This window comes from Arachis ipaensis, chromosome B1 (assembly GCF_059453495.1).
Source record: "Arachis ipaensis isolate K30076 ecotype BB chromosome B1, ASM5945349v1, whole genome shotgun sequence".
NCBI classification, from domain to species: Eukaryota; Viridiplantae; Streptophyta; class Magnoliopsida; order Fabales; family Fabaceae; genus Arachis; species Arachis ipaensis.
Window position 1 is genome coordinate 33,782,668 of NC_142436.1, and position 71,208 is coordinate 33,853,875.

A 71,208-nucleotide genomic window follows, 5' to 3' on the forward strand; every position below is an offset into this window, starting at 1 on the left:
TAATACTTGGGCTCGCTTTTAAGCTTGTCCTTTTAATGCTTAGAAAAATTAGGAGGAAAAGTACGATTAACCAAATAATTAGCTATGGTGCATACCAAGGAACCACCTCAGATATTGCTTGCAAGCTATCAAGTGAAAATGCATCATTGATAGGAGTGGAGTCACTTTTAATATGTTCTAGGCGACTCAAGTGGTCCGTCACCAAATTTTGGGAACCACTCATATCTTTAATCTCTAAATCAAACTCTTGCAATAACAATATCCAACGGATTAACCTTGGTTTAGTCTCTTTCTTAGCTAACAAGTATTTTAAAGCCATATGGTCTGAAAATACTACCACTTTAGTTCCAAGTAAATAAGCTCAGAATTTATCCAAAGAAAAAACGATGGCTAAAAGTTCCTTTTCAGTGGTAGTATAATTAGACTGGGCGCCATCTAGAGTTTTAGAAGCATAAGCAATAATATAAGGATCTTTACCTTCGCGCTGAGCCAGCGTCGCTCCTACCGCATAGTTAGATGCGTTGCACATGATCTCAAATGGCCTACTCCAGTATTAGAAACAACATGGCCTAGAACAATACCTTGCTTTACCATAAAATGACACTTTTCAAAATTAAGCACAAGGTTTGAACTAGCATATCTTTCTAATACTTTAGACAGATTATCCAAGCAAAGATCAAAGGAATCACCATAGACACTAAAGTCATCCATAAGGACTTCCATACAATGCTCAAGAAGATTTGAAAAAATGCTCACCATGCACCTTTGAAATGTAGCCGGTGCGTTACATAAACCAAAAGGAATTCTCTTATATGCATACGCTCCAAAGGAGCATGTAAAAGTTGTTTTCTCCTGATCTTCTGGAGCAATATGGATCTGAAAATAACCAGTATAACTATCTAAGAAACAGTAGTGTGATTTACCTGACAGGCGATCAAGCATTTGATCAATGAAAGGTAGTGGATAGTGATCCTTGCGAGTGGCCAAGTTCAAGCACCTGTAGTCAATGCACACCCTCCAGGAATTCTGCACTCTAGTAGCCATGAGTTCACCATGCTCATTCTTCACTATTGTGACACTGAACTTCTTCGGAACCACCTGTACCGGACTAACTGGTATGCGAAATTGTTACGCTGAGGTTGTAAAATTTGTTGTTCATTCTCTCCCAGGCAATGGCGCCAACAACTGGTGCACAATACCATGGTCCAAACATGACTTCACAACTTCGCACAACTAACCAGCAAGTGCACTGGGTCGTCCAAGTAATAAAACCTTACGTGAGTAAGGGTCGATCCCACGGAGATTGTTGGTATGAAGCAAGCTATAGTCATCTTGTAAATCTCAGTCAGGCGAATATTAAATGGTTATGGAGTTTTCGAATAATAATAATAAATAAATAGAAAATAAAGATAGAAATACTTATGTAATTCATTGGTGAGAATTTCAGATAAGCATATAGAGATGCGTTCGTTCCTCTGAACTTTTGCTTTCCTGCTGTCTTCATCCAATCAATCTTACTCCTTTCCATGGCTGGCTTTATGTAAGGGCATCACCGTTGTCAATGGCTGCTTTTCATCCTCTCTGTGAAAATGGTCCGATGCGCTGTCACTGCATGCCTAATCATCTGGAGGAATCACCGTTGTCAATGGCTGCATCCCATCCTCTTTGTGAAAATGGTCTGATGCGCTGTCACTGTATGGCTAATCATCTAGAGGTTCTCGATCATACTGGAATAGGATTCACCCTCCTTTTGCGTCTGTCACTACGCCCAGCACTTGCGAGTTTGAAGTTCGTCACAGTCATTCAATCCCTGAATCCTACTCGGAATACCACAGACAAGGTTTAGACTTTTCGGATTCTCATGAATGCCGCCATCAATCTAGCTTATACCACGAAGATTCTGATTAAGAGATCCAAGAGATACTCATTCAATCTAAGGTTGAACGGAAGTGGTTGTCAGGCACGCATTCATAGGGAATGATGATGATTGTCACGTTCATCACATTCATGTTGAAGTGCGAATGAATATCTTAGAAGCGGAATAAGTTGAATTGAATAGAAAAATAGTAGTACTTTGCATTAATTCATGAGGAACAGCAGAGCTCCACACCTTAATCTATGGAGTACAGAAACTCTACCGTTGAAAATACATAAGTAATGAAGGTTCAGGCATGGCCGAATGGCCAGCCCCCAAACTTGATCAATATGATCCAAAGATGAACTGAAAAATCATAAGATGTCAAATACACTAGTAAAAAGTCCTATTTATACTAAACTAGCTACTAGGGTTTACAGAAGTAAGTAATTGATGCATAAATCCACTTCCGGGGCCCACTTGGAATGTGCTTGGTCTGAGCTTGAATGTTACACGTACAGAGGCTTCTTCTGGAGTTGAACGCCAAGTTGTAACGTGTTTTTGACGTTCAACTCTGGTTCGTGACGTATTTCTGGCGTTTAACTCCAGACTGCAGCGTAGAACTGGCGTTCAACGCCCTTTTGCATCATCTAAACTCGACCAAAGTATAGACTATTATATATTGTTGAAAAGCTCTGGATGTCTACTTTCCAACACAATTGGAAGCGCACCATTTTGAGTTTTGTAGCTCAATAAAATCCACTTTGAGTGCAGGGAGGTCAGAATCCAACAGCATCAGCAGTCCTTCTTCAACCTCTGAATCTGATTTTTGCTCAAGTCCCTCAAGTTCAGCCAGAAAATACCTGAAATCACAAAAAACACACAAACTCATAGTAAAGTCCAGAAATGTGAATTTAACATAAAAACTAATAAAAACATCCCTAAAAGTAACTAGATCCTACTAAAAACATACTAAAAACAATGACAAAAAGCGTATAAATTATACGCTCATCACAACACCAAACTTAAATTGTTGCTTGTCCCCAAGCAACTGAAAATCAAATAGGATAAAAAGAAGAGAATATAATATAAATTCCAAACTATCAATGAAACATAGCTCCAATCAGATGAGCGGGACTTGTAGCTTTTTGCCTCTTGAATAGTTTTGGCATCTCACTTTATCCATTGAAGTTCAGAATGATTGGCATCTATAGGAACTCAGAGTTCAGATAGTGTTATTGATTCTCCTAGTTCAGTATGTTGATTCTTGAACACATCTACTTTATGAGTCTTGGCCGTGGCCCTAAGCACTTTATTTTCCAGTATTACCACCGGATACATACATGCCACAGACAAATAATTGGGTGAACCTTTTCAGATTGTGACTCAGCTTTGCTAAAGTCCCCAATTAGAGGTGTCCAGGGTTCTTAAGCACACTTTTCTTTTGCTTTGGACCTTGACTTTAACCGCTCAGTCTCAAGTTTTCACTTGACACCTTCACGCCACAAGCACATGGTTAGGGACAGCTTGGTTTAGCCGCTTAGGCCAGGATTTTATTCCTTTAGGCCCTCCTATCCACTGATGCTCAAAGCCTTGGGATCCTTTTTATTTACTCTTGCCTTTTAGGTCTTGCCTCTTGGTTTTAAGAGCTTTTGGCTTTTTTTGCTTGCTTTTTCTTTTTCTTTCTATTTTTTTCGCCATTTTTCTTTTTTTCTATTTTTTTTTCTGCAAGCTTTTGACATTCACTGCTTTTTCTTGCTTCAAGAATCATTTTTATGATTTTTCAGATTATCAAATAACATGTCTCCTTGTCATCATTCTTTCAAGAGCCAACATATTTAACATTCTTAAACAACAACTTCAAAAGACATATGCACTGTTCAAGCATTCATTCAGAAAACAAAAAGTATTGTCACCACATCAATATAATTAAACTAAGTTCAAGGATAAATTTGAAACTCATGTACTTCTTGTTCTTTTGAATTAAAACATTTTTCATTTAAGAGAGGTGATGGATTCATAGGACATTCATAACTTTAAGACAAAGTTACTAAATACTAATGATCATGTAATAAGACACAAACATGGATAAGCACTTAACATAAAGAAAACGAAAAACAGAAAATTTAAGAACAAGGAATGAGTCCACCTTAGTGATGGTGGTGTTTCCTTCTTGAGGAACCAATGATGTCCTTGAGCTCTTCTATGTCTCTTCCTTGTCTCTGTTGCTTGATTCCTAGTGATTTTGGTGCGCCTATCCTTAGTTGCTCCCAATAATTGTGTGGGGGAAAATGTATCTCCTGAGGTATCTCAGGGATCTCTTGATTTGCAGTCAAATGTTCTACCATTGAGCTATAGATCCTTTACATGAATCTCTCCATCTCCCATGACTTGGAGGTGGAAGCTTTTGTCTTCCCTTTTCTCTTCTCTCTTTTTTTTTTTTTGAGGTTTCTCTGGCCTTAGGTGCCATCAATGGTTATGGAAAAGCAAAATAAGCAATGCTTTTACCACACCAAACTTAGAATGTTGCTCGCCCTCAAGCAAAAGAAGAAAGAATAGAAGAAGAAGAAGATGTGGAAAAACTAGGATTATGAGGAGGGAAGGTGGGGATCCTGTGGGGTCCACAGATCCTGAGATGATCCTGTGAGGTTCACAGATCTTGAGGTGTCAAGGATTTACATCCCTGCACCAATTAGGCATGTAAAATGCCTTTGCATGCAATTCTGGCGTTTAAACGCCGAACTGATGCTTGTTCTGGGCGTTCAACGCCCAGATGCAGCATATTTCTGGCGTTGAACGCCAGCTTCATGCTTGTTTCTGGCGTTCAGCGCCAGCTCCATGCTCTGTTCTGGCGTTGAACGCCAGCCAGATGCTCCTTACTGGCGTTTGAACGCCAGTGAACTCCTCCTCCAGGGTGTGCTATTTTTAATGTTGTTTTTTTATTTTTCTTCAATTTTTTTCAGTTATTTTTGTGACTCCACATGATCATGAACCTATGAAGACATACAACTAATAAAAATATAATTAAATAAAAATGGGGTTGCCTCCCAACAAGCGCTTCTTTAATGTCAATAGCTTGACAGTGGGCTCTCATGGAGCCTCAGAGATGTTCAGAGCATTGTTGAGACTCGCCAACACCAAACTTAGAGTTTGGATATGGGAGTTCAACACCAAACTTAGAGTTTGGTTGTGGCCTCCCAACACCAAACTTAGAGTTTGACTGTGGGGGCTCTGGTTGACTCTGTTTTGAGAGAAGCTTACTGTGCCTCTTTTCCATGTTTACAGAAGGATGTCCTTGAGTTTTAAACTCAAGGGAGTCCCCATTCAATTGAAGGACTAGTTCACCTCTGTTAACATCAATCACAGCTCTTGCTGTGGCTAGGAAGGGTCTTCCAAGGATGATGGATTCATCCTCATCCTTCCCAGTATCTAGGATTATGAAATCAGCAGGGATGTAAAGGCCTTCAACCTTTACTAATATGTCCTCTACTTGTCCATAAGCCTGTTTTCTAGAATTGTCTGACATCTCTAATGAGATTTTAGTAGCTTGTACCTCAAAGATTCACAGTTTCTCCATTACAGAGAGTGGCATGAGGTTTATTCCTGACCCCAGGTCACATAGAGCCTTCTCAAAGGTCATGGTGCCTATGGTACAAGGTATCAGGAACTTTCCAGGATCCTGTTTCTTCTGAGGCAATCTCAGTTGATCCAATGCATTCAGTTCATTGGTGAATAGGGGAGGTTCATCTCCCCAAGTCTCATTACCAAATAAATTGGCATTCAGCTTCATGATTGCACCAAGGAACTTGGCAACTTGCTCTTTAGTAACATCTTCATTCTCTTCAGAAGAGGAGTACTCTTCAGAGCTCATGAATGGCATAAGGAGGTTCAATGGAATCTCTATGGTCTCTAGATGAGCCTCAGATTCCTTTGGTTCCTCAAAGGGAAACTCCTTATTGATCACTGGACGTCCCAGGAGGTCTTCCTCCTTGGGATTCACGTCCTCCCCTTCCTCTCTAGGTTCGACCGTGTTGACTATGTCAATGGCCTTGCAGTCTCCTTTTGGATTTTCTTCTATATTGCTTGGGAGAGTACTAGGAGGGATTTCAGTGATCCTTTTACTCAGCTGGCCCACTTGTGCCTCCAAATTTCTAATGGAGAACCTTGTTTCATTCATGAAACTTACAGTGGCCTTAGATAGATCAGAGACTAAGTTTGCTAATTAGATGTATTTTGTTCAGAGTTCTCTGTCTGTTGCTGAGTGGATGATGGAAAAGGTTTACTATTCTTAAACCTATTTCTTCCACCATTATTAAAGCCTTGTTGAGGCTTTTGTTGATCCTTCCATGAGAGATTTGGGTGATTTCTCCATGAGAGATTATAGGTGTTTCCATATGGTTCACCTATGTAATTCACCTCTGCTATTGCAGGGTTCTTAGGATCATAAGCCTCTTCTTCAGAAGGCGCCTCTTGAGTACTATTGGATGCAGCTTGCATTCCATTCAGACTCTGAGAAATTATATTGACTTGTTGAGTCAATATTTTGTTCTGAGCCAATATGGCATTTAGAGTATCAATTTCAAGAACTCCCTTCTTCTGAGGCATCCCATTACCCACAGGATTCCTCTCAGAAGTGTACATGAACTGGTTATTAGCAACCATGTCAATGAGTTCCTGAGCTTCTGCAGGCGTTTTCTTTAGGTGAATGGATCCACCTGCAGAAGTATCCAATGACATCTTAGCTAATTCAGAAAGACCATCATAGAATATATCCAGGATGGTCCATTCTGAAAGCATGTCAGAAGGACACTTTTTGGTCAGTTGCTTGTATCTCTCCCAAGCTTCATAGAGGGATTCACCTTCTTTCTGTCTGAAGGTTTGAACATCCACTCTAAGCTTGCTCAGCTTTTGAGGAGGAAAGAACTTGGCTAAGAAAGCCGTGACCAGCTTATCCCAAGAGTTCAGGCTATCTTTGGGTTGAGAGTCCAACCACACTCTAGCTCTGTCTCTTACAGCAAAAGGGAAAAGCATGAGCCTGTAGACTTCAGGATCTACTCCATTAGTCTTAACAGTATCACAGATCTGCAAGAATTCAGTTAAGAACAGAAAAGGATCTTCAGATGGAAGTCCATGAAACTTGTAATTTTGTTGCATTAGAGAAACTAGCTGAGGTTTCAACTCAAAATTGTTTGCTCCAATGGTAGGGATAGAGATGCTTCTTCCATGTAAATTGGAATTTGGTGCAGTAAAGTCACCAAGCATCCTCCTTGCATTATTATTGTTTTCGGCTGCCATCTCCTCTTCTTGTTTGAAAATTTCTGAAAGGTGCTTGCTGGATTGTTGTAATTTAGCTTCTCTTAGTTTCCTCTTCAGAGTCCTTTCAGGTTCTGGATCTGCTTCAACAAGAATATTCTTGTCCTTGCTCCTGCTCATATGAAAAAGGAGGGAACAGAAAAATAATAATAGGGATCCTTTTTGCCCAAGTATAGAGGTTCCCCTGTGTGAGTAGAAGAAGAAAAGAATGTAATGTAAAGAAGGGAAGAAGGGAAAATTCGAACACAGATGGAAGAGGGGGTTCGAATTTGTGTGACATGAAGTGTTAGTAGATGAATAAATAAATAGAAGGAGATGGGAGAGAAAGAGGATTTTCGAAAATAATTTTTGAAAAAGAGTTAGTGATTTTCGAAAATAGTTTTTTTTTTGAAAAAGGTTAGTAATTTTTGAAAATTAAAATAAAAATTAAAATAATTAGTTAATTAAAAAGAAATTTTGAAAAAGAGGGAAGATATTTTCGAAAATTAGAGAGAGAGAGTTAGTTAGGTGGTTTTGAAAAAGATAAGAAACAAACAAAAAGTTAGTTAGTTAGTTGAAACAAATTTGAAAATCAATTTTGAAAAGATAAGAAGATAGGAAGTTAGAAAAGATATTTGAAAATCAAATTTTTGAAAAGATATGTTTTAAAAAGATATGATAGAAAAGATATGATTTTGAAAAAGATAAGATAAAAAGATATTTTTGAAAAGATATGATTGAAATTAGTTTTGAAAAAGATTTGATTTTTGAAATCACAATTAATGACTTGATTCACAAGAAATCACAAAATATGATTCTAGAACTTAAAGTTTGAATCTTTCTTAACAAGTAAGTAACAAACTTGAAATTTTTGAATCAAAACATTAATTGTTAATGATATTTTCGAAAATTATAAGATAAAATTAAGAAAAAGATTTTTGAAAAATATTTTTATAATTTTCGAAAATAAATAAGAAAAATGAAAAAGATTTGATTTTTGAAAAAGATTTTGAAAAAGATAAGATTTTTAAATTGAAAATTTAATTTGACTCATAAAAACAACTAGATTTTAAAAATTTTTGAAAAAGTCAATCTAATTTTCGAAATTTTAAGAGAGAAAAAGGGGAAGATATTTTTTTATTTTTGAATTTTTTTATGATGAGAGAGAAAAACATGAAAATGATGCAATGCATGAAAATTTTAGATCAAAACAATGAATGCATGCAAGAATGCTATGATTGTCAAGATGAACACCAAGAACACTATGAAGATCATGATGAACATCAAGAACATATTTTTGAAAAATTTTTAATGCAAAGAAAATATGCAAGACACCAAACTTAGAAATATTTCATGTGCAGACACTATGAATGCAAAAAAATGCATCTGAAAAACAAGAAAAGACACAAAACAAGAAAACATCAAGATCAAACAAGAAGACTGGCCAGGAACAACTTCAAGATCATGAAGAACACTATGAATGCATGAATTTTCGAAAAATGCAAAGAATTTTTAGAAAAAATGCAATTGACACCAAACTTGAAATTGATTCAAGACTCAAACAAGAAACACAAAATATTTTTTATTTTTATGATTTTATAAATTTTTTTGGATTTTTGTATATTATTTTCGAAAAACATGTAGGAAAAAGAAAATAAGAAATCCAAAATCTTTAAGAAGAATTCCAGGAATCTTTCAATATTAGCCCAAAGCTCCAATCAAAGGGTTGGACATGGCTTAATAGCCAGTCAGCTTTAGGATGTAAATCAGGTGGATCTGGAACAGCAGCAGGTGGATTAGCAACAACTAGCTTGCTCTTGATAATATTGGGTTGGAAGCCCCAGTCCAAATGAATTTAGACATGGCTTTACAGCCAGTCAGGCTTCAACATACTTCTTGAAACACTAGAATTCATTCTTAAAAAATTTTAGAATAATTTTCGAAAACAGATGAGAAATTTTTGAAAGATTTTTTTTTTTTTGAAAAATTTTTGGAAATAAAACAAAAAGAAAATTACCTAATCTGAGCAACACGATGAACCATCGGTTGTCCAAACTCGAACAATCCCCAGCAACGGCGCCAAAAACTTGTGCACAATACCATGGTCCAAACATGACTTCACAACTTCGCACAACTAACCAGCAAGTGCACTGGGTCGTCCAAGTAATAAAACCTTACGTGAGTAAGGGTCGATCCCACGGAGATTGTTGGTATGAAGCAAGCTATAGTCATCTTGTAAATCTCAGTCAGGCGAATATTAAATGGTTATGGAGTTTTCGAATAATAATAATAAATAAATAGAAAATAAAGATAGAAATACTTATGTAATTCATTGGTGAGAATTTCAGATAAGCGTATAGAGATGCGTTCGTTCCTCTGAACTTCTGCTTTCCTGCTATCTTCATCCAATCAATCTTACTCCTTTCCATGGCTGGCTTTATGTAAGGACATCACCGTTGTCAATGGCTACTTTTCATCCTCTCTGTGAAAATGGTCCGATGCGCTGTCACTGCATGGCTAATCATCTAGAGGAATCACCGTTGTCAATGGCTGCATCCCATCCTCTCTGTGAAAATGGTCCGATGTGCTATTACTGCATGGCTAATCATCTAGAGGTTCTCGATCATACTGGAATAGGATTCACCCTCCTTTTGCGTCTGTCACTACGCCCAGCACTCGCGAGTTTGAAGTTCGTCACAGTCATTCAATCCCAGAATCCTACTCGGAATACCACAGACAAGGTTTAGACTTTCCGGATTCTCATGAATGCCACCATCAATCTAGCTTATACCACGAAGATTCTGATTAAGAGATCCAAGAGATACTCATTCAATCTAAGGTAGAACGGAAGTGGTTGTCAGGCACGCGTTCATAGGGAATGATGATGATTGTCACGTTCATCACATTCATGTTGAAGTGCGAATGAATATCTTAGAAGCGGAATAAGTTGAATTGAATAGAAAAACAGTAGTACTTTGCATTAATTCAAGAGGAATAGCAGAGCTCCACACCTTAATTTATGGAGTGCAGAAACTCTACCGTTGAAAATACATAAGTGATGAAGGTTCAGGCATGGCCGAATGGCCAGCCCCCAAACGTGATCAATATGATCCAAAGATGAACTAAAAAATCATAAGGTGTCAAATACACTAGTAAAAAGTCCTATTTATACTAAACTAGCTACTAGGGTTTACAGAAGTAAGTAATTGATGCATAAATCCACTTCCGGGGCCCACTTGGTATGTGCTTGGGCTGAGCTTGAATGTTACACGTGCAGAGGCTTCTTCTGGAGTTGAACGCCAAGTTGTAACGTGATTTTGGCATTCAACTCTGGTTCGTAACGTATTTCTGGCGTTTAACTCCAGACTGTAGCGTAGAACTGGCGTTCAACGCCCTTTTGCGTCATCTAAACTCGACCAAAGTATGGACTATTATATATTGCTGGAAAGCTCTGGATGTCTACTTTCCAACGCAATTAGAAGCGCGCCATTTTGAGTTCTGTAGATCTAGAAAATCTACTTTCAGTGCAGGGAGGTCAGAATCCAACAGCATCAGCAGTCCTTCTTCAACCTCTGAATCTGATTTTTGCTCAAGTCCCTCAATTTCAGCCAGAAAATACCTGAAATCACAGAAAAACACACAAACTCATAGTAAAGTCTAGAAATGTGAATTTAACATAAAAACTAATAAAAACATCCCTAAAAGTAACTAGATCCTACTAAAAACATACTAAAAACAATGCCAAAAAGCGTATAAATTATCCGCTCATCACAACACCAAACTTAAATTGTTGCTTGTCCCCAAACAACTGAAAATCAAATAGAATAAAAAGAAGAGAATATACTATAAATTCCAAACTATCAATGAAACATAGCTCCAATCAGATGAGCGGGACTTGTAGCTTTTTGCCTCTTGAATAGTTTTGGCATCTCAATTTATCCATTGAAGTTCAGAATGATTGGCATCTATAGGAACTCAGAGTTCAGATAGTGTTATTGATTCTCCTAGTTCAGTATGTTGATTCTTGAACACAGCTACTTTATGAGTCTTGGCCGTGGCCCTAAGCACTTTGTTTTCCAGTATTACCACCGGATACATACATGCCATAGACAAATAATTGGGTGAACCTTTTCAGATTGTGACTCAGCTTTGCTAAAGTCCCCAATTAGAGGTGTCCAGGGTTCTTAAGTACACTCTTCTTTTGCTTTGGACCTTGACTTTAACCGCTCAGTCTCAAGTTTTCACTTGACACCTTCACGCCATAAGCACATGGTTAGAGACAGCTTGGTTTAGCCGCTTAGGCCAGGATTTTATTCCTTTAGGCCCTCCTATCCACTGATGCTCAAAGCCTTGGGATCCTTTTTATTTACTCTTGCCTTTTGGTTTTAAGGGTTATTGGCTTTTTTCTCTTGCCTCTTGGTTTTAAGAGCTTTTGGCTTTTTCTGCTTGCTTTTTCTTTTTCTTTCTATTTTTTTTCGACATTTTTCTTTTTTTTTTTTCTATTTTTTTTTTCTGCAAGCTTTTGACATTCACTGCTTTTTCTTGCTTCAAGAATCATTTTTATGATTTTTCAGATTATCAAATAACATGTCTCCTTGTCATCATTCTTTCAAGAGCCAACATATTTAACATTCTTAAACAACAACTTCAAAAGACATATGCACTGTTCAAGCATTCATTCAGAAAACAAAAAGTATTGTCACCACATCAATATAATTAAACTAAGTTCAAGGATAAATTTGAAACTCATGTACTGCTTGTTCTTTTGAATTAAAACATTTTTCATTTAAGAGAGGTGATGGATTCATAGAACATTCATAACTTTAAGACAAAGTTACTAAATACTAATGATCATGTAATAAGACACAAACATGGATAAGCACTTAACATAAAGAAAATGAAAAACAGAAAATTTAAGAACAAAGAATGAGTCCACCTTAGTGATGGTGGTGTTTCCTTCTTGAGGAACCAATGATGTCCTTGAGCTCTTCTATGTCTCTTCCTTGTCTCTGTTGCTTGATCCCTAGTGATTTTGGTGCTCCTATTGATGACAAGTCATCTTAGCCTAGTTTCACTAGCCTTTTTCTTTTGTTTTCAATAGAATTATGCACTTTCTTGAGCCAAAAGCAAGCCAATTGGGTAGATTTTCATGTTTCCTTTGATTTAATCAACCATGTATGAATTCATGCTATTTCATGAGGTTTTGTGCTATAATTGTCACATATTATGAAAGAATGAATATCTCATGATTTTGAGCATAGCTTTGATGTGTTTGGTTGATTAATGATAGGTGAAGAAAGCTTGGAGAAAGGTTGATGCAAGAAGGAAGGGCTAGGAGGAAGAAAGAACAAAAAGTTTGAGCAAAAGTTTGCCTCAAACTTTAGCTCAAACTTTTGGATTAATTATGAACCAGGAAGTAAAAGCTGGAGCAAAAGTTAGACCCCTAACTTTTTGGCTAACTTTTGGGCAAAAGCTGGAGCAAAAGTTAGACCCCTAACTTTTTGGCTAACTTTTGGGCAAAAGTTGGAGCAAAAGTTAGACCCCTAACTTTTTGGCTAACTTTTGGCATGAAAAACACTCCCTGGATGCACAAAAAGTTTGCACCAACGTTAGCCCCTAACTTTTTGGCTAACGTTGGCGCATGAAAAATACTCCCTGGACTAGCAAAAGTTTGCGCCAACGTTAGCCCCTAACTTTTTGGCTAACGTTGGTGCCATGAATAACCAAGGGGAGGCCAACATTGGAGCAAACGTTAGACCCCTAACTTTTGCCCCAACGTTGGTATCAGCAAAACAAGGGTGCTGATGTGAAAAGTTGGAGCAAAAGTTAGACCCCTAACTTTTACTTCAACTTTTACTCAAGCTTTCATGATTCCAACCCGGTTCAATTCGGTTCTTCTCCAAACTCCAAGAGCAATCAACCAAGGCCTCTCTCAACCCAATTCCACCAAGAGAAAAGGCCCAATTGAAGGCTTGAAGACCATTTGAAGAAAGTGTATAAATAGATTTGAATTTAAGTTTTAAGAGAGCTTCCCTTTTAGTTTGGCAGAATAGCTTTCTTTTCGGTTTTGCTTGGAGCTCACTTTTATTTTTCTTAGCATTGTTGTTTTAATTCAAGAGAATTTGGGAGGAGAATTGATCTCTCTTCTTCCTTGTTCTTGCCCAGCACTCTTTACTTTTCTTGTCTTGGATTTTGGGTAGAGAGTTGAAGAAATTCTATTTCAATCTCACCTTGGGATCTTGTTTAATTTTCTACTTAATTGAATTTCAGTTTCGGTTACTTGCTTCTTCATCTACTTTCTTTTCAATCTACATTTCCTTTGCAATTGTTCTTGTTGGATCTAGGAAGGCATTGAGATCTAGACTTGGTTTTCTAGTCTCTTGGATCCTGAGATCCGGATTTCCCATTTTCCATTCCCTGTTTACTGTTTTCATGCTTATTTACATTTCTGTTTTAAGATCCGGTTTGATTCAAGACATCCTTTACTTCTCTGTTTGTTGCAATTTACTTTTCCTTGTTTAATTCCTGCAAATCCAACTCCCAATTCCCTTTACAATTCAAGCCATTTACATTTCTTGCACTTTAAGATTCTGCAATTTACATTTCTTGCGTTCTAAGTTTCTGCCATTTAATTTCTTGCTCTTTAAGATTCAGCACTTTAAATTCCAGTTCTCTTTAATTTCATGCAATTCATCCATTTCCTTTACTTTCTATGCAATTTAAATTCTGCAAATCACAAATCTCTCAACCAATTCTTGATTCGCTTGACTAAATCAACCACTAAACTAAAATTGCTCAATCCTTCAATCCCTGTGGGATCGACCTCACCCCCGTGAGTTATTATTACTTGATGCGACCCGGTGCACTTGCCGGTTAGATTTGGGTGTTTTGGAGAAATTCGTTTCTCTACGAAAATATCCCATCAAGTTTTTGGCGCCGTTGCCGGAGATTGATTAGATTGACAATGATTAAGTAAGGTGGTGATCTAGATCAAGCACTTTTTCTTTATTTTTCTCTAATTTTGACTAACCCACTAACTGTTTGAATTTTTTCTTAAGCTAACTAAAACTTCATTCTAGCAGTAGATTGAAGTGTCACTGGTTTGTGTGTTTCTTATGTTCTGCTTGTATGTCAGGTACAAGAAGAAATACACCCATCTTTCATGAACAAGACGAAAAAACTCTTAGAAGGTTAAGAAGAGCTGAAAGAGGGAAAAATATTGTTGGAGAAGAGGAATCAGAAGAAGAATTCCAAGATATGGAGGAACATTCAACCAATCCACCAGGTGGAGCAGACAACAACAATAACAATCCACCCCAGAGGAGAGTTTTAGCCTCCTATACTTTTGCAAATCCTAGACATTGTGGAAGTAGCATCTTAACTCCAAATGTCAATGCAAACAATTTTGAACTAAAGCCACAACTCATCACTTTGGTTCAAAACAATTGCTCTTTTGGTGGAGGACCACTTGAAGATCCGAACCAACACCTATCCACCTTCTTGAGGATTTGTAACACTGTTAAAACTAATGGTGTGCCTCCTGACAGCTACAAGCTATTGCTATTCCCATTTTCTCTCAGAGACAAGGCCACTCAATGGTTAGAATCCTTTCCAAGAGACAGCATCAACAATTGGGATGATTTGGTAACCAAGTTCCTTGCCAAATTTTACCCACCGCAAAGGATCATAAGGTTGAAGACTGAGGTACAAACATTTACACAAATGGAGGCTAAACCCATCTATGAGGCATGGGAGAGATACAAGGCTCTAATCAGGAAATGTCCTCCTGAAATGTTCACTGAGTGGGATAAGCTGCAGAATTTCTATGAGGGCTTAACATTGAAATCTCAAGAAGCTTTGGATCATTCAGCTGGAGGTTCCTTGCAACTCATGAAAACTGCAGAGGAAGCTCAAAATCTCATTGATATGGTGGCTAACAACCAATATTTCTTTGCTCATCAAAGAAACCGCCAACCATCACAAAGAAGAGGAGTAATGGAGCTAGAAGGAGTGGACTCAATCTTGGCTCAAAACAAGATGATGCAGCAGCAAATTCAACAACAATTTGAGCAAATGGCCAAGAGGATTGATAGTCTCCAAGTTGCAGTAGTTAACATTAGCCAACCATCAACCACATGGGGACAGAATGAAGAAACTCAAGAAGAACAACAACAAGAGCAAGTACAGTATATGCACAACCAAGGACCAAATGAAGTGTATGGTGATACATACAATCCATCCTGGAAGAACCACCCAAACCTCAGATGGGGAGATAATCATACCCAAAACCAACAACCATGGCAGAGGAACTCAAACCAAAACAACCCAAGAAGCAACCAAAACTACAACCAGCAGCAGACTAACCAAAACCCCTACAGAAAACTTCAAAACAACTACCCCAACCCCAACCAGTACCAATCTAATAACCAACCCACCAACCAAAATACCTACCATCCACCACCCACATCTCATAACCCACCTCAAGTATCACCTGAAGCCCAAAGAATCACTAACTTGGAGGCCGTGATAGACAAAATGTTGAAACACCAAGAAATGACAACCAAGAATCATGAAGCATCCCTGAAGAGCCTAGAGAGACAGATGGGGCAAATCTCCAAGCAGATTTCTCTTGAGAGACCCTCAAGCTCTCTGCCGAGTGACACAATTCCAAATCCTAAGGAAGAATGCAAGGCGATACAATTAAGGAGTGGGAGAACATTGATGAGCAATAATGACACTACAAAGAAGCAAGCAGAGAGCAGCGAAAGTGCAATAGAAGATGAAGAGCAAACAAAGGCAGATGAAGCCAAGGATCAAGTTGTGGTGCCAAACAAGAGAATTGAGAAACTCAAAGGGAAAGACAACCAGCCACACGGTTCAACAGAAGTGACTCAGGGACAGCAGCAAATAGGAAAGAGCATCACACCTCCACTGCCATACCCCCAGAGGCTCAACAAAGAAACCAAGGACCAACAATTTCATAAGTTCCTTGAGACTTTCAAAAAGCTGGAAATCAATATTCCCTTGGCTGAAGCACTTGAGCAAATGCCTCTGTATGCCAAGTTTTTGAAGGAGCTTATCAACAAGAAAAGAAGTTGGCATGAGAAGGAAACCATACTGCTCACTGAGGAATGCAGGGCTTTGATTCAAAAAGGGTTTCCCCCTAAGCTTGAAGATCCAGGGAGCTTTTTGCTACCTTGCACCATTGGGGAATTAACCATCACTAAAGCAATGTGCGATCTAGGAGCAAGTATCAACTTAATACCATCTTCCTTGGTAAAAAAGCTGCATATAGAGGAAGTTAAACCAGTACAGATATCTCTAGAGCTAGTAGATAAGTCAACAGTATACCCCAGGGGTATGATTGAAAACCTTCTGGTCAAGGTGGACAATTTCATATACCCTGCAGATTTCGTGGTTCTAGATTCAAAAGGGGATGATGGTGACTCTATTATTCTGGGAAGGCCATTCTTGGCCACTGCTAGAGCTATCATAGACATAGAGGAAGGAGAATTAACTCTTAGAATGCATGATAAGAGTGTCACTTTGAAGGTGTTATCAGAAGCACAGTTTGGTAATGAGAAGAAAAACTATATGGAACTTGACAAGGAAGAATCACAGTTAAAGGAAGAAAGCAACAAGGCGATTCACAACAACATCCCAAGGCAAAAGATTGTGCAAACTGATGAAGAAGTCCAAGAGAATATTGGAGTATTAGCCACTGAAAGGATGAAAGATCCCCAAGGTAAGCCTACGGCCAGAAAAGAAATGTCAACGAAAGAAAGGATGAAACGCAGAAACAAAACAAAAAAAGGTTGGAAGAACAGGAAGATTCCAACGGAGGGGCTTTCCAAAGGTGACAAAGTGCAACTGACATATCAACAGCTGGGAGCAAGCCAACAGACTGATGACTATTACACTGTCAGCAACATACTCTCATTAGAGCACGCTGAAATTGAACACCAGAGAACAAAGAGGAGGATCACAGTCAGGGGAGACAAGCTGAGGCACTACAATCCTCAACCACCATAAAAGAAAGCCCCAATGTCAAGCTAGTGACAATAAAAGAGCGCTCCATGGGAGGCAACCCATGATTTAAGATTTATGTCATTTTAAATTCAATAAGCTATGATCATCTGAGCATGAAATTTGTTTTCATGGACTAACTCAATGAATGCAAAAAAAAACTTTTTCATATGCTAAGACTTCTAAAGTTTGGTGTGCCTTCAAGCACACCAAACCAGTGTTACAAATATTTTCACATTATATGCCTAGCATATGACCAAACACTAAGTTTGGTGTTTCTCTTCTCATGAAAAAAAAATCATGCATCAATGATCATACATTATCTTTTACTGAGACTTTTCAATTAAAAAGAAATCATATTCTGTGATGAAGGCATCAATTATGATTTACTACTAGCATCTCACATTTACCCCTTAAGCAAGATACAAGTTTGGTGTTCACCAAACTTTCATGCACGGATTTAGGGACACAATTGATCCTTCATGAGAAAAAAAAAAGAGAGTTCTATGCCAATGTCTCAAGGCTTGACATGAGTGAGGCCCCAACATACAAGAGCTATGTGCGGGGAGTGGAAGTAGATTTTAGCTCGGATGCAATCAAGAAAGTCTTGGGACTAAAATCAGTTCGCTTTAGTGAACCGGGATACCACCAAAGGGTAAATGGTGATCCGGATTATGATGGGATTGCTAGAGATATTTGTATGGAGAACTCAGAGTGGGAAGGAGATGACAAGAATAAATACAAGTATTTGAAGAGAGTTAACCTTACCCCGGAAGCAAAGGGATGGTATGAGTTGTTGAAAAGATCAATTCTGGGCACAGTAAACACCTCAGAAGTTAACAAGAATAGAGCTATTATGTTGCATTGCATAATTGTGGGAGGAGAGGTAAAAGTTCATGAAATTCTGGCAAAGGACATTCAAAAGCTTGCTGAGAAGAATTTGGCCAGGTCTTGGTTGTACTATCCGAGTACCATTTGGAGGTTGTGTGCAAAGGCTAAAGTGCCAATGGAAGAGGAGAATCCAATGTGGTTAAGCCAAGGCATGCCTATAACCATTGAGAGAATGATGATGGCTCCTGAAGCACATCAAGGCCGAAGACCACATGGAAGAAGGGAAAGAGAGGAACCAATGGAGGGAGAAGAATTACAAGAGGAAGAAGAGCCACAAGAGGAGGATGAACAGCAGCACATTCCTCTACATAACAATCTGGACATGACTCAAATGCAGGAAACAATTGGAAGATTATCACAACAGTACATGAGAATTCAAGAAAGGCAAGAGGAATACCACTCACTATACATGAAAAACCAACAAGCACAAGAAGAACGGGAGCTAAGAATGATGAACAAACAAAGTGAATTCGAGTCAAGATTCCTTGTGATGCAAGAAGAACATGCTTTTCAATCTCATGAATCATTTGGAAAGTTGGAACAAATGCAAGCTAAAAATTTGAGGGCTCTCAAAGAGTTCACAACACTCCAAGATGCAAGATATGAAGTCCAAGCCGACTACAACATAAATAGTCAAATCAAGCTGAACTATATTGGAGAGCATCTGCACAACATGGATCCAGCTTTTCCAACTTTTGACGAATTCTTCAAAAGGAGAAGTGAGATAGAAGTAAGCAATGCAATGAAGCTTGAAGATAGAGTAGAGGAAGCAATGAATAGAGCTGGTTTCTGGCGGGATCAACAGACAACAGACATGGACACAGGAAACACCAGCAACCAGGTTTATGAAAGAAGAAAGAAAAAGCATGACAAATAAAAGGTGGACTTGCTCCTTGTTCATCACTAAGAAAGCATGCATTGTGTCTGTTTTAAGTGGTCCTTGCATCTTTAAGTAGTTATCATAATCAATAGGGTTTGCATCATGTTTGTTTATCTTAGAATAAGTAAGCTAGTCTATGTGTGTGCTTGTATGTTTACTTTCACTGAACAAAAAGCATGCTTTGTCCCCTGCATTTTCAATTCAATAAAAGAAATGTTTGAATGTGAAGTGAAACAGTTCTCTGTTAGATAGAAGTAAAATAAAAGTAAGTAGTGGTATATGTGTGATTGTATAGTAGCTCACCTTTAATGAATAAGAACACTAGGATGTCTCATCTTAAGTAGAAAGTAGCTACTGTCTATGAATCTCAATCGAATAAAAATCCTTGGTTAGAAAGAAAAACAAAAAGAAAGAAAAACAAGGGGAGAAAAAGAAATAGCCAAAAAGTGGCAGAACAAAAGAAAAACAAAAAGAAACAAAGCTGGACACCAATAGCTTGAACCTTAGAATATATGCCTGTGGTGTCTTTGTATTAGGATCTGCTTGGATTATTAAGCTCTTTGGAGTGCATCAACACTTGATGACTTGGGTTAACTAAGCCGGGATCATCAGCTGAAAGTCCACTATCAAGAGCAACCTAACTACAAGGCATTTAGTAGCCCAAAGAGGTGCTGGGCATCAATGTTCTAAGAAGGAATGTGAGCCAAGTGTCTATAGTGAATAATGTGTCAAGTATAAAAAAAAGGAAATGAACTTGCTACACATGACACTCAAACAAAGCTTATGAACAAGATAATAGCCAAGGATAAAGGAACAATGAGAGGTCACAGCAGTATGTTACTTGAAGCTTGAAGGAGACTTTCTAAGCTTAAGAATCAATAAGAGGTGAGTGTGTGCATATCCACATAAAACCCCATGAACTACCAATAACACTCTACTAGCATGAACATCCTCTTCCATTTCATTCTTTCTTCTCAATAAATCATTTCTTGCTTGGGGACAAGCAAGATTTAAGTTTGGTGTTGTGATGACAAGTCATCTTAGCCTAGTTTCACTAGCCTTTTTCTTTTGTTTTCAATAGAATTATGCACTTTCTTGAGCCAAAAGCAAGCCAATTGGGTAGATTTTCATGTTTCCTTTGATTTAATCAACCATGTATGAATTCATGCTATTTCATGAGGTTTTGTGCTATAATTGTCACATATTATGAAAGAATGAATATCTCATAATTTTGAGCATAGCTTTGATGTGTTTGGTTGATTAATGATAGATGAAGAAAGCTTGGAGAAAGGTTGATGCAAGAAGGAAGGGCTAGGAGGAAAAGAGAACAAAAAGTTTGAGCAAAAGTTTGCCTCAAACTTTAGCTCAAACTTTTGGATTATTTATGAACCAGGAAGTAAAAGCTGGAGCAAAAGTTAGACCCCTAACTTTTTGGCTAACTTTTGGGCAAAAGCTGGAGCAAAAGTTAGACCCCTAACTTTTTGGCTAACTTTTGGGCAAAAGTTGGAGCAAAAGTTAGACCCCTAACTTTTTGGCTAACTTTTGGCATGAAAAACACTCCCTGGATGCACAAAAAGTTTACACCAACGTTAGCCCCTAACTTTTTGGCTAACGTTGGCGCATGAAAAATACTCCCTGGACTAGCAAAAGTTTGCGCCAACGTTAGCCCCTAACTTTTTGGCTAACGTTGGCACCATGAATAACCAAGGGGAGGCCAACGTTGGAGCAAAAGTTAGACCCCTAACTTTTGCCCCAACGTTGGTATCAGCAAAACAAGGGTGCTGATGTGAAAAGTTGGAGCAAAAGTTAGACCCCTAACTTTTACTCCAACTTTTACTCAAGCTTTCATGATTCCAACCCGGTTCAATTCGGTTCTTCTCCAAACTCCAAGAGCAATCAACCAAGGCCTCTCTCAACCCAATTCCACCAAGAGCAAAGGCCCAATTGAAGGCTTGAAGACCATTTGAAGAAAGTGTATAAATAGATTTGAATTTAAGTTTTAAGAGAGCTTCCCTTTTAGTTTGGCAGAATAGCTTTCTTTTTGGTTTTGCTTGGAGCTCACTTTTATTTTTCTTAGCATTGTTGTTTTAATTCAAGAGAATTTGGGAGGAGAATTGATCTCTCTTCTTCCTTGTTCTTGCCCAGCACTCTTTACTTTTCTTGTCTTGGATTTTGGGTGGAGAGTTGAAGAAATTCTGTTTCAATCTCACCTTGGGATCTTGTTTAATTTTCTGCTTAATTGAATTTCAGTTTCGGTTACTTGCTTCTTCATCTACTTTCTTTGCAATCTACATTTCCTTTGCAATTGTTCTTGTTGGATCTAGGAAGGCATTGAGATTTAGACTTGGTTTTCTAGTCTCTTGGATCCTGAGATCCGGATTTCCCATTTCCCATTCCCTGTTTACTGTTTTCATGCTTATTTACATTTCTGTTTTAAGATCCGGTTTGATTCAAGACATCCTTTACTTCTCCGTTTGTTGCAATTTACTTTTACTTGTTTAATTCCTGCAAATCCAACTCCCAATTCCCTTTACAATTCAAGCCATTTACATTTCTTGCACTTTAAGATTCTGCAATTTACATTTCTTGCGTTCTAAGTTTCTGCCATTTAATTTCTTGCTCTTTAAGATTCAGCACTTTAAATTCTAGTTCTCTTTAATTTCATGCAATTCATCAATTTCCTTTACTTTCTATGTAATTTAAATTCTGCAAATCACAAATCTCTCAACCAATTCTTGATTCGCTTGACTAAATCAACCACTAAACTAAAATTGCTCAATCCTTCAATCCCTGTGGGATCGACATCACCCCCGTGAGTTATTATTACTTGATGCGACCCGGTGCACTTGCCGGTTAGATTTGGGTGTTTTGGAGAAATTCGTTTCTCTACGAAAATATCCCATCACCTATCCTTAGTTGCTCCCAATAATTGTGTGGGGGGAAAATGTATCCCCTGAGGTATCTCAGGGATCTCTTGATTTGCAGTCAAATGTTCTACCATTGAGCTATAGATCCTTTACATGAATCTCTCCATCTCCCATGACTTGGAGGTGGAAGCTTTTGTCTTCCCTTTTCTCTTCTCTCTTTTTTTTTTTTTTTGAGGTTTCTCTGGCCTTAGGTGCCATCAATGGTTATGGAAAAGCAAAATAAGCAATGCTTTTATCACACCAAGCTTAGAATGTTGCTCACCCTCAAGCAAAAGAAGAAAGAATAGAAGAAGAAGAAGATGGGGAAAAACTAGGATTATGAGGAGGGAAGGTGGGGATCCTGTGGGGTCCACAGATCCTGAGATGATCCTGTGAGGTTCACAGATCTTGAGGTGTCAAGGATTTACATCCCTGCACCAATTAGGCATGTAAAATGCCTTTGCATGCAATTCTGGCGTTTAAACGCCGAACTGATGCTTGTTCTGGGCGTTCAACGCCCAGATGCAACATATTTCTGGCGTTGAACGCCAGCTTCATGCTTGTTTCTAGCGTTCAGCGCCAGCTCCATGCTCTGTTCTGGCGTTGAACGCTAGCCAGATGCTCCTTACTGGCGTTTGAACGCCAGTGAACTCCTCCTCCAGGGTGTGCTATTTTTAATGCTGTTTTTGATTTTTCTTCAATTTTTTTCAGTTATTTTTGTGACTCCACATGATCATGAACCTATGAAGACATATAACTAATAAAAATATAATTAAATAAAAATAGGGTTGCCTCCCAACAAGCGCTTCTTTAATGTCAATAGCTTGACAGTGGGCTCTCATGGAGCCTCACAGATGTTCAGAGCATTGTTGAGACTCCCCAACACCAAACTTAGAGTTTGGATATGGGAGTTCAACACCAAACTTAGAGTTTGGTTGTGGCCTCCCAACACCAAACTTAGAGTTTGACTGTGGGGTGATGACAAGTCATCCTAGCCTATTTTAGCTAGTCTTTTTCTTTAGTTTTCATTAGAATTATGCACTTTCTTGAGCTACAAGCAAGCTAATTGAGTAGATTTTCATGTTTCCCTTGATTGAACCAACCATATATGAATTTATGCCATTTCATGAGGTTTTATGCTATATTTGTTGCATATTATGAAAGAATGAATATCTCATTATTTTGAGCATAGCTTTGATGAGTTTGGTTGATTAATGATAGGTGAAGAAAGCTTGGAGAAAGGTTGAAGCAAAGAGGAATGGCTAGAAGTGAAGAGAGGACAATGGAATAAGTGAAATTGAACCAGGAGGCATGAAGTTAGCCCCAACGTTAGCCCCCTAACTTGGAGGCTAACGTTAGGCATGAAGATTACTCCCTGGGCTCCCCACGTTTGAACCAACGTTAGCCCCCTAACTTGGAGGCTAACGTTGGCAAGAGAAACTTCTTCCCTGGGCACCAACGTTTGCGCCAACGTTAGACCCCTAACTTGGGGGCTAACGTTGGCACATGAACATTCAAGGAAGAGGCAAAAGTTAGACCCAACGTTAGCCCCCTAACTTGGAGGCTAACGTTGGAACTTGAGAGTTTCTCCCCTGGGCACCAACGTTTGCGCCAACGTTAGCCCCCTAACTTGGAGGCTAACGTTGGCACATAAATTACAAAGGGGGAAGGGCCAATGTTTGTGCCAACGTTAGCCCCCTAACTTGGAGGCTAACGTTGGCGCCACTAGCATATAAGCAAGGCCAACGTTAGGGTCAAAGTTAGACCCCTAACGTTGGCACCAACGTGCATACCAGTAAATTTTGCTTGCTGCTATGAAAAGTTGGAGCCAAAGTTAGACCCCTAACTTTGGCTCAAACGTTAGGTCCAACTATGGCTAACTTCAAAACCGGTTCAATTGGTTCACTTTGGTTCTTCTTCAAACTTCAAGAGCAATCAACCAAGGCCTCTTTCAACCCAATTCCACCAAGAACAAAGGCCCAACTCAAGGCTTGAAGATCATTTTGGAAATTGTATAAATAGGAGAGAATTCAAGTTATTCGCAGAGCTTTCCTTTTGGAATTTTCATAATAGTTTTCGGAGAGCTTTTGTTATTGAGTGAACTTTAATTTCTTTGTTTTCATTGCTTTCAATTTGAATTACACTTGTCTTGGATCTTGGATTGGAGAATTGAAGAAATTCTGTTTCAATCTCAATCTTGGATCTCTCTGCTTTATTTACTGAATTTGAATTTCCGTTTCTGTTACTTGATTCTTCATCTCTTTTCTTTGCAATTTACAATTCCCTTGCAATTGTTCTTGATTGGATCTAGGAAGGCATTGAGATCTAGACTTGGTTTTCTAGTCTCTGGGTCCTGAGATCCAAATCCCCAATTTACATTCTGTTTCTTTCCTTTCTATGTTTATTTGCTTTTCTGCTTCATATCCGGTTCAATTCCAATTCCCTTTCCCTCTTCTGTTTAATGCAATTTAATTTTTCCTTGTTTAATTTCTGCAAATCCACATCCCAATCCCCTTTACATTTCAAGCAATTTACATTCCTTGCACTTTAAGATTCCGCAATTTACATTTCTTGCATTTTAAGTTTCTGCCATTTAATTTCTTGTTCTTTAAGTTTCAGCAATTTATTTCTTGTTCTCTTTACTTCAATACAATTTAATTCTGCAAGTCACAAAACCATCAACCAAATCTTGATTCGCTTGACTAAATCAACCACTAAGCTAAAATTGCTCAATCTTTCAATCCCTGTGGGATCGACCTCACTCCCGTGAGTTTTTATTACTTGATACGACCCGGTACACTTGCCGGTTAGTTTTGGGTGTTTTGGGGAAAATTTATTTTTCACCAAAATATCTCATCATGGGGGCTCTGGTTGACTCTGTTTTGAGAGAAGCTTACTGTGCCTCTTTTCCATGTTTACAGAAGGATGTCCTTGAGTTTTAAACTCAAGGGAGTCCCCATTCAATTGAAGGACTAGTTCACCTCTGTTAACATCAATCACAGCTCTTGCTGTGGCTAGGAAGGGTCTTCCAAGGATGATGGATTCATCCTCATCCTTCCCAGTATCTAGGATTATGAAATCAGCAGGGATGTAAAGGCCTTCAACCTTTACTAATATGTCCTCTACTTGTCCATAAGCCTGTTTTCTAGAATTGTCTAACATCTCTAATGAGATTTTAGTAGCTTGTACCTCAAAGATTCACAGTTTCTCCATTACAGAGAGTGGCATGAGGTTTATTCCTGACCCCAGGTCACATAGAGCCTTCTCAAAGGTCATGGTGCCTATGGTACAAGGTATCAGAAACTTTCCAGGATCCTGTTTCTTCTGAGGCAATCTCAGTTGATCCAATGCATTCAGTTCATTGGTGAATAGGGGAGGTTCATCTCCCCAAGTCTCATTACCAAATAAATTGGCATTCAGCTTCATGATTGCACCAAAGAACTTGGCAACTTGCTCTTCAGTAACATCTTCATTCTCTTCAGAAGAGGAGTACTCTTCAGAGCTCATGAATGGCATAAGGAGGTTCAATGGAATCTCTATGGTCTCTAGATGAGCCTCAGATTCCTTTGGTTCCTCAAACGGAAACTCCTTATTGATCACTAGACGTCCCAGGAGGTCTTCCTCCTTGGGATTCACGTCCTCCCCTTCCTCTCTAGGTTTGGCCGTGTTGACTATGTCAATGGCCTTGCGGTCTCCTTTTGGATTTTCTTCTATATTGCTTGGGAGAGTACTAGGAGGGATTTCAGTGATCCTTTTACTCAGCTAGCCCACTTGTGCCTCCAAATTTCTAATGGAGGACCTTGTTTCATTCATGAAACTTACAGTGGCCTTAGATAGATCAGAGACTAAGTTTGCTAAATTAGATGTATTTTGTTCAGAGTTCTCTGTCTGTTGCTGAGTAGATGATGGAAAAGGTTTACTATTCTTAAACCTATTTCTTCCACCATTATTAAAGCCTTGTTGAGGCTTTTGTTGATCCTTCCATGAGAGATTTGGGTGATTTCTCCATGAGAGATTATAGGTGTTTCCATATGGTTCACCTATGTAATTCACCTCTGCTATTGTAGGGTTCTCAGGATCATAAGCCTCTTCTTCAGAAGGCGCCTCTTGAGTACTATTGGATGCAGCTTGCATTCCATTCAGACTCTGAGAAATCATATTGACTTGTTGAGTCAATATTTTGTTCTGAGCCAATATGGCATTCAGAGTATCAATTTCAAGAACTCCCTTCTTCTGAGCCGTCCCATTACCCACATGATTCCTCTCAGAAGTGTACATGAACTGGTTATTAGCAACCATGTCAATGAGTTCCTGAGCTTCTGCAGGCATTTTCTTTAGGTGAATGGATCCACCTGCAGAAGTATCCAATGACATCTTAGCTAATTCAAACAGACCATCATAGAATATATCCAGGATGGTCCATTCTGAAAGCATGTCAGAAGGACACTTTTTGGTCAGTTGCTTGTATCTCTCCCAAGCTTCATAGAGGGATTCACCTTCTTTCTGTCTGAAGGTTTGAACATCCACTCTAAGCTTGCTCAGCTTTTGAGGAGGAAAGAACTTGGCTAAGAAAGCCGTGACCAGCTTATCCCAAGAGTTCAGGCTATCTTTGGGTTGAGAGTCCAACCACACTCTAGCTCTGTCTCTTACAGCAAAAGGGAAAAGCATGAGCCTGTAGACTTCAGGATCTACTCCATTAGTCTTAACAGTATCACAGATCTGCAAGAATTCAGTTAAGAACTGAAAAGGATCTTCAGATGGAAGTCCATAAAACTTGCAATTTTGTTGCATTAGAGAAACTAGCTGAGGTTTCAACTCAAAATTGTTTGCTCCAATGGTAGGGATAGAGATGCTTCTTCCATGTAAATTGGAATTTGGTGCAGTAAAGTCACCAAGCATCCTCCTTGCATTGTTATTATTTTTGGCTGCCATCTCCTCTTCTTGTTTGAAAATTTCTGAAAGGTGCTTGCTGGATTGTTGTAATTTAGCTTCTCTTAGTTTCCTCTTCAGAGTCCTTTCAGGTTCTAGATCTGCTTCAACAAGAATATTCTTGTCCTTGCCCCTGCTCATATGAAAAAGGAGGGAACAGAAAAATAATAATAGGGATCCTTTTTGCCCAAGTATAGAGGTTCCCCTGTGTGAGTAGAAGAAGAAAAGAATGTAATGTAAAGAAGGGAAGAAGGGAAAATTCGAACACAGATGGAAGAGGGGGTTCGAATTTGTGTGACATGAAGTGTTAGTAGATGAATAAATAAATAGAAGGAGATGAAAGAGAAAGAGGATTTTCGAAAATAATTTTTGAAAACGAGTTAGTGATTTTCGAAAATAGTTTTTTTTTTTGAAAAAGGTTAGTAATTTTTTAAAATTAAAATAAAAATTAAAATAATTAGTTAATTAAAAAGAAATTTTGAAAAAGAGGGAAGATATTTTCGAAAATTAGAGAGAGAGAGCTAGTTAGGTTGTTTTGAAAATGATAAGAAACAAACAAAAAGTTAGTTAGTTAGTTGAAACAAATTTGAAAATCAATTTTGAAAAGATAAGAAGATAGGAAGTTAGAAAAGATATTTGAAAATCAAATTTTAGAAAAAGATATGTTTTAAAAAGATATGATAGAAAAGATATGATTTTGAAAAAGATAAGATAAAAAGATATTTTTGAAAAGATATGATTGAAATTAGTTTTGAAAAAGATTTGATTTTTGAAATCACAATTAATGACTTGATTCACAAGAAATCACAAAATATGATTCTAGAACTTAAAGTTTGAATCTTTCTTAACAAGTAAGTAACAAACTTGAAATTTTTGAATCAAAACATTAATTGTTGATGATATTTTCGAAAATTATGATATAAAATTAAGAAAAAGATTTTTGAAAAATATTTTTATAATTTTCGAAAATAAATAAGAAAAATGAAAAAGATTTGATTTTTGAAAAAGATTTTGAAAAAGATAAGATTTTTAAATTGAAAATTTAATTTGACTCATAAAAACAACTTGATTTTAAAAATTTTTGAAAAAGTCAAATCTAATTTTCGAAATTTTAAGAGAGAAAAAGGGGAAGATATTTTTTTATTTTTGAATTTTTTTATGATGAGAGAGAAAAACATGAAAATGATGCAATACATGAAAATTTTGGATCAAAACAATGAATGCATGCAAGAATGCTATGATTGTCAAGATGAACACCAAGAACACTATGAAGATCATGATGAACATCAAGAACATATTTTTGAAAAATTTTTAATGCAAAGAAAATATGCAAGACACCAAACTTAGAAATATTTCATGTTCAGACACTATGAATGCAAAAAAATGCATATGAAAAACAAGAAAAGACACAAAACAAGAAAACATCAAGATCAAACAAGAAGACTGGCCAGGAACAACTTGAAGATCATGAAGAACACTATGAATGCATGAATTTTCGAAAAATGCAAAGAATTTTTAGAAAAAATGCAATTGACACCAAACTTGAAATTGATTCAAGACTCAAACAAGAAACACAAAATATTTTTTATTCTTATGATTTTATAAATTTTTTTGGATTTTTGTATATTATTTTCGAAAAACATGTAGGAAAAAGAAAATAAGAAATCCAAAATCTTTAAGAAGAATTCCTGGAATCTTTCAATATTAGCCCAAAGCTCCAATCAAAGGGTTGGACATGGCTTAATAGCCAGTCAGCTTTAGGATGTAAATCAGGTGGATCTGGAACAGCAGCAGGTGGATTAACAACAACTAGCTTGCTCTTGATAATATTGGGTTGGAAGCCCCAGTCCAAATGAATTTAGACATGGCTTTACAGCCAGTCAGGCTTCAACATACTTCTTGAAACACTAGAATTCATTCTTAAAAAAATTTAGAATAATTTTTGAAAACATATGAGAAATTTTTGAAAGATTTTTTTTTTTTTTGAAAAATTTTTGAAAATAAAACAAAAAGAAAATTACCTAATCTGAGCAACACGATGAACCGTCGGTTGTCCAAACTCGAACAATCCCCAGCAACGGCGCCAAAAACTTGTGCACAATACCATGGTCCAAACATGACTTCACAACTTCGCACAACTAACCAGCAAGTGCACTGGGTCGTCCAAGTAATAAAACCTTACGTGAGTAAGGGTCGATCCCACGGAGATTGTTAGTATGAAGCAAGCTATGGTCATCTTGTAAATCTCAGTCAGGCGGATATTAAATGGTTATGGAGTTTTCGAATAATAATAATAATAAATAAATAGAAAATAAAGATAGAAATACTTATGTAATTCATTGGTGAGAATTTCAGATAAGCGTATAGAGATGCGTTCGTTCCTCAGAACTTCTGCTTTCCTGCTGTCTTCATCCAATCAATCTTACTCCTTTCCATGGCTGGCTTTATGTAAGGACATCACCGTTGTCAATGGCTACTTTTCATCCTCTCTGTGAAAATGGTCCGATGCGCTGTCACTGCATGGCTAATCATCTGGAGGAATCACCGTTGTCAATGGCTGCATCCCATCATCTCTATGAAAATGGTCCGATGCGCTGTTACTGCATGGCTAATCATCTAGAGGTTCTCGATCATACTGGAATAGGATTCACCCTCCTTTTGCGTCTGTCACTACGCCCAGCACTCGCGAGTTTGAAGTTCGTCACAGTCATTCAATCCCAGAATCCTACTCGGAATACCACAGACAAGGTTTAGACTTTCCGGATTCTCACGAATGCCACCATCAATCTAGCTTATACCACGAAGATTCTGATTAAGAGATCCAAGAGATACTCATTCAATCTTAGGTAGAATGGAAGTAGTTGTCAGGCACGCGTTCATAGGGAATGATGATGATTCTCACGTTCATCACATTCATGTTGAAGTGCGAATGAATATCTTAGAAGCGGAATAAGTTGAATTGAATAGAAAAACAGTAGTACTTTGCATTAATTCATGAGGAACAGCAGAGCTCCACACCTTAATCTATAGAGTGCAGAAACTCTACCGTTGAAAATACATAAGTGACGTTCAGGCATGGCCGAATGGCCAGCCTCCAAACGTGATCAATATGATCCAAAGATGAACTAAAAAATCATAAGGTGTCAAATACACTAGTAAAAAGTCCTATGTATACTAAACTAGCTACTAGAGTTTACAGAAGTAAGTAATTGATGCATAAATCCACTTCCGGGGCCCACTTGGTATGTGCTTGGGCTGAGCTTGAATGTTACACGTGCAGAGGCTTCTTCTGGAGTTGAACGCCAAGTTGTAACGTGTTTTTGGCGTTCAACTCTGGTTCGTGACGTATTTCTGGCGTTTAACTCCAGACTGTAGCGTAGAACTGGCGTTCAACGCCCTTTTGCGTCGTCTAAACTCGACCAAAGTATGGACTATTATATATTGCTGGAAAGATCTGGATGTCTACTTTCCAAAGCAATTAGAAGCGTGCCATTTTGAGTTCTGAAGATCTAGAAAATCTACTTTGAGTGCAGAGAGGTCAGAATCCAACAGCATCAGCAGTCCTTCTTCAACCTCTGAATCTGATTTTTGCTCAAGTCCCTCAATTTCAGCCAGAAAATACCAAAAATCATAGAAAAACACACAAACTCATAGTAAAGTCCAGAAATGTGAATTTAACATAAAAACTAATAAAAACATCCCTAAAAGTAACTAGATCCTACTAAAAACATACTAAAAACAATGCCAAAAAGCGTATAAATTATTCGCTCATCACAACACCAAACTTAAATTGTTGCTTGTCCCCAAGCAACTGAAAATCAAATAGAATAAAAAGAAGAGAATATACTATAAATTCCAAACTATCAATGAAACATAGCTCCAATCAGATGAGCGGGACTTGTAGCTTTTTGCCTTTTGAATAGTTTTGGCATCTCAATTTATCCATTGAAGTTCAGAATGATTGGCATCTATAGGAACTCAGAGTTCAGATAGTGTTATTGATTCTCCTAGTTCAGTATGTTGATTCTTGAACACAGCTACTTTATGAGTCTTGGCCGTGGCCCTAAGCACTTTGTTTTCCAGTATTACCACCGGATACATACATGCCACAGACAAATAATTGGGTGAACCTTTTCAGATTGTGACTCAGCTTTGCTAAAGTCCCCAATTAGAGGTGTCCAGGGTTCTTAAGCACACTCTTCTTTTGCTTTGGACCTTGACTTTAACCGCTCAGTCTCAAGTTTTCACTTGACACCTTCACGCCACAAGCACATGGTTAGGGACAGCTTGGTTTAGCCGCTTAGGCCAGGATTTTATTCCTTTAGGCCCTCCTATCCACTGATGCTCAAAGCCTTGGGATCCTTTTTATTTACTCTTGCCTTTTGGTTTTAAGGGTTATTGGCTTTTTGCTCTTGCCTCTTGGTTTTAAGAGCTTTTGGCTTTTTTTGTTTGCTTTTTCTTTTTCTTTCTATTTTTTTTGCCATTTTTCTTTTTTTTTTTCTATTTTTTTCTGCAAGCTTTTGACATTCACTGCTTTTTCTTGCTTCAAGAATCATTTTTATGATTTTTCAGATTATCAAATAACATGTCTCCTTGTCATCATTCTTTCAAGAGCCAACATATTTAACATTCTTAAACAACAACTTCAAAAGACATATGCACTGTTCAAGCATTCATTCAGAAAACAAAAAGTATTGTCACCACATCAATATAATTAAACTAAGTTCAAGGATAAATTTGAAACTCATGTACTGCTTGTTCTTTTGAATTAAAACATTTTTCATTTAAGAGAGGTGATGGATTCATAGGACATTCATAACTTTAAGACAAAGTTACTAAATACTAATGATCATGTAATAAGACACAAACATGGATAAGCACTTAACATAAAGAAAACAAAAAATAGAAAATTTAAGAACAAGGAATGAGTCCACTTTAGTGATGGTGGTGTTTCCTTCTTCAGGAACCAATGATGTCCTTGAGCTATTCTATGTCTCTTCCTTGTTTCTGTTGCTTGATCCCTAGTGATTTTGGTGCTCCTATCCTTAGTTGCTCTTAATAATTGTGTGGGGGAAAATGTATCCCCTGAGGTATCTCAGGGATCTCTTGATTTGCAGTCAAATGTTCTACCATTGAGCTATAGATCCTTTACATGAATCTCTCCATCTCCCATGACTTGGAGGTGGAAGCTTTTGTCTTCCCTTTTCTCTTCTCTCTTTTTTTTTTTTTGAGGTTTCTCTGGCCTTAGGTGCCATCAATGGTTATGGAAAAGCAAAATAAGCAATGCTTTTACCACACCATACTTAGAATGTTGCTCGCCCTCGAGCAAAAGAAGAAAGAATAGAAGAAGGAGAAGATGTGGAAAAACTAGGATTATGAGGAGGGAAGGTGGGGATCCTATGGGGTCCACAGATCCTGAGATGATCCTGTGAGGTTCACAGATCTTGAGGTGTCAAGGATTTAAATCCCTACACCAATTAGGCATGTAAAATGCCTTTGCATGCAATTCTGGCATTTAAACGCCGAACTGATGCTTGTTTCTGGCGTTCAGCGCCAGCTCCATGCTCTGTTCTGGCGTTGAACGCCAGCCAGATGCTCCTTACTGGCGTTTGAATGCCAGTGAACTCCTCCTCCAGGGTGTGCTATTTTTAATGCTGTTCTTGATTTTTCTTCAATTTTTTTCAGTTGTTTTTGTGACTCCACATGATCATGAACCTATGAAGACATATAACTAATAAAAATATAATTAAATAAAAATTGGGTTGTCTCCCAACAAGCGCTTCTTTAATGTCAATAGCTTGACAGTGGGCTCTCATGGAGCCTCACAGATGTTCAGAGCATTGTTGAGACTCCCCAACACCAAACTTAGAGTTTGACTGTGGGGGCTCTAGTTGACTCTATTTTGAGAGAAGATTACTGTGCCTCTTTTCCATGTTTATAGAATGATGTCCTTGAGTTTTAAACTCAAGGGAGTCCCCATTCAATTGAAGGACTAGTTCACCTCTGTTAACATCAATCACAGCTCTTGCTGTGGCTAGGAAGGGTCTTCCAAGGATGATGGATTCATCCTCATCCTTCCCAGTATCTAGGATTATAAAATCAGCAGGGATGTAAAGGCCTTCAACCTTTACTAATATGTCCTCTACTTGTCCATAAGCCTGTTTTCTAGAATTGTCTGCCATCTCTAATGAGATTTTAGCAGCTTGTACCTCAAAGATTCCCAGTTTCTCCATTACAGAGAGTGGCATGAGGTTTATTCCTGACCCCATGTAACATAGAGCCTTCTCAAAGGTCATGGTGCCTATGGTACAAGGTATCAGGAACTTTCCAGGATCCTGTTTCTTCTGAGGCAATCTCAGTTGATCCAATGCATTCAGTTCATTGGTGAACAGGGGAGGTTCATCTCCACAAGTCTCATTACCAAATAAATTGGCATTCAGCTTCATGATTACACCAAGGAACTTGGCAACTTGCTCTTCAGTAACATCTTCATTCTCTTCAAAAGAGGAGTACTCTTCAGAGCTCATGAATTGCATAAGGAGGTTCAATGGAATCTCTATGGTCTCTAGATGAGTCTCAGATTCCTTTGGTTCCTCAAAGGGAAACTCCTTATTGATCACTGGACGTCCCAGGAGGTCTTCCTCCTTGGGATTCACGTCCTCCCCTTCCTCTCTAGGTTCGGCCGTGTTGACTATGTCAATGGCCTTGCACTCTCCTTTTGGATTTTCTTCTATATTGCTTGGGAGAGTACTAGGAGGGATTTCAGTGATCCTTTTACTCAGCTGGCCCACTTGTGCCTCCAAATTTCTAATGGAGGACCTTGTTTCATTCATGAAACTTACAGTGGCCTTAGATAGATCAGAGACTAAGTTTGCTAAATTAGATGTATTTTGTTCAGAGTTCTCTGTCTGTTGCTGAGTGGATGATGGAAAAGGTTTACTATTCTTAAACCTATTTCTTCCACCATTATTAAAGCCTTGTTGAGGCTTTTGTTGATCCTTCTATGAGAGATTTGGGTGATTTCTCCATGAGGGATTATAGGTGTTTCCATATGGTTCACCTATGTAATTCACCTCTGCTATTGCAGGGTTCTCAGGATCATAAGCCTCTTCTTCAGAAGGCGCCTCTTGAGTACTGTTGGATGTAGCTTGCATTCCATTCAGACTCTGAGAAATCATATTGACTTGCTGAGTCAATATATTGTTCTGAGCCAATATGGCATTTAGAGTATCAATTTCAAGAACTCCCTTCTTCTGAGGCGTCCCATTACCCACAGGATTCCTCTCAGAAGTGTACATGAACTGGTTATTAGCAACCATGTCAATGAGTTCCTGAGCTTCTGCAGGCGTTTTTTTTAGGTGAAGGGATCCACCTGCAGAAGTATCCAATGACATCTTAGCTAATTCAGATAGACCATCATAGAATATATCCAGGATGGTCCATTCTGAAAGCATGTCAGAAGGACACTTTTTGGTCAGTTGCTTGTATCTCTCCCAAGCTTCATAGAGGGATTCACCTTCTTTCTGTCTGAAGGTTTGAACATCCACTCTAAGCTTGCTCAGCTTTTGAGGAGGAAAGAACTTGGCTAAGAAAGCCGTGACCAGCTTATCCCAAGAGTTCAGGCTATCTTTGGGTTGAGAGTCCAACCACACTCTAGCTCTGTCTCTTACAGCAAAAGGGAAAAGCATGAGCCTGTAGACTTTCGGATCTACTCCATTAGTCTTAACAGTATCACAGATCTGCAAGAATTCAGTTAAGAACTGAAAAGGATCTTCAGATGGAAGTCCATGAAACTTGCAATTTTGTTGCATTAGAGAAACTAGCTGAGGTTTCAGCTCAAAATTGTTTGCTCCAATGGTAGGGATAGAGATGCTTCTTCCATGTAAATTGGAATTTGGTGCAGTAAAGTCACCAAGCATCCTCCTTGCATTATTATTATTTTCGGCTGTCATCTCCTCTTCTTGTTTGAAAATTTCTGAAAGGTGCTTGCTGGATTGTTGTAATTTAGCTTCTCTTAGTTTTCTCTTCAGAGTCCTTTCAGGTTCTGGATCTGCTTCAACAAGAATATTCTTGTCCTTGCTCCTGCTCATATGAAAAAGGAGGGAACAGAAAAATAATAATAGGGATCTTTTTGGCCCAAGTATAGAGGTTCCCCTGTGTGAGTAGAAGAAGAAAAGAATGTAATGTAAAGAAGGGAAGAAGGGAAAATTCGAACACAGATGGAAGAGGGGGTTCGAATTTGTGTGAGATGAAGTGTTAGTAGATGAATAAATAAATAGAAGGAGATGAGAGAGAAAGAGGATTTTTGAAAATAATTTTTGAAAAAGAGTTAGTGATTTTTGAAAATAGTTTTTTTTTTTTGAAAAAGCTTAGTAATTTTTGAAAATTAAAATAAAAAATTAAAATAATTAGTTAATTAAAAAGAAATTTTGAAAAAGAGGGAAGATATTTTAAAAAATTAGAGAGAGAGAGAGAGTTAGTTAGGTGATTTTGAAAAAGATAAGAAACAAACAAAAAGTTAGTTAGTTAGTTGAAACAAATTTGAAAATCAATTTTGAAAAGATAAGAAGATAGGAAGTTAGAAAAGATATTTGAAAATCAAATTTTTGAAAAAGATATGTTTTAAAAAGATATGATAGAAAAGATATGATTTTGAAAAAGATAAGATAAAAAGATATTTTTGAAAAGATATGATTGAAATTAGTTTTGAAAAAGATTTGATTTTTGAAATCACAATTAATGACTTGATTCACAAGAAATCACAAAATATGATTCTAGAACTTAAAGTTTGAATCTTTCTTAACAAGTAAGTAACAAACTTGAAATTTTTGAATCAAAACATTAATTGTTGATGATATTTTCGAAAATTATGAGATAAAATTAAGAAAAAGATTTTTGAAAAATATTTTTATAATTTTCGAAAATAAATAAGAAAAATGAAAAAGATTTGATTTTTGAAAAAGATTTTGAAAAAGATAAGATTTTTAAATTGAAAATTTAATTTGACTCATAAAAACAACTAGATTTTAAAAATTTTTGAAAAAGTCAAATCTAATTTTCGAAATTTTAAGAGAGAAAAAGGGGAAGATATTTTTTTTTATTTTTGAATTTTTTTATGATGAGAGAGAAAAACATGAAAATGATGCAATGCATAAAAATTTTGGATCAAAACAATGAATGCATGCAAGAATGCTATGATTGTCAAGATGAACACCAAGAACACTATGAAGATCATGATGAACATCAAGAACATATTTTTGAAAAATTTTTAAATTCAAAGAAAATATGCAAGACACCAAACTTAGAAATCTTTCATGTTCAAACACTATGAATGCAAAAAAAATGCATATGAAAAACAAGAAAAGACACAACAAGAAAACATCAAGATCAAACAAGACTGGCCAGGAACAACTTGAAGATCATGAAGAACACTATGAATGTATGAATTTTCAAAAAATGCAAAGAATTTTTAGAAAAAATGCAATTGACACCAAACTTGAAATTGATTCAAGACTCAAACAAGAAACACAAAATATTTTTTATTTTATGATTTTATAATTTTTTTTCGATTTTTGTATATTATTTTCAAAAAACATGTAGGAAAAAGAAAATAAGAAATCCAAAATATTTAAGAAGAATTCCAGGAATCTTTCAATATTAGCCCAAAGCTCCAATCAAAGGGTTGGACATGGCTTAATAGCCAGTCAGCTTTAGGATGTAAATCAGGTGGATCTGGAATAGCAGCAGGTGGATTAGCAACAACTAGCTTGCTCTTGATAATATTGGGTTGGAAGCCCCAGTCCAAATGAATTTAGACATGGCTTTACAGCCAGTCAAGCTTCAACATACTTCTTGAAACACTAGAATTCATTCTTAAAAAATTTTAGAATAATTTTCGAAAACAGATGAGAAATTTTTGAAAGATTTTTTTTTTTTGAAAAATTTTTGGAAATAAAACAAAAAGAAAATTACCTAATCTGAGCAATACGATGAACCGTCAGTTGTCCAAACTCGAACAATCCCCAGCAACGACGCCAAAAACTTGTGCACAATACCATGGTCCAAACATGACTTCACAACTTCGCACAACTAACCAGCAAGTGCACTGGGTCGTCCAAGTAATAAAACCTTACGTGAGTAAGGGTCGATCCCACGGAGATTGTTGGTATGAAGCAAGTTATGGTCATCTTGTAAATCTCAGTCAGGCGGATATTAAATGGTTATGGAGTTTTCGAATAATAATAATAATAAATAAATAGAAAATAAAGATAGAAATACTTATGTAATTCATTGGTGAGAATTTCAGATAAGCGTATAGAGATGCGTTCGTTCCTCTGAACTTCTGCTTTCCTGCTGTCTTCATCCAATCAATCTTACTCCTTTCCATGGCTGGCTTTATGTAAGGGCATCACCGTTGTCAATGGCTACTTTTCATCCTCTCTGTGAAAATGGTCCGATGCGCTGTCACTGCATGGCTAATCATCTGGAGGAATCACCGTTGTCAATGGCTGCATCCCATCCTCTCTGTAAAAATGGTCCGATGCGCTGTCACTGCATGGCTAATCATCTAGAGGTTCTCAATCATACTGGAATAAGATTCACCCTCCTTTTGCGTCTGTCACTATGCCCAGCACTCGCGAGTTTGAAGTTCGTCACAGTCATTCAATCCCAGAATCATACTCGGAATACCACAGACAAGGTTTAGACTTTCCGGATTCTCATGAATGCCGCCATCAATCTAGCTTATACCACGAAGATTCTGATTAAGAGATCCAAGAGATACTCATTCAATCTAAGGTAGAACGGAAGTGGTTGTCATGCACGTGTTCATAGGGAATGATGATGATTGTCACGTTCATCACATTCATGTTGAAGTGCGAATGAATATCTTAGAAGCGGAATAAGTTGAATTGAATAGAAAAATAGTAGTACTTTGTATTAATTCATGAGGAACAGCAGAGCTCCACACCTTAATCTATGGAGTGCAGAAACTCTACCGTTGAAAATACATAAGTGATGAAGGTTCAGGCATGGCCGAATGGCCAGCCCCCAAACGCGATCAATATGATCCAAAGATGAACTAAAAAATCATAAGATGTCAAATACACTAGTAAAAAGTCCTATTTATACTAAACTAGCTACTAGGGTTTACAGAAGTAAGTAATTAATGCATAAATCCACTTTCGGGGCCCACTTGGTGTGTGCTTGGGCTGAGCTTGAATGTTACACGTGCAGAGGCTTCTTCTGGAGTTGAACGCCAAGTTGTAACGTTTTTTTGGCGTTTAACTCTGGTTCGTGACGTATTTCTGGCGTTTAACTCCAGACTGCAGAATAGAACTGGCGTTCAACGCCCTTTTGCATCATCTAAACTCGACCAAAGTATGGACTATTATATATTCCTGGAAAGATCTGGATGTCTACTTTCCAATGCAGTTAAAAGCGCGCCATTTTGAGTTCTGTAGCTCCAGAAAATCCACTTTGAGTGCAAGGAGGTCAGAATCCAACAGCATCAGCAGTCCTTCTTCAACCTCTGAATCTGGTTTTTGCTCAAGTCCCTCAATTTCAGCCAGAAAATACCTGAAATCACAGAAAAATACACAAAATCATAGTAAAGTCCAGAAATGTGAATTTAACATAAAAACTAATAAAAACATCCCTAAAAGTAACTAGATCCTACTAAAAACATACTAAAAACAATGCCAAAAAGCGTATAAATTATCCGCTCATCACTAACCCACTCACTATCCGAGATTGGATAGATAATGTTGGCTTCAAGCAGTCGGCTCACTTCCTTCTTCACAACCTTCAGAATTGTGGGGTTCAATCGCCTTTAAGGTTGAGGTGCTCACAAATCTAAGGGCTTATACCTACTATGTCCGCCAAACTCTTGTTGGGAAGTGAGCTCCTTTGCACATTAAGCAATTGCTCCTCTTGTTGGGAAGTGAGCTCCTTTGCAATAATCACTGGGATCTTCTGATTCTCTTCAAGATAAGCATACTTGAGGTGAGGTGGAAAGGGCTTTAATTCCATGTTCAGCTCATGGCTTGGCACTTGATCCTCTGGAACCACTGGAGGTGGCAAGGTGTCTTCAGTATACTCAGGGGACTTCCCCACACTTGCACCTTAAGCCATGTTCTTCTCCTCAACTGCCTCTTGGTGAAATTCAGCCACAGTCTCATCAATAATATCACACTGAAAGATAGAGTGGTCTTCCAGTGGGTACTTCATAGCTTCATCAAGGTTGAAGTTCACTGCTCTTCCATCAATCTCAAATGAATATGTACCCGAGAAGGCATCCAATTACGGCCTTCCAAGCAAGATAGATAATGGTCTTCCTGAGTCATTAGGGGGCATCTCAAGAATGCAAAAATCAATAGGGAAAGTCAACCCCTTAATGCTCACCAAGACATCTTTCGCAATTTCAACTACTGAGATTATGCTCTTATCTGCCAAAACAAAACGGGCTACCGACCTTTTCAACGGTGGAAGCTTCAAAGTATCATAAATAGATAATGACATAATACTAACACATGCACCTAAATCACACATGCAATCAACAAACTGTACACCTCCTATAGTGCAAGTAACCATGCAAGGACCGGGATCACCACATTTCTCCGGTATAGCACCCATCAAAGCAGAAATCGAGCTACCCAAAAAGGAATAGTTTCTAAAACATGGATCTTTTCCTTATTCATGCACAAATTCTTTAGAAACTTAGCATGCTTAGGAACCTGGTGAATAGCATTAAAAAGGGGAATAGTTACCTCAATCTTTTTGAAGATCTCCACCATCTTGGGATCTAGCTCCACTTGCTTTCTAGTCCTCCTAGCAAGGTGTGGAAAAGGAATGGGAATGGCTTCTTTCAAAATATTGTCCTTCTTAGGAACTTCATTCCTTGGTTGAGCAACTTCTTCTTCAACCTCCTCTTGTACCTCATCCTCTTCTTCAATATCTTCTACCTCAACAATGTCTTCATCTTGAGTGGCTTCATTTGAGCTTGGCTCCGCGGGACTCCTCTCTTGCAATGTGGTACCGGACCTCAAAGTGATGGCATTGATTCCACCCTTGGGGTTGGGTAAAGGTTGAAAAGGAAGTGCACTGGAGCTTGAAGGTTGAGTATTGGAGGTAGAGGCTGGGTCCATACGGGATAGAATAGCTTGGATGGTAGAGGTCAGACCGGTGATGCTAAAGGCAACTATAGCTTGAAGCTCTTTTTCTGCTTGCATAAGAGAGCGAAGCATCTCATCATTGGAGGAAGAGGGAGGGTAGGTAATTTGGGGAGCTTGTGGTTGGTTGAGTTGGGGTGCTTGGGCTTGCCTTTGGTGAGGTGGTCGGTAACTTTGGCCTTAGTTTTGTTGTTGGTATGGAGGGTTTTGTTGATACTGGTTTTGCTGGTAGTTATTATTCCACCTTTGGTTTCCACCATTGTCTCTGCCTCTTTGGTTGTAGTTGTCCCTCCATCCTTGGTTGGAATTGTCTCTCTATCCTTGGTTGGGATTATCTCTCCATCCTTGGTTGGGGTTGTCTTGCCAACCTTGATTGTAGTTACCACCTTGATTATAGTTACCGCCCTGTTGATAATACCCTTGATTTGGACGGTTATAGTAAGCATTGGTAGCTGCCAAGGTGTTGTCCTCTTGGAGTTGTGGACATTCATCAGTATAGTGAGAATAGTAAGTGCAAATTCCACATACTCTCTAAGGGACTAACTGTTGACATTATTGTTGTGGAGGAGGCGGAAGTTCTTGTTGATTGAGCTGAATTTGCTTAAGTATATTGGTCATTTCTCCCAATGTCTTGGTAAGAGCAGTTGTCTCACCACTAGAAGAAACTTACGTAATAGCCTTGGGATGATTGTTCCTTTGCCTTGCATTTTGGATAGACTCAGCTAGATCGGTGATCAGTTACCACGCTTCTGTTGCCGTCTTGTACTTTGTCAGAGAGCCATTACTCGCAGCATCCAAGAGGGTTTTGTCTCGAGGCTTCATGCCTTGACAGAAGTAGCTAATTAACACCAACTGGTCAATCATGTGATGGGGGCATGAATCGAGGAGATTTCTGAAGCGTTTCCAATACTCATAGAGAGTCTCTGATTCACCTAGAATGACGCAGGAAATTTCCTTTCTCAATCTATTTGTGACCTTTGCTGGAAAGAACTTGTCCAAAAATTTTCTTTTAAGCAAGTCCCAATTAGTAACCACAACTTCGGATTGAGTGTAGAACCACTCCTTTGCCTTTCCCACAAGAGAAAATGGGAAGGCATATAACCAAACGACAGTCTCATCCGCACCATGCCGCCTAGTAGTTAAGAAAGCTGTCAGAAAGTCTCGTAGGTGCTTGATGGGCTCTTGGGCGGGTAAACCATGGAATTTGGGAAGTAGATTGATCAATGCGGTCTTCAGTTCAAAATCACCAGTCAAGTTTGGAGGACGCGCTTGAAATGGTTGAAGAGTAAAGTCTGGGGCTCCCACTTTCTTGAGAGTGATCCTTCTAGGAGCGGCCATAGTATCTGCACTTAAATCAATAGAAGAGACGCCAATGAAATTAGTAGGAGAGGAGTTAGTTTCTTCCTCAAATGACGCTTCAGATTCAACCTCAGATAAGACTGGGGAATTGGGCGAAACCCCTTTATACGTGAAATAGTCTTTTCAATCTCAGGATCAAATGTGGCTAGGCTCGGATCCGGTAATGAACGCGTCATTCAATGAAAGAAATATAGAGCTCATGATAATAAAATATACTAATAAAAAATAAATAATAACTACTACTAATTAACAAAAAGCACAGCAATAAAAATAAAAAATAAATAAATAAATGCAATTATGTAAATATAAAAATATTTACACCAACCAATAATTTACCACACATATGCAACTTCCTCAGCAACGGCGCCAAAAATTGATGGGAGGAAAAATGACGGTCAAGAATTTCTGGTAAAAATAGCATTGCAAGTACAGCCTTGACCGACGAAATTTCCAATATCAATTTAAAAGTGTGTCACAATTAATAATAAATAACCGGGAGTAGAATCTCGGGTCGTCTCCCAAAGAATTGACACAAGATGTAAATTATTGGTCAGGATTTTTCTGAATAAATTTGAGATTGAGAACGAAAAAATAAGGAAACTAGAAATTAAAGCAATAAGCAAATAACAAGAGGTGTTATGTATTTGAAGTAAAAGGCCTTGGTCACGGGAGAAAATTGGAGTTCCTATCCTTGTTGTTTTCCCCAAGTATAAGAGTAAGAGTTAGTTGCTTCCACTTAGTTATCCTCTCACAATTGAAGGAAAGTCAAGTGGTTGTACTAACTCTAACTCACAAGTCCTAGTCACTTCGTGGAGAAGGACTGGAGTTGGTGAAAATCGAGTTTAGCAAGCAATTCCCAATTACAGATTAACACTTGAGTATCACAACTCAAGTGTTTCCAATTAATCAACCCCAAGCCAAGTTGAAAGATCTACTCCATTAACATGAATGCTATTTTCATAAACATATAATGGGAATAAATAAAAGACATGGTAATTCTGAGAAATTAATTAAATTAAAACTGGCATGAACAATAATTAATATGAATCAAACAAGAAATAAAAATAAATATAAGAATACTTCAATGCATTAATAATAGTCAAAGTGACAAGATCCAAACGTGAATGCAAAACAATCAAATGGAAAAGAGTAATAGAGAGATTAGAAAGGTAAACTATAAAAGAGTTGACTCCAATTGAAGATAGCAGTAGCTCTCCCAATATCCAATGCGAAGATGAACCAAGAATGCTAAAACCCTAGAGAGAAGTAGGAGTTTCTCTCACTAGAATTCCAAATTAAAAATTAAAACTAAAGTGAAAGTTGAAGTCTCTTCAGTCTCAGCTCCATCCCTACCTCTAGTCTGTGTTTTCAGGCTTGAAACTGAGTCCAAATGAGCCCAGAAATCGCCCCCAGCGAGTTCTGTTAAGTGCAGCACGTGACGCTCCGTCACGCATACGCATCAGCCACGCGTACGTGTCGTTGAACCTTACACCTGGCCACGCGTACGCGTCAGTCACACGTACGCGTCGATGAACGGCACTCCAAGTTACGCGCACGCATCAGCCATGCGTGTGGGTCGCTCATCGCTTCTCAACTCTTTAGTTTCTTGTGTTCCTTTCACTTTAACATGCTTCATCTTCGTCCTTTAAGCCATTCATGCCCTGTAAACCTGAAAACACTTAACAAACACATCACGGCATCGAATGGTGATAAAGAAGAATTAAAAATTATCAATTTTAAGGCCTAGGAAGCATGTTTTCAATCATAGCACAAATTTAAGAAGAAAATGAAAAACATGCAATTTACATGAGTAAGTGTGAGAATAGTTGATAAAACCCACTCACTTCTGTCCAAAATATATCATAAAATAGTGGCTTATCAACGATCAGTGGGATCACCAGTCCAATCAACATCTGAGTATGCCTGAAGGGATAAAAATGAATGAGCAAAAAAATAAAGGCCATGAAATAGGTTTCGTTTAATGTAGCAAAGAACACGAAGAACTGCCATATAGTGAGTGGTACGAGGAGCTGACAAGAACTAGCTCAGAACATGAACTGGATAGGCAATGTCTGGTTGAGTGATAGTTAAGTAGACTACTCCTCCAACTAACTATCGATAAAGAGTGGGATTATTCAAAACAGTGCCATCCATAGGAGTAAAACGAACATTAGGCTCAAGAGGAGTAGACTCAGTGGAACTATCTATTATACCGGCTCTAGCAAGAAGATCCGAAGCATACTTAGCTTGAGAGAGATAGATACCATCATCTGTGGATATGACGTCGAGACCAAGAAAATAACTGAGAGAACCAAGATCTTTCATCTCAAAAATAAGGTGAAGGGAGGCTTTGAGATCAGAGATACCATCAACATCATCTCCAATAATGATCATGTCATCAACATACAAAAGTATAAGAACAACTCCACGTTCACTTTTACGAATAAAGAAAGCATTCTCATTAGGGCTGCAAGTAAAACCGATATTGCATATAGTGGTGCTGAACTTGTCAAACCATTCGCGAGGAGCTTGTTTAAAACTATAAAGTTCCTTGCAAAAGAGACAAACTTTGCTAGAAGCACAAGGATAACCTGGAGGGGGTTTCACATAAACCTTCTTTTTCAAATCTCCATTAAGAAATGCATTCTTCACGTCCATCTGACTAAGAAACCATTTTTTATCGCAGCAATGGCAAGAAGAGCTCGAACAAATGTGAGACAAGTAACAGGAGCAAAAGTCTCTTCATAGTCAATACCATACTCTTGTGTACAATCCTGAGCAACCAATCGTGCCTTATAACGGTCAATAGAACTATCAGAGCGAGTCTTGATCCTCTATACCCATCTACTTTCCACAACTTCCTGATTAGAAGGAGGATCGACCAAATCCTAAGTGTGCGCTTTTTCAAGTGCCTGTATTTCTTCCTGCATTGCTTGTTGCCAATTTGGATTTATGGAGGCTTCTTTGAATGACTTAGGTTCATGTTGACAAAGAATAGTAGAAAAGCAATGATAATTAAGAAGATGAGGAGGTGGATTTCTTACCCTAGAAGAACGAGTGGAAGGAGGAGGCATGACGGTAGGAGCAGAATTGTCGTCTAGTCTGGAATCATCAGGAGATGGAGAAGGCAAAAGAATAGGAGGCTGTAGAGGGTGACTCTAGATAGAACCTATAGAATCATCACTAGGAAAAAGATCAACATTCGGGTTAGTGAAAAAAGGTGACTGAGTAGGAGGAATGGACTCAAAGGAGGAGAATTGAGAAAACATGTGATGCTTCCAGAAGACAACATGACGAGATATACGAATATGTTTAGAGAGAGGATCCCAACTGTTGAGTTAAGAATTTATCTAACTTAATTGATTATGACAAATATTATTTTTATTGGATTAACTACCCAATTAGTTTTTATTATGTTTGATTAGTGTTGCAGGCCAAAGAAATATTGTTGTAACAGCCCAATAGGATGAAAATCAAACCAGAAACATAGAGGGCTATAAAGCACTAAAAGCCCAAAGTTGTTAAGCAAAGAAATCACTTGGGCTGAATAAGAAGAAAGCCAACCCAAGCTCGAGTTGCTCACCCAAGTTGATCTCTCAAAGTTGGTATTCTCCAAAGCCAACAGTCATTTCTCTTTCGGTCAGTCTCAGAGAAAACAGAGAGAGAGAGAGCTTCGTTCCTTAAAGAGAAAGCTTAATCAAAGAAAGCAAAGGTCTAATCACCCAAATCAAACCCATCTAAGCTAAGTCAGAAGTTAAAGATGATTTATTTCCATTTGCATGCAATTTACTTTCTTCACTCCTTCTTCATCTCTCTGCTACACCAATTTGGGATAAATGGAAAAGGTGATTTCTGATAATCACTGCTATAAATCAAAGGCTAAAATTGTTTCTTGGGGACAAAGTTGTAGCTCAAGGGTTCAGATCTGGGATTACCATTGAACAACTTTTTCATTGCTTCCCTAAGGCTTTCGGTCAAGCAAAAAGGCTCAGATTTAAAGTTCCTAATTTAGGGATTGATTGAAAATAGTGAAATGGTAAGTTGGTACCCCTTTCTTAGTTGGGTAAGCACTAAGAGTGAAGAGTTAGGTATTAGCATAGCCAAGTCATGTTAGGTTAGAACTTGATAGGGAAAGGATTGTGTCAATCCTTTGGAATTGGTGTATTTAATACTACAACTATAGTGGAAATTCCACCACTGTTGTGGTGGAGACTGGATATAAGTTGCATTGCACAAGGCAACTAAACCAGAATACATAATGGTGTCAGCTTCTATCTTCCCTTCTCTGTTCTGTTTCTGATATTCATGAGACAAAACAAAATTGTCTCATAAATTTTCCACTGCTGAGTTCAAACAGATTCAGATTGAAAGTTTGTAATTAAAGGGTTATTTCATTAACGTAAAAGAAGGCCATAGACTCAATTCCCCTTCTTTAAGCCTTCTACAACCTTCACCAACAACGATAACCTTTGTGTTCAGTTCCATAACCAAGGAAACAACACATACGAGCCCGAGGTTCAAGTTTATTATGTTCATGAGGCTGAAGAAGAACAAAACAGATACAACCAAAAATATGAAGAGAACTATAATTTGGGGAGGTATGATAAAGATGCTTAATGGGAGTAATGCTACCAAGGACAGAAGAAGGGAGTCTATTGATAATATGAACAGCAGTAAGGACAGCTTCACCCCAAGTACGCTCAGGACACGAAGAAGAAAGAAGTATTGCACGAACAAAGTCAAGAATGTGATGGTGTTTGCGTTCATCTCGTCCATTTTGTTGAGACATACCAGGACAAGAAAACTCAGACAAAGTACCATATTCTGCAAGAAAGGTTAAAAGTTTGGAATCATGGTATTCCATAGCATTATTGCGTCGAAAAACCTTAATGACCTTAGAAAATTGATTTTTAATCATAATGGCAAAGTTAATATAAATTTAAGGTAACTCATGGCGATTAGTCATCAAATAAACCCAAGTAAAACGTGAATAATCATCAATAAAAATGACAAAGTATCGAGCTCCTCCTATAGAAGCAGTGGGAGTGGGGCCCCAAATATCAGAGTGAATAAGATCAAAAGGAGAGCAAGCAAGAGATGAATTATTGTGAAAAGATAAAGCAGGTTGTTTGGCAATTTGACAAGAAATACAATCAAAAGATTCATTAGGAACCTGACCCAAAACACCCTGAGACACAAGAGGACGCAATTTTCCTAAGGAGCTATGGGTAAGACATTGATGCCATAAGTGAAAGGTAAATGTAAAAGAAGAAGTGCAGAGATTCGGGGAGGAATATGAAGATTCTCGAGTTCAAACAACCTTCCAATCTTATGTCCAGTCCCGATGATTTGTCCCGTCCGACGATCCTGTACACGACAACCAAAGATGGAAAAAGTGACATCAAATTCCAGATCAACAAGTTGACCAACAAAAATAAGATTAAAGTTTAATTTGGGAATATAATAAGTATCAGGAAGATTAGGAGTTGAATGGGAGATAGAACCCTTGTGTGTTACTTGCAAGAGGGAACCATTAGCAATATTGACAGAAGGTGCATTTGTAGTGGTAGACAGAGACGAGAAAAGATTACGAAATGAAAACATGTGATTAAAGCAACTTGAGTTAAAATACCATTTAGAATTACCTGGAGGAATCGAAAAAGCAGCAGGGGTATTACCAGAAAGGGAGAGAAGATGCTGAAGAAGAGACGCAATATCAGATAGAGAGACAAGAGACGGGTTGAAAGGAGCAGAGGTAGTGGATTCAGTAGTAGCAGCAATACCAGAAGCATGCACAATCTTGGAGAAGTTGGGACAAGAATGATACTTGAGTTGATCAGGATGTGGTGGGCAAGTAGGACAGATAGTAATCAAATGTCCTGAAAGCTTGCAATAATGGCAGAATAGCTGTGAACAATGGTAGCTAATATGACATTTCTGGTGGCATGTGCGACATTCAACAGAAGGACAGTCGGAGAAGAGGTGCCTGGAACAGTTACAGTTTCGACAGAATTTAACTTTTCTGTCTATGGCAGCAAAAACATCTAACTTTTCCATGATAGTAGTCACAGAGATCAAAGAAAGGAGAAAAAACTGCAATTTCGGAGCAGAAAATGAGAAATCGGAGTGCAGAATCGGAAAGAGCTCACAAAAAACTTTAGGGAGGGTCCTACTTGTCTGCCACGTCAGCAGATGGATGACACGTGGCATCGTCTGAGTGGAGTGAGAAGCCACATCAGCTTGAGCATAGGTCAACCAGCGGATTGGGCCGGATCGCGCGCGGGTTGCTGCTAAGCTTGGCGTCGCGACACGTGGAGGCTTCTGGACTGTTCGATCGGCACCAAAATCCAACGGATCCTGAAGCATTTGAAGATGAAACAACGGAGGCAGGCAGCGAGATTGCGGCGGCGCGTGAGGGCGCGTTCGGTGATGAACCAAAGCGTCGGAAAAAGATCGAAAAACAATAGCAAAGAAGTTCTGTCGGAAGAGAAAAAATAAGGGGACTATAAACGAATTTTCATGAAAAAGAGGACCTAAGCTCTTGATACCATGTTAGAAACAAGAAAGAAATCTGAAGAAAGTGTTTTGTGTATTATTCGGGTTGTGAAAAAGTACAATGTACAAGGGATATATATATAGATGCTAGAAGAATCAGAGTAATAAAAGTATACAATTCTATAATTAATATACAGATATGTTATATAAATATAAATGATATTAATTGATCTAAATTGATTCTAAGTTATTCTCTAATATTGATAACACATATTTAATGTTAGGCATTTTTGTCGCGTTTTTAAATTATTTGAATACATTTTTATCGATAATAAAATTTGAATGCATAATTGTCAACGACAAATTTATTCAGATGCATTTTTGGTGATTTACCCTTTTTCTAAATAGTATATAGTACAGCACAAGCTCGGCCATCATTGGTGTGTTGGTGATGCATTTCTCTTGCATGAATCTGACTTTAATATTGTCTTAGGATAGGGTTTTCGGGATTAGCCCAAGACCCCAAAACAAATGTCAAATAACAGTGACAACGTTAAAGTAGAATATAGGCATCTAGCGTTTTAGTATTATACAACTTTTTATTAATACTTCAAGAAATTACCAATTTATCAATGAGAAATAGAAGACATCAAATAAATAGGCTCATTTTTTTGCAAATGGAGAAGCTCATGGTGTAACACCATGAAATGGAGGCATAGCAAAATATTGCACTGCTATGGGTCAGAGACAAAACGTAAGTTACGTTTTGTATTTGTTTATTTTTTTTAATTTTGAAATACACCAAACGTAGCTTACGTTTTGGGTTTTTCTTTTTTTTTATTTCGGTTTAATACTAAACGCAAGTTGCATTTTACTAAGTTAGAAAAAGAAAAAATTTTTGAAGCCCACAAAACGCAACCTGCGTTTTGTTAGTGTCAGAAATTTTTTCTTGGAAGCCCCAAAATGCAGGTTGCGTTTTCCACATAAAATAATATTTAAATCCACAAGTTTGCCTATAAATATGAAGTCCGGTAATGTTCATCTTCATCTTCACTTCTCCTCTTGTTCTTTCTTGCATAAAGTCCTTAGTGGGGGTTTTTTTGGCAGATAACTATGTCAAAAAAATATAGTTAAGGCTGAAGTTATGGAAGGTGTTGCAAACTTGCGAGTATATTATAATGGTGAGGTTATAACAAACACACATGAAGGAGTGACTTTTGTTTGTGAATGTCCGTTGTCATTTGCCATTCCATGTACCATGAGTTTTGTCGAGTTGCAAAATGGTCTTTGTAATAACATTCAAAGCCACATTTTGAAAAGGGTGAGCAATCTTTTATACAGAAGTCCAGTGCAAGTATTTGGTGGGTTAATACAGTTTCAAATAATGCCCATCACTGACGATGCCAGTATGTAGCAAATGTTGTATATTTATCAACAAACCCGATCTCACGTGCTGATTATAGAGCTGTACGTTGAGTTTGAACAGCAGTCGGGGATGAGTATGGTCGGCGACGAGATCAATATTAATGAGCTCGGGGATATAGATTGGGAAGAAGATAATAATGACAGTGAAGACGAATTCGAAGCTAACTATGAAGTTGATGATGAAAACGATGACGGAGACTTGGCAGGCAATCCGGCGGTGCAAGATGAAGCAAATGCGATTGTAAGCCAGCACCCGTTTAGTGTTCTGTCTTTTATGCGGACTCTAGATCTCGAAGCCATGCATGCTCCGAAATTTCCTGAGTATGCGAATACAGATATGTCATAATTATTAATTGAAGTTTTCTCTAGTGCTTATTTTATTTGTCTTGTCTGATTGATGGCGGTGCGCATGTTGTAGGTGAAGGCAACATTGCGGCGGAAGATGGCGAGTTTAGTGTCTGGAATTTGGTTCGAGAGAGTCGGTGATATCTGCAATCAAAATCTACACCATCTCTAGAGGAGTTGATTACACTGCGTATGAGTCTGAGCCGTAGACATTCTATGCGAAATGCAAGGGGTATGGTGCAGGGTGCGACTGGCTTATCCGAGCTAGCTTGATTCGAAAAAAAGCTTGTTGGAAGATCAGGAGATACAATGGCAAGCACACGTGCACCATGGGCACGATTTCACAAGATCATGCCAAGTCGGCGCCTTCTTCGAATACAAGGATGGGGTGTATTTGTCCGGAGGCGCAGTCTGTGTCCGTAAGTTATACGGACGACCCTGAGGCAAACCGGCATCCAGCCCACTGCCAACGTCAGGACCACCAAAATCTGTCATGCTCGCACCACCAGTGTCATACAAATCGGAGCCACTCATCACCGGAGCACTCGATCCACCAAGATCATACCAGTGCTGCAAGTCGTATCCCAAGTCTCCCTCTTCCTGCTGCGGGTACTCGTTCAAATCAAACAATTGGCCGCGTGGTGGTGCTGAAGGACCGGGCGGATCTACATGACCCGTCGACTCATCAAAGTCGAAGTCACTGGCATGACCTGAAGTGGCGCGACGACCACCGGAATGCTGGGATGTAGCAGGCCCTTCCTGCGGTGGCGGTGGGGATAGAAAATTTGTATCTCTTAGGACCTGAGAGAAGCTGATGGTGTTAGATCCACCCAACGGACTGAAGTGACCCTCAGCTGGAATTACCAGATGTGGTATGTAGGGCTCAGGTGCTTGAGGCGGTAGTGGTTCTGGTATATATGCTGCCTGTTGCTGGGCATATGCCGGATCCTGAAACTGCTGGGCATATGCCGGCATCTGAACCTAATGCTCATATGCCGAGACCTGATAGTGGTGCTCATATGCCGAGACCTAGATAACAATTAATTACAATTAATAGTAATTACTGATAACAATTTATAACCCTAAAAGTTGATAATAATCATAATACTAGGAATTAATAACAATACCTGAAACTGCTGCTCATGAGGCGGGATTTGCTGCTGGGGGCCAGCTGGCTCTTCCTGTTGCTTATGTGGTTCATCAGCGCCAACCTCTTCGCCTGCAACTCTATCTGACAGTCGCAGGTGCATCCCATACTGCTGTGTGTACCACTTGTAGGACACTGGGAGAGGATGAAAGTCAATAATCTACTCGCCTAGCTGCAATGTGTTATAGCGGTCAATTGTCCATCTGTTAACCATTGAATGTAAATCTGTCCCCAGTCATGGTTTTGTGCTCCTGTCAACCGCTTGCAGTGATCACGACCAAGGTCGAACACAGGGCCTGGTGGAAGCTGCTGCATCCCGAACTGTCATCTGACCCAGTCTGTCGGGTGTCATTCTATGCACTCGAATGACACTAGAGGCGACTGGGTGGAGCACAGAACCAAATGGGGAGCGAGGACATCTGGAATCCCCACTCCCATATATGGTCGCCATATAAACTGCACAATAGTTACCAAGAGGCCGATTAGAAAAACTATTCTTCTGAATAAAAACTTTGGACATTAATGGTACAACTTACGTCGTCAACTCCCATGTCGTCGAGTCCTCGCCTAAAATGCGCAGTAGACCGCCGTATATATCTTGTATGTCGGCGCCAATGACTCCACCTAATGAAAACAGAATAACAATATTAATAAGAAGAACAAAATAATAATAATAACAACAACAACAACAACAACAACAACAACAACAACAACAACAACAACAACAACGATAACGATAAAAGCCGATACCGTCGCGCTAGTGGAATACCAACATCACCGAGTTGATCGCGGGGTATAGGTGCCAGGAACGGCATACGCTCCCACGCCCAAACAAAAAGTAGTATCAGTGGGTCATCCATTTTCTTGCAGTTGTATCGTGATGCACAACACAATGATCTGTATAGGTGTGCCAGACTTCCTGCCCTCCAATTATACCCTGAAATCCGGTGAAAATTCTGAAGTAGCGGTAGAAACTTCGAGTTTAGTGAAACGGTCGACTTATCCAGAAACACAATTGTTCCGAGCACGCAGAAAATGTGCGCCCGGACGTACCGCTCGAGGGACTCCTGAGTATCACAAGGCTCGCTGTCTCTGCACCGCCGGACCCAAGCAATATGTAACTTCCCGAACACGTGATCGTCCGGACCGGGCTCCCGACCAAAACACGCAATGCAGTTCTCCACCAAAAACTCGTGGTTGCTATCTGATCTACCCGTAACGGCCTCCCCATTAATCGGGAGACCAAGAATATAACTCACATCTTCCAGCGTCACCGTCACTTTACCGACCGGAAGATGAAATGTGTGAGAATCCGGCCTCCAGCGTTCCACCAAAGCACTCAGTAGTGCAGAATGACCTCTCATTTCGCCTACTCGCGAAACGTGCTGAAACTCAGTCAATGCCAATGTCGCTGCAGCTACCTTGTTAAAGGTATCTGGCGGATCCAGTTTTCTGGGCAACAAATTTCTGATAGCCTGCAAAAAGAAAAATGATAATTATTAAATTTTAAATAATATCGGTTAATAATTTGTTCAAAAAATAATTAGCAACAACAACTAAACAGTATTATTATTATTATCTTAAAACCAATGTTCTGAAAACCGGACCGGACAGGCCGGTTCGACCAGTTTAACCGCGAACCGGCGCTGCAAGCGGTCTGGTCCTTATCTGAAAACTGCGGAGAGAAGAACCGCTCAAGAACCGGCGAACCGGTCAAAAACCGGCCAGTTAGACCGAACCAGTGACCGGCCGGTTACGCAGCTTACACTAAACGACGCCGTTTTACGTTTAAAAAAAACCCGCCCGACCCGACCCGCCTGTGGAGCACCCCACCCCCCCTTTCTTCCCCCGAGCCCCGACCCCATTCATTCATCAATCATCATCTGAATCATCTCCAATGGAGAAGAAGAACCTTAGCGGCGCTGCCTGAAGCCCTGAACCATAGCCCCCTGTCGCCATCCCTCGCCCCCGTGGTGTCGCCATCCTCAGCTCCAGCAACCCTCCAATCTCCATCATCGCCTGGTTCCTGCCCAGTAGCCCTCAATTTCGATCGTCTTCATCTTCTCAAGTCTCAACACCAGCACACAGTAGCCTCTCATCGGCGGTCCTCAACAGTCAACACCGGTAGCCCTCCATCGACCCCAGGTGAGTGACTCGTCCTCTGCTCATTTCTTTTTGTCCTTCGCCTCTGCTCATGTTCTTCCATCGATGTGAACTGTTCAATTTCTGTGCACTTAGACCTCGGTTTAATTTTCTGTGAACTGAACTGAACTTAGACCTCTGCTCATGTTCTCTTTCTCTTTGTCCTCAATGTGAACTGAACTTAGACCTTGGCTTAATTTTCTGATTTCAATTTCTGATTTCAATTCCTGTGAACTTGCTCTTTGTGAAATGTGCATTTTCTGTGAACTGAACTGAGCTGTGCATTTTCTGCTCTATTCTGTGAACTGAACTGTGCACTTTCTGCTCTATTTTGTGAACTGAACTGAACTGTGCATTTTCTGCTCTATTTTGTAAACTGAACTGTGCATTTTCTGCTCTATTTTGCAGCTTAATTCCTCTTTGTTGCACAATTTCTATTTGTTGGTCAATTTATGTTTGGTCCTCGGCTCAATTTCTGTTTGCTGTTGAGCATAAAAAATAAAAAATCTGAATGTTAAGCTGGCTGGTCTTCTATTTTCAGCTCAACTTCATTTGTGAACTGTTCAATTTCGGTGAACTTGCTCTGTGCATTTTCTGATTTCAATTTCTGATTTCAATTCCTGTGAACTTGCTCTTTGTGAACTGTGCATTTTCTGTGAACTTCGTTCCTCTGCTCAATTTCTATTTGACTGTTTGTTGGTTAGCAATTAGCATAAGAAATTAATAATCTGAAAAGTAAGTGGTTGTGTTTGTTCATTGTGTTGTGTTGTATTGTGTTGTGTTGTTTAATTTCATACATGTTTTATTAATTTCAGTTATGGAAGATAGTATTAATCAAGAAGCAACTGCTGATAACAATGCTTCTGTGTATAATAATATGCCTGCCGATACTCCTATTCCGAATGATGCTGCTAATCCTAATTCCCGTAGTGATAACGATAGTCATTCACAAGGTTCTTCTAACCTTAGGGGAAAAACAGATTTAGCTTGGAAATATGTTTCTCTACAACACGTGAATGGAAAACCACAATATCAATGTTTATTTTGTCTACAAGTTTTCAATGGAGGTGGAATTCACAGGATGAAGAAACATCTAGCAAAGATTACTGGAGACGTGAAAAAATATCCTAAAGTTCCATATGATGTGGAAAAACAGATGGAAAGTTTGTTGAAAGATATTCAGGCCAGCAAAAAGAAAAGAAAAGTAAGTTTTGGTGAAGAGGGTGGTGATTAGGTAGAGGATGCAATTGATGAGGCAATAGCTCAAGAAGAACAGGAACAGCAGCGTACCTCGAGTCAGCAAGGAGTTGGAGGCGATCCAAAGAAAAAAGCCAAAGTCATTCCTCCTATGTTTGCACCAAGAACAACTCCAGGAGCTCAACCAAGTATTAAAAGTGTTATGCAAAACAAAGAGGCGATACACGAGGTTGATAAACGATTTGCTCGGTGGCTTTTGGATTGTAAAATTCCATTTAATGCTGTGATGTCGCCATATTTCCAAGATATGTTAGATGGTGTTGCTGGTATTGGACCTGGTTACAAGGGGCCTTCTTATGATAAGTTAAGGGTTCATTTGTTGGCTGATCTTGAAAGAGAAAGTCAAATGCTAGTTGATAGTTATAGGAGTGCATGGAAGGAAACTGGATGTACCCTCATGGCTGATGGTTAGACAGATCAAAGACAAAGAACGTTAATCAATTTCTTGGTGTATTGTTCTAAAGGTTTGTGCTTTCTGAAATCAGTAGATGCTTCCAGTATGGTAAAAAATGCTTCACACTTGTGTACTTTGTTTTCTGAGGTGATTGAATGGATTGGCCCAAATAATATTGTGCATGTTGTGACTGACAATGCGGCCAATTATGTTGCTGCTGGTAGGCTTATCAATAGAAAATATGATAATATCTATTGGTCACCATGTGCTGCTCATTGCCTTAATCTTATTTTAAAAGATATAAGCAGCATGGCGCATATTTCTAACCTTGCAACTCGTGCTTCAAAGATCACAGTATTTGTGTACAATCATACGGTTTTCTTATCTTGGCTAAGAGAAAGACCTAAGTGGAGAGAAATTGTACGTCCTGGTGCAACCCGGTTTGCAACTGTGTTTATTACATTGAAGAGCATCTTTGACCGTAAAAAGGAGTTGCAACAATTGGTTGTAGATTCAATTTTCACTGATCACAAATTAGGAAGGAGTGCTACTGGTAGAGCTGTGAGTGCTATTATTCTGGATGCCAAATTTTGGGACGATTGCTTTACTGTATGTAAACTTGTGAGCCCTCTGATTTACTTGCTGAGGGTTGTTGATGCTGATGACCCCCCATCTTTGGGGTATGTTTATGAAGGAATGCTAAGGGCAGAAGATGCAATTAAGGAGATGTTTAGGCAATCCAAGACTGCATATCAGCCGTACACAGATATTATCAACTCAAGATGGGACAAGCATTTGAAGAAAGATCTTCATGCGGCAGCTTACTTCCTGAATCCTAAATTCTTTTTTAATGAAAATTATAAAGAAGCACCTGATGTTATGCGAGGTTTGCTTGATCTTGTTACCTTGTATTGCAAGTATAACAATTTGGATTCAGTTCAGGCAATGAAAGAAATACATTTATATAGAGATCGGAAAGAAAGTTTTGATAGACAAGAAGTTATTCCAGCTGCATCTGAACTTAAGCCTGGTAAGAATATGGTTGAATATTTGTTTTAACTTGTTTTATACTCCTATGTTCTTAATTAATATCTTATAATATGTTATGATTTTATAATTGGTAGATGAATGGTGGAGGTTATTCGGAGGCTCTGCTCCATGTCTACAAAAGATAGTTGTTCGCATTCTTAGCCAAGCATCTGCTTCTTCTGGGTGTGAGAGAAATTGGAGCCTTTTTGACCAGATTCATACAAAAAGAAGAAATAGATTGGAGCATGATAGACTGAATGACATTGTTTATGTTACCTATAATTTGCGTCTTAAATCCAGGTAATATATGTTTCATGAAATACTATATTGTTTCATTTGTAATCTTTATCATAATAAATTTGTAAATTATTAAATCTCCATATATTGTATTTAACTTTTTAGGAAGGAAAAAGAAAAAAGAAAGCAAAAGACACAACATGATCCAATTGATTATGAAAGTATCAGTCAAGTTGACTTCTGGGTGACTGAAGAGGTTGTAGAGAAAGAGCCTGATCTTCCTAGTAATGTGGATGACTTATTGCGTGAGTATAGTATATTTAGTTTCTAATGATTTATTAGAATGTTGTTAGTTTATAATATAATGATAACATTTCTATTTTATTAGGTGAAATTGATGCTGATTTATATCAAAGTGGCGGTGGTAGTAGTGGTCTTTATGCTGCATCTTTTTCTTCTGCTGATCAGGGTGGGAATGAAGGTGAAGATCATCCCACCGAAGCAGATTTGCAACAAGTTCTTGCGGATTTTGATAATTGATAAACCATGATGTTGGGATTTAATATTTACATATGCTTTTATTACTATTTAACTTTTGAGTTTGGATTTTGATAAGATCATATGTATTTGGTTGATGATATTTTATGTAGTGTTTTTAATTTCGAAGATATTTTAAGATTTGTATCAGACTATAATTATATTTTAGGATGTGTATTTATAATTTATTTATTATTCTACTCTAAAACGATTTTTCTGGTTGAACCATCAGTTGAACCGGTTAGACCAGTAAACCAGTGAACCAGTGACTAGAGCGATTTGATGACCGGTCCGATTTTCTAAACCTTGCTTAAAACATAATAATAAATTATTAAAAAATCATAAATATTAATCTATTATTTATTAAACAGTATTATTAATTATAAAAAATTTGAAACAAACTTATTCTCACTATCATAACTAATATTATAAAATAATTATAATAACATTCTAATTATAATAGTAATTACTCAAATATAACAGTAATAACAATAATAATAATAACCATTTACTATATTATCTATAACATACACGATTTGTTATTAACATACAGTATTAATTATTATTACTGAGCCTAATATAGTATTAAACATAATAAATTTTTTTAATTAAACATGATTAAAAAAACCGTTTACTGTTAACATTATTATTATTATTATTATTATTATTATTATTATTATTATAAAAAATAATAATAAATCACTAAAAAATAATAATAAATTATTACACATTATTGTTATTAAAAATTATTAATAAATTATTCTCGTTAACAACAACAACAACAACAACAACAACAACAACAACAACACTGCCTATTAATAACAATAATAATGTAGGAAACAACCAATATTAAAAAAATTAAACTGTAATGAGAAATAAATAATAACATAATATTAGTTATAATAATATTAATAACCCCAATACTATTAATTACAACACAAATAAATAAATAAAATTCGAATAAATCTATATATTTATTGTTACATATTAAAAAAATTACATACAAATTGAGGATGATCCAAATACTCAATAATATGTTCTTTTAGTTTGGTATAGTCACGCACCATTTTTTTTCCTACACCGTGCCCTTCTTCTTCAACAAGCTCCTTCTCACAGTAAACTCTTCCTTCCTCACTCTCCCTCAACTATTTTTCACTTTACTTCAGTAACTAAGTTTTTACTTTGCTTCCTTCCATATGCGTTTTACGCTTATAACCACCAAGGTGAGACACCCGTAGAGTACACGTGGCGCGCATGCAGTTAGGGAGCCTGCAAAACGCAACCTGCGTTTGGCTCTACTCGTGTCGGCATGCAGGACACGTTTCGCTTGCTGGTTCTCCTCCCTCACCAATCGCAGCCTGCGTTTTGCAGGGCCTACAGTTTTTTTTATTCCAACACCTGCAAAACGTTACCTGCATTTTGTAGGTCTCTGATAAATACAAGTCCACAATTCGAGACAACACATCATGCATCCATATACACGATGATCACCAATCTTTTTTCTATAACCAAATTAATTTCTGCAAATAAATATGTTAATTCATAAATTGGCTCCGGAGCCAATTTATTTTTGAATCAAATATTAACAAATTTTTAACTTTAAATCTTAAATTTTTTATTCCAAATTTTAATTTTAAATTTTAAATTCTTAAAAAATAAAGATTAAAAAAATACTTTTATAATAAAAATTAATATTATTAACTACTTAAAAATCAATTCTTCATACTTTTTCACTAATAACAAATTCCGTTAGGATTTTGGCCAATGGTATTAGTATCTGTGTGTTGAGCTTTCCAAGTATTTTCACCCGCTGTCACTATTTTCAATTGTAGTGTTAATAATTAAATTCGTTCTTTAATATTATTTATTTTTTAAATTAGTTTTTAAATAATTTTTTTAGTTATATTAATTTTTAAAAGATAAAACGTAAGTTAAATTGGTCTTTCTATTAGTTAGATGATGACGTGTCATATTAAATGCCACGTGACATGATGACGTTGTAGGTTTATGATACATATCACAAAATGATTAGTTGACGTGTGAGATCCGTGACTCCTAGCACAACACGTATCACTTGACATATAAAAAAGTTATTTATAATCAGAATAGTCCCTGAAAATCCAAATGTAAGTTATTTTCATCTCTAAAATTTTAAAAATGAATCAAATTAGTCTTTATATTTGAAATATTTTTTAATAGTACTAATTTTAATATTATTTTTTAGACCTTAATAAACAAAATTCTCTTTACATAAAATAATAAAAATAATTAAATTATTATAAAATTATTTTGTCATTTGTATTTTAAAATTTAAATGTAATTTTTTATAGTAAATTTTTTTATTTAAACGAGTTTATCAAATTATTGTTGATTATATATTTAAAAATTTAATATTTTAAGTCTCACTAAATAATATAGTAGTTATTTTAAAATTTAAATCTTTTAATTTTTAAAATTATAATATTTATTATTATTTAATTTATATAGTAGAACTCAATAATTGAAAAACCGATTTGTGAGATCACTTGTTGAATCTTAATATTTTAATATAGTTTTTCTAAAATAACTACTATATTTATTTATTGAGATATAAAAAATTAAAACATTTAAAATAACTACTATCTTTATTTAGTGAAATCCAAAAATATTAAAACTAGTTATTTTAAATATTTTAATCTTTTAGATCTCAAATATATTAGTTATTTTAAAAAAAAAACTATATTAAAATATTAAGATTCAACAAGTAATTTCACAAATCAATTTTTCAATTATTGAGTTCTACCATATAAATTAAACAATAATAAAAATTATAATTTTAAAATATTTAAAAGATTTAAATTTTAAAATAACTACTATATTATTTAGTGAGATTTAAAATATTAAATTTTTAAATATATAATCAACAATAATTTAATAAACTCATTTAAATAAAAAAAATTTCACTATAAAAATTATAATTTCAAAATATAAAATTTTAAAATACAAATGACAAATTAATTTTATAATAATTTAATTATTTTTATCATTTTATGTAAAAAAAAATTTATTAAAATTTAAAAAATAATATTAAAATTAGTACTATCAAAAAATATTTTAATTATGAAAGAAAAATTAAAAAAATTTATATAAAAACTAATTTAATTAATTTTAAAATTTAGAGATGAAAATGACTTATGTCTAAACTTTAAAAAACTATGTTGATTATAAATAACTTTTTTATATGCCAAGTGCTAGGTGTTACAAACTTAACACATCAACCAATCATCTTGTGACACGTGATATCAACCTACCACGTCATCATCTAACTAACAGAAAGACGAATTTGACTTACTTTTTATCTTTTAAATATTAATATGACTAAAATTTATTTAAAAACTACTTTAGAAAATGAGTCATCTTTCAGAAACAAATTTGACTATTAACAATTTAAAAGTTTAACAAGTCTCAAGCATTGCTGCTGTCAACAATATCAAACGAATCTGGGTAGATTGTGATTCTATCTTGTGTAAAACTCAAGTCATAATTGCAATTATCTTTAAGAGAATCCATCACCTTCGGGCCTTCCATCAGGGCAAGAAGTAATTCAAAGAATCGGCACTCAATAACATTAAAATACATTATCACTACAACAATTCAAGTCTATAACGGATCAGAACCCAGGGCAAAATACAGTGTATACATGAGAGAACGAATCAATTTAAGGTCCCAATAACAAGCTGGTCTTTGCAACTAAATTGTTGAAACTCATACTTAACACGCAAAGATTCATATTGACAGGGGAGAGCACACTATACGATGAGAACGGCGTGAACCTTCAATCTTTTTCATAAAGAACTCCCTATGCAATAACAATTGGATAACAAGCTTGATGGGATTGCATTATTCTCCATCTAGCAATCCCAGTGTATCATCTAGCACCTAATCTCGTATGATCCTGCTTTTGTAATATAACGAACCCACTCAACAGTATTGTAACCACTCTTCTCCCACACCTACAGTGAGTATATAAAATTAGATACCAGACCTAGTTATCAGCATTTGCATGCAAAAAAATGGTTAGGAAGTTAGGTTTCTGATACCTTCAGAAAACGAACTCGTAAACCAGATGCTGTGAACATTGGAACCTGCACCAAAATATATAGAATAAGTGTCACTCGAAAACTTGAAGGGGCACATTGAGATCAACATTTGTCAATTGTCAGGATCAAAAACATATTGAGGCCTATCCGAATATGCTTTACCAAAAAGAAAGGACAGACAATAAATCACCACTTGATCATCTGCTTTTAAATCAGCAGCATAGTTGGACAAGCAGTGGAAGGAAGGGAAATCTTTTATCAAATGTCTAATAGCGCAGTGTCTCTTACAAGATAAAAGGTTAAAAAACACATTCCCTCAACTCAGAATAGGCGACTTTACGCGTATCAGCTTCAACATAAAGTGTTAGGGTGGATCAAAATCACAGGAGGTGTCAAAGTGCCAAAAAGCAAAAGATAAAACCAAATAATAGTAAAACAACCATTGATGATTGACCTTAGGTTGAATGGGCTTCAGACCAAAAGTAATTTTAGTACCAATTCCTACAATCAACTACTTATTATTCCAAGTAACAATCTAAAGTATAGTAAGCATTTATTGCAACGTTGAAGCTTTCAACATCAACAATGTATGACTTTAGCAAGGATAGTAAGCTCATAGCACATTGGGAGTGAGTTGTAAGATGCCAGTAAGAATGTTCAGGCAATCAGGAACAGCGAACCCATCCATGAAATTAGTAAAAGTAACCAACAACACACCTGAAACTCCATCTGAATTGGTGGCCTAGTCCAAGATTTCTTTTCTGTCATTGTGGAAATAAGTTCAACTTCGGCACTCAAGGTTGCCTCAGTTTGCCCTGGAAACTTCCTAATCCTGTGCAGCAAGAGCAGCAATGGATATTAGAACAGCAAGTATAATATAAGGAAAAATGCTATATCACTGATGGAGAAGTTGGATGCAGAAAACGCTGGGTGTGGCATCACTAAGCAAAATCCACAATGGCTCTCGATCTTGAAACAAAACAACATACTCAATGATACCCCCAACAACAATACTTTTGCATATGCAATACAACAACAACAACAACAAAACCTTGTCCCACTAGGTGGGGTCGGCTACATGAATCAAACGCCGCCATTGAGTTCTGTCATGTATCAATAACAATTGGAATAAAGTGAGACACTTACTTCCAAACCAAAGAATCAATAGATGCATTGTATTTGGCACGGCCAGATGTTACTGTGAAACTTGTCTTTGCAGTTTGTTTTGGCACGGGAATTTTTACTACAACCCCAAGTGCAAACAACTTTTCAATAAAAGTACTCTTTACCTGAAAATATGAACCCAAGAAAGAAATTTCACAAAAAAAAAATGCTGGATGGCTGATCTTCAAAAGATAAGGTATTCAAATGTATACTTTCAAACCTTAACATTCACTTCCATCCTTGTTCGACCAAGTTCCTTGATGGTTGGCAGTACTTTAAAGGGAAGATTGACTCCCTCAGTGATACGATACCTACCCCGATAAAATTGTATTAGACATAACAAAGGGTGAATCTTCTGCCACATGGCCACATGAATTCACATAAAAGATGAGATAAACATGGATTCAAAGGAACCTTCAAACCCCCACCGCACCCACTGAACATAACATGAAGTGGCTTGTTTGCTGTTTATTTATGAAACTAGATGGCAAGAGATAGGATAAGACAAGAGCTTACTTCATTAGTTCAAATTCACCATCAGGTGGCACAAAACTAACAGTCTTCTCCGAGTTGAACCTTGTCAAATTTACACACTGGTGGAAGGTGACATCATCAAGCTCAATAGTTTTACCACTGCAAATATTACAAAAGAAAAATAATAAAACAAAAGGATAATTAGCCAATGCATTGTAACATATTAGAGCATATGAAAAGAGTGCTAAACGTGGAAAAACAAGAAAACATGAAAATCTGTGATATATTTATATTATCAATTCCAATGTAAAATAGGAGAAATACAGACATCTATTTTTTAGAAACAAAAAAATCAACTAGTTAAAACATGTATTTTAAAAAAAAAATTGAAGAGCCAAAAAAAAAAAAAAGAGAAAGGAACCAGCAGCAACTGAAAGCTACCTTTTAGTGGGGCGGGATTTAAGTTGTGACTCTTTCTCAAGACCAATCTTATCATTCAAACCCAACTTTAAATCAGGCATTCCAGAAAGAAAGCATTTCATGAGAATCTTCCCCGTGACATCACAACGCAGAACACTACCTAAATTCACAAACTAGTTAGCAGACTGTCCACCAAATGTCTACATGAAGACAAGCTACATTTATAACCCACCTTTTGAAGACATAAGAAGATTTACACTTTCCACAATATCTAGAAAGACCTGCAATGAGCCAATGTTAATAATAGTGTAGCAATAATTCTAAAGCATGGATGAAGAATAGTATAAAACTTACCTCATTCTTTTTGTAGACAAGACCTTCTCTCCGCCAACCAACAGCCCCAGTAACTTGTAAAGTAGCATTTGGAACAGGTTTATCTGCGGGCTTTTTTGTCCCAATGCACAAACAGCACAGAATAAGGTAGAGGATTTAGTGAAATACTCCACAGCGTAAACATATAAAGGCATGTAAAACTGTAAAAGATGAATTTAAACATAGCAATTCAAGAAGTTCACTGACGTAAAATTCATGCACAAAAACAGAGGTAATAACATTCGCATAATAGCAATTCAAGAAGTCAAAAGACGACTTTACTCGAGATGTTTTCCTTATTATCAAAGCTGTATTTATTTACCCAGAACCAAGCAGTTACATGACAATGACAATCATGTCAGCAGGCAACATGCATTCCACAAAGGTGTACAATACAGCTGACTGAAATGTTTCTCTTATGGTGACACAACACATATCAGAGACAATATGGTGACATGATGTTTCTTGCAATTATTAAACTAGCAGACCACCAATCATAGATTGATTAGTTCAGTGTAGCAATGGTAAAGGCATGATAGAGCAATCTCAATGGGGAATTTATAGTTTTAACATCCAGAGATAAAGAGAGTAGCAAAGCAACTCTGGAATGAACTAGGTAAACCAATAGAGAATGCCAAATAAAAGAAAAGGGGGAAGGCGGGAAGCATATGTTTCTGGAATGGAATTCTTTACAAGGCTTAGAATATAACTTTGAAGTTTTACTGATGTCAGCCTTCATTTTGTAAATTGCACACAACAGAATTTAAGAGTATGGGCATATTGAGTAAATAGCTGGCATATTATTTGATTTGATATTTACTACTACATATATTCATGCAAACTGTATGTTGTTCCTTAATACTTCTTAATTTTCCTTCCAATACGCCCACATTGTTTCCCATCATGTCCCCATACGTCTCCATGATTCACAGTAGCTATAATAACATTTCTAGACTAACCTTGGACGAAAACGGGGAACGCACTCCTTCCTGAGTGATATAAAGTTTTAAGATCTCTGCTGAAAGATTTTGTGGGTAACCGAAGTCCATAATTTCTGCTCAAAAGAAGTACATGGTAATCATTCACCGATTCAAATGAAAGAAATTTCTCTATCACAAAATTTGATTTGGCAAAACATATTTCTTTAACCTTTAAATAAGCTTTTGCTTCACAACCAGTGAGACATCTAAACATCAAGGAACAGATTGGATCCCTCCCTTTACTTGAATTCAAATCATAAAGAACTATGAATATAGCTACAACATAATCTTCTAAATTCCTATAGCTTTTAAACTTACTTTAAACTGAAACCCTTTCATTTACTTTCGATAATAAAACAGAGTAGATAGCATTAAAGTATGAAGAGATGAAATTAGGTTCATTTCTATGTAAGTTGCATACCATCTAGAAGCTCATAAATGAGTACAAAATTATTGCGAATAGCATCCTCATCAAAAGCACCACCAAAGTATGATTTGAACAGTGCAACAGCCTGCAAGGAAAAGAAGTACACGTCTCAACCATCATAGCAACTAAACTTTTTTTATCAGAACAGACAGGCAACAGTAAACAAGACCTTGCTCTTAATGGAATTGATGAAATTTTTTAGCTAAATTTAAATAACTTTTTTAATCAGGAGGAATATGAAATCCTCAAAATTTTCAGTTGATTTGATTAAATATTAAACTAAACTCTAAATTAGAATTAAATGAAAGGGGGGAAATTTAGTATGCTTCAGAGTTGATACAGCTCCAACTCTTAATTCTTGCTACACAACGGTCTGAGAGACAGCTTTGATAACTCAGATGGTACCTCCCTCTAGTAAACTTTATAATTTAACGGCAAACAATCATTTTCGGTTTTCACTACCGACACCTAATTTCTACAACACTATATTACAAGCTAGAAAGTCATCATTATTGAACAACAGTATCAGCAAAGGCTCCACAGCAAGTAACAAAGCCCCCACATAAATATCACAATTTAGTGGGGAAAGACAAAGGTTCATCAAGAGTTTGGCAACCTCAACGACGAACTTGAAAGCGCAAGCAACATTAGCATTGGTGCTGACTACAATGACAATATAGACATTGCTGATCCTCATGTAAAAGAAGGAGCAACCACCAATCTGCCTCACAGGACAAGTACCGAGCTCCTTCGTTTGCATAATATGGGTCCGGAAGGCATCCACCATGTTTCCCCTGCAAGAAAATAATCAAGAATCAGCACACAAAGTAGTCCTATTTACAAAGAAACTGAACTCCTAAAAACACAGAACAACGATCTACCAATTAACCATGAAAATACGAGTATTTCTAAGAGGTTAAAGAGAAAATCCTCACAATTACTAACCCTAACCGAATCACTGAGTTTGAATCGTAAAACACGTTTATTTGTTATCCTGTTGAAGACCTATATACACCATCTAAGACCAGTGAAGCACGAGAGAGAGAGAGAGAGAGAGAGTGCGTTACCCGACATCGTCGCGGTAGAGGCGATTAATGAGAACGTCACCACGGAGGTTGAGAAAGTAGACGGCGGAAGCAGCCACCGGCATCTGGGATCGAGGAGATCTCAATTGGAAACGGGTGATTCCGCCGCAGATCTGCGGTTACCAGAAGGAGCAGCAACCACCTGAATGCTCGTTACTGATTAAATTTGGGTTGGGTTCCGAGGGAGACAGTAGAAGAAGAAGAAGAAGAAGAAGAAAAGAAGGGGGGAGGGCATGAGAGAATTGACAATACAGAATTTGAGTAGAAAACAATGCGGAAATGAATGCGTTTTGAATTTTTAATTATATAATTTTTCTGAAAAAATTTCCTCAGAATTTCTATTCTTTGTACTAATGTTAAACCAGTGCCATACACGGACTTCTATTTAAATTTGACAAATTAAATTAAAAGTAATATTTTATAATCATAAATTTTTGAGTTTTGTATAACATGATTATCATCATTATATAATAAACGTAGAAAAGAAAGATGAAAAATTATCATGTGTTCATAAAAATCTATTTTTGTGTTTAAATTTTATTCCAATAATAAATATATAGTAGATCAGATCTAAATACATGAGTACGCTAGTCAAAATCTTTTTCTCCTTTGATGGTACGAAGGCACTATGCGTATTCACACCGAAATCAACTTTTGCTGTCAACTCCTTGATCAACGGATATCTGATCTAAATTGAGAACCTCTATGCAACTTTTGCACAGCATAAAATTCTTCTCCAAGAATTAGGCTCACATACATTTATGTGTAGAGGTAAAGGAATAAAAACTCTTGTTATTGTTTTGTGACTTTTCTGTACTCTTGACGTACATATATATAGTATGAGATTTGTTATTGATTTTAAATTTGATTCTCAATTCAAATTTAAATAATATCTTGAAATTCCAAATCTGAATCATTTAAATTTTATAGATCATATCATAACTCAATTTGAAAACAGAATCAGTTAGGATCTCATCCAAATTTAGAAATAGAATAACTAATTATTCTCAAATCTCATTTAATATTCTCAATTATCATACTATTATTATACTTTTTGGTGCTAGCAAAGAATATAATAATATCTCATTTGAATCAATATAATTATTTATTTGATCAAATCAAAATAATAATTAAATAATTCTATAGCAAAGGTTAGAACATTCGTTAGTGTGTGACCCCATAGGTTCAATACTAAGCGGGTAGTAAATTAGTCATACTAAATTTACTAATCAAGGTTGGCGTCTAGCAACACTCCTCAACAACCCGATAGTATGAAGTAATATATTTTTACTAAGAACCTCAGAAGAACAAAGTATAATTCATTCCATCTTTCCAGCTCTTGGTTAACCTTTAGAGTATGGTTTAATTGTCAAACTCTAACTTGTTACCATTATTATAATGAACTGTGAATGACATAAGAAACTCATTTCTTCATTCATTCAATTTCCTTGACCAAGGTTTTATTCATCTCAGTCATTATAATCATAGAGCTCAAACTCTTTACCGAGAGTTGACGGATTCCTTATTGACTAATCGTTAATTCTACAAGTATTTAAATTATACCCAATATCCATTCAACTAGCACTCTAGGGTATTAGGTGTCCAGAATCAAAGTATAATAAATACATTATTAATTACTATGATAGTCGCAGGTCAAAAGAAACTCTATCACCATGTTCATCTTGAGAATATCCTATTGACAAATATGCGGTAATTATAACCATTAGGAATTCTCAGAGTGAGTCAGTTTAATGGTCATATCTCTATATGCACCATATATATATATAAAATTTAATAAATGAGATCTATTAATCTTCATCCAATGAAGACCATTATATATATATATTGATCTTTCCGGATTATTAATGTCCTTTTTAATAATCTTGTTACGGACTAACAAGTCCAGCCCAAGTAATCGTCGGGTCGGGGCACTGCCCCACCCAGGCCCAAACCTCCAGCAAAAGGGTTCAACGGGTCAGTCCCTAACACCCGACCCGAGGCCCGACCGACCTACCGCCCAAAAGCGTGCCATCGCTCGGGTCGGTACCCACGAGGCAATACCCGGCATCCCGACCCGAAGTCCGGGATGACCTGCCCACGTGGAAAGCGACAGCTCACAGCTCCTCCACCAATGGGCTAGGCCATTACTAGGCCCACCCAACATGGTATATAAGAGGAGAGGACAACTCTCCCCCCAAGGTACGTCACATTTTTACCTAATTCGGCTATCTTCTGGTGCGAACTCTGACTTGATCGTATCCGACCTCAAGAACCACCAGCACAGAGTCATGGGACTAGGCGATACCTACATTAAACCCGACGGGACGATCTCTCTCCCAATCTGCCTAGGAACCGATGACACTGGGAATCTATGGGGTGCAAGCTGCTAAAATCTCATTAGAGATGGCAGACAATTCAAGAAAACAGGCTTATGGACAAGTAGAGGACGTGTTAGTAAAGGTAGAAGGCCTTTACATCCCTGCTGATTTCATAGTCTTGGATACTGGAAAGGAAGAGGATGAATCCATCATCCTAGGAAGACCTTTCCTGGCCACAGCAAGAGCTGTGATTGATGTGGACAGAGGAGAATTGATCCTTCGATTAAATGAGGACAACCTTGTGTTTACAACTCAAGGATCTCTCTCTGCATCCATGGAGAGGAAGCATAAAAAGCTTCTCTCAAAGCAGAGTCAACCAAAGCCCCCACAGTTAAACTCTAAGTCTGGTGTTGGGAGGCCACAACCAAACTCTAAGTTTGGTGTTGAACTCCCATATCCAAACTCTAAGTTTGGTGTTGGAGAGTTTCAACAATGCTCTGAACATCTGTGAGGCTCCATGAGAGCCCACTGTCAAGCTATTGACATTAAAGAAGCGCTTGTTGGGAGGCAACCCAATTTTTATTTATCTAACTATATTTTTCTTAGTTATATGTCTTTATAGGTTCATGATCATGTGGAGTCACAAAATAAATATAAAAATTAAAAACAGAATCAAAAACAGCAGAAGAAAAATCACACCCTCGAGGAAGCACCTGTCTGGCGTTCAACGCCAGAACAGAGCATGGTTCTGGCGCTGAACGCCCAGAACAAGCATGGTTCTGGCGTTCAACGCCAGAAATGGCAACAAATGGGCGTTGAACGCCCAAAATGGGCACCAATCTGGCGTTGAACGCCCAGAGTTGTGTGCAAGGGCATTTTACATGCCTAATGGGTGCAGGGATGTAAATCCTTGACACCTCTGGATCTGTGGACACCACAGGATCACCTCAAGATCTGTGGACACCACAGGATCATCTCAGGATCTGTGAATCTCACAGGATCCCTACCTACCTCATCATCTCTCTTTCCATTCATGATCATCCCTTCTGTTTTCCATTCACCACTCACATCCATACACCCACCTACATTCAAAATTCAACATCTCTCTCCCACCCAATCCCACCCATATGGCCGAATACACACATCCCTCCATCTCCTCCATATCTTCTTCTTCTTCTTCTATTCTTTCTTCTTTTGCTCGAGGGCGAGCAACATTCTAAGTTTGGTGTGGTAAAAGCATAGCTTTTTTGTTTTTCTATAACCATTAATGGCACCTAAGGCCAGAGAAACCTCAAGAAAGAGGAAAGGAAAGACAATTGCTTCCACCTCTGAGCCATGGGAGATGGAAAGATCCATCTCACAAGCCCATCACTAAGAAAAGGATGGAGCAAACAAGAGAGCACATTCATGGATCTCAACAGGCACATGAAGAAGCTCATCATCAAGAAATCCCTGAGATACCTCAGGGGATACAGTTTCCTCCACAGAATTTTTGGGAGCAAATCAACAACTCCCTAAGAGAATTAAGTTCCAACATGGGACAACTAAGGGTGGAACATCAAGAGCACTCCATCATCCTTCATGAAATAAGAGAAGATCAAAAAGCAATGAGGGAGGAGCAACAAAGACAAGGAAGAGACATAGAAGAGCTCAAGGACATCATTGGTTCCTCAAGAAGGAAACGCCACCATCACTAAGGTGGATTCATTCCTTGTTCTTATTTCTTCTATTTTTCGTTTTCTATGTTATGTGCTTATCTATGTTTGTGTCCTCATTACATGATCATTAGTAGTTAGTAACTTTGTCTTAAAGTTAGAAATGTCCTATGAATCCATCAACTCTCTTAAATAAAAAATATTTTAATTCAAAAGAACAAGAAGTACATGGGTTTCAAATTTATCCTTGAACTTAGCTTAATTATATTGATGTGGTGACAATGCTTCTTGTTTTCTGAATGTATGCTTGAACAGTGCATATGTCTTTTGAAGTTGTTGTTTAAGAATGTTAAATGTGTTGGCTCTTGAAAGAATGATGACTAGGAGACATGTTATTTGATAATCTGAAAAATCATAAAAATGATTCTTGAAGCAAGAAAAAGCAGCAAAGAACAAAGCTTGCAGAAAAAAAAAATAGGCGAAAAAAAATTAAAAAGAAAAAGCAAGCAGAAAAAGCCAAAAGCTCTTAAAACCAAGAGGCAAGAGCAAAAAGCCAATAACCCTTAAAACCAAAAGGCAAGGGCAAATAAAAAGGATCCCAAGGCTTTGAGCATCAGTGGATAGGAGGGCCTAAAGGAATAAAATCCTGGTCTAAGCGGCTAAACCAAGCTGTCCCTAACCATGTGCTTGTGGCGTGTAGGTGTCAAGTGAAAACTTGAGACTGAGCGGTTAAAGTCAAGGTCCAAAGCAAAAAAAGAGTGTGCTTAAGAACCCTGGACACCTCTAATTGGGGACTTTAGCAAAGCTGAGTCACAATCTGAAAAGGTTCACCCAATTATGTGTCTGTGGCATTTATGTATCCGGTGGTAATACTGGAAAACAAAGTGCTTAGGGCCACGGCCAAGACTCACAAAATAGCTGTGTTCAAGAATCATCATACTAAACTAGGAGAATCAATAACACTATCTGAACTCTGAGTTCCTATAGATGACAATCATTCTGAACTTCAATGGATAAAGTGAGATGCCAAAACTATTCAAGAGGCAAAAAGCTATAAGTCCCGCTCATTTGATTGGAGCTATGTTTCATTGATAGTTTGGAATTTATAATATATTCTCTTCTTTTTATCCTATTTGATTTTCCGTTGCTTGGGGACAAGCAACAATTTAAGTTTGGTGTTGTGATGAGCGGATAATTTATACGCTTTTTGGCATTGTTTTTAGTATGTTTTTAGAAGGATCTAGTTACTTTTAGGGATGTTTTTATTAGTTTTTATGTTAAATTCACATTTCTGGACTTTACTATGAGTTTGTGTATTTTTCTGTGATTTCAGGTATTTTCTGGCTGAAATTGAGGGACTTGAGCAAAAATCAGATTCAGAGGTTGAAGAAGGACTGCTGATGCTGTATGATTCTGACCTCCCTGCACTCAAAGTGGATTTTATGGAACTACAGAACTTGAAATGGCGAGCTTCTAATTGCGTTGGAAAGTAAACATCCAGAGCTTTCTAGAAATATATAATAGTCCATACTTTGGCCAAGAATAGATGACGTAAACTGGCGTTCAACGCCAGCTCTCTGCCCAATTCTGGCGTCCAGCGCCAGAAAAGGATCCAAAACCAGAGTTGAACGCTCAAACTGGCACAAATACTGGCGTTCAACTCCAAGAAGGACCTCTACACGTGCAGCACTCAAGCTCAGCCCAAGCACACACCAAGTGGGCCCCGGAAGTGGATTTATGCATCAATTTCTTATTTCTGTAAACCCTAGTGACTAGTTTATTATAAATAGGACCTTTTACTATTGTATTAGACATCTTTGGATTATCTTTTGATCCTTTGATCATCTTTGGACGCCTAGTTCTTAGATCAGAGGGGCTGGCCATATCGGCCATGCCTGGACCTTTCACTTATGTAATTT

At 37.5% G+C, this 71,208-nt stretch overlaps 5 protein-coding genes and 3 non-coding genes across 8 annotated transcripts; 6 read left to right on the top strand and 2 right to left on the bottom strand.

The window, feature by feature from the left end:
• Positions 1 to 6,646: 6,646 nt before the first annotated feature.
• On the top strand, positions 6,647 to 6,754 carry LOC148576170 (small nucleolar RNA R71). The gene has a single exon (XR_015903145.1). It is a non-coding gene; the product is annotated as a small nucleolar RNA R71 (small nucleolar RNA).
• Positions 6,755 to 14,869: 8,115 nt separating this feature from the next.
• LOC148576171 (uncharacterized) lies at positions 14,870 to 17,179 on the top strand. The gene has a single exon (XM_088500970.1). The coding sequence runs from the start codon at positions 14,870 to 14,872 to the stop codon at positions 17,177 to 17,179; it is 2,310 nt and encodes a 769-aa protein (XP_088357096.1).
• A 9,099-nt stretch (positions 17,180 to 26,278) lies between these two features.
• Positions 26,279 to 26,386, top strand: LOC148576172 (small nucleolar RNA R71). Its single transcript, XR_015903146.1, has one exon. It is a non-coding gene; the product is annotated as a small nucleolar RNA R71 (small nucleolar RNA).
• A 7,841-nt stretch (positions 26,387 to 34,227) lies between these two features.
• LOC148576173 (small nucleolar RNA R71) lies at positions 34,228 to 34,335 on the top strand. Its single transcript, XR_015903147.1, has one exon. It is a non-coding gene; the product is annotated as a small nucleolar RNA R71 (small nucleolar RNA).
• A 16,655-nt stretch (positions 34,336 to 50,990) lies between these two features.
• LOC148576174 (serine/threonine-protein phosphatase 7 long form homolog) lies at positions 50,991 to 52,083 on the bottom strand. Its single transcript, XM_088502685.1, has 3 exons — positions 51,470 to 52,083; positions 51,249 to 51,343; positions 50,991 to 51,175 (listed from the first exon to the last, which is right to left on the bottom strand). Exons 1-3 carry the CDS (start codon positions 52,081 to 52,083, stop codon positions 50,991 to 50,993), a joined length of 894 nt encoding a protein of 297 aa, XP_088358811.1.
• Positions 52,084 to 54,260: 2,177 nt separating this feature from the next.
• LOC107605127 (uncharacterized) lies at positions 54,261 to 55,168 on the top strand. Its single transcript, XM_021108839.2, has 3 exons — positions 54,261 to 54,525; positions 54,583 to 55,073; positions 55,160 to 55,168. The coding sequence occupies exons 1-3, from the start codon at positions 54,261 to 54,263 to the stop codon at positions 55,166 to 55,168; spliced, it is 765 nt and encodes a 254-aa protein (XP_020964498.2).
• A 40-nt stretch (positions 55,169 to 55,208) lies between these two features.
• On the top strand, positions 55,209 to 56,483 carry LOC110270449 (uncharacterized). Its single transcript, XM_088503286.1, has 4 exons — positions 55,209 to 55,542; positions 55,637 to 55,841; positions 55,944 to 56,083; positions 56,167 to 56,483. The coding sequence occupies exons 1-4, from the start codon at positions 55,209 to 55,211 to the stop codon at positions 56,316 to 56,318; spliced, it is 831 nt and encodes a 276-aa protein (XP_088359412.1). The 3' UTR covers positions 56,319 to 56,483.
• Positions 56,484 to 59,897: 3,414 nt separating this feature from the next.
• On the bottom strand, positions 59,898 to 65,668 carry LOC107628461 (Clathrin adaptor complexes medium subunit family protein). The gene is made up of 13 exons (XM_016331123.3): positions 65,299 to 65,668; positions 64,848 to 65,025; positions 64,226 to 64,316; positions 63,784 to 63,878; positions 62,807 to 62,896; positions 62,685 to 62,733; positions 62,474 to 62,612; positions 62,075 to 62,191; positions 61,779 to 61,869; positions 61,541 to 61,683; positions 61,112 to 61,226; positions 60,395 to 60,439; positions 59,898 to 60,307 (listed from the first exon to the last, which is right to left on the bottom strand). The coding sequence occupies exons 1-13, from the start codon at positions 65,379 to 65,381 to the stop codon at positions 60,227 to 60,229; spliced, it is 1,317 nt and encodes a 438-aa protein (XP_016186609.1). The 5' UTR covers positions 65,382 to 65,668; the 3' UTR covers positions 59,898 to 60,226.
• Between the last annotated feature and the right edge of the window lie 5,540 nt (positions 65,669 to 71,208).

What these genes read in the sequence shown, in the direction of transcription:
- LOC110270449 (XM_088503286.1), top strand. Translation starts at nt 55,209, where the DNA reads ATGCTAAGGGCAGAAGATGCAATTAAGGAGATGTTTAGGCAATCCAAG. An exon ending in AATTTGCGTCTTAAATCCAG is followed by an intron (nt 55,842 to 55,943) that starts GTAATATATGTT and finishes TTAACTTTTTAG; the next exon opens with GAAGGAAAAAGAAAAAAGAA. An exon ending in TAATGTGGATGACTTATTGC is followed by an intron (nt 56,084 to 56,166) that starts GTGAGTATAGTA and finishes CTATTTTATTAG; the next exon opens with GTGAAATTGATGCTGATTTA.
- LOC107628461 (XM_016331123.3), bottom strand. Translation starts at nt 65,381, where the DNA reads ATGCCGGTGGCTGCTTCCGCCGTCTACTTTCTCAACCTCCGTGGTGAC. An exon ending in AAATCCCGCCCCACTAAAAG is followed by an intron (nt 62,192 to 62,473) that starts GTAGCTTTCAGT and finishes TAATATTTGCAG; the next exon opens with TGGTAAAACTATTGAGCTTG. An exon ending in GGTGAATTTGAACTAATGAA is followed by an intron (nt 61,870 to 62,074) that starts GTAAGCTCTTGT and finishes TTATCGGGGTAG; the next exon opens with GTATCGTATCACTGAGGGAG.
- LOC148576174 (XM_088502685.1), bottom strand. Translation starts at nt 52,083, where the DNA reads ATGAGAGGTCATTCTGCACTACTGAGTGCTTTGGTGGAACGCTGGAGG. An exon ending in GGTATTCCACTAGCGCGACG is followed by an intron (nt 51,344 to 51,469) that starts GTATCGGCTTTT and finishes TGTTTTCATTAG; the next exon opens with GTGGAGTCATTGGCGCCGAC. An exon ending in GGGAGTTGACGACGTAAGTT is followed by an intron (nt 51,176 to 51,248) that starts GTACCATTAATG and finishes ACTATTGTGCAG; the next exon opens with TTTATATGGCGACCATATAT.
- LOC107605127 (XM_021108839.2), top strand. Translation starts at nt 54,261, where the DNA reads ATGCAAAACAAAGAGGCGATACACGAGGTTGATAAACGATTTGCTCGG. An exon ending in ATGTACCCTCATGGCTGATG is followed by an intron (nt 54,526 to 54,582) that starts GTTAGACAGATC and finishes ATTGTTCTAAAG; the next exon opens with GTTTGTGCTTTCTGAAATCA.
- LOC148576171 (XM_088500970.1), top strand. Translation starts at nt 14,870, where the DNA reads ATGGAGGCTAAACCCATCTATGAGGCATGGGAGAGATACAAGGCTCTA.